This window comes from Dipteris shenzhenensis, chromosome 13 (genome assembly GCF_047967505.1).
Source record: "Dipteris shenzhenensis isolate YYH24624 ecotype China chromosome 13, Dip_SZ_1.0, whole genome shotgun sequence".
NCBI classification, from domain to species: Eukaryota; Viridiplantae; Streptophyta; class Polypodiopsida; order Gleicheniales; family Dipteridaceae; genus Dipteris; species Dipteris shenzhenensis.
In genome coordinates, this window is record NC_141608.1 from 32082376 (window position 1) to 32148457 (window position 66082).

Consider the following 66082-nt stretch of genomic DNA (forward strand, 5'->3'; position numbering starts at 1 on the left):
GAGAAGCTTGATTGCGGAGCATCTCCACTTGGATGCACACTTGCGTTGTTTTTAGGATGGGACTTGCTGATGCTGCTTCTTCTACTATTGTTGCTCCTTAGTTGCATGCTTCCTCTTCAAAGTATGTGCAGAGCTCTAATGTGCTAGTAAGCAATGCTTGCCCCTCTACTTTGGGCTCACTCTTTGGAAAGGGCCAGGAAATCCTAAGTTGAACGGCATCGTCAGTAGCAGATAGCTGGTCATTGCCTTGTTCCCCATGCGGATAGACTCATTGCCATTCCCATGATATCTATTGGGGTAGCATCTACCAAGCATCAATCCAATCCCTCACTAGTTGACCAAGCTTGGGAGCAAGCTAGTTTGTGTCTTCAAAAATAGTATTGTATTAGTAGATTACATTACTTTGCAGCATCATTAACCATTTTACAGCAAATGGCCAACACAATGTTACTATATACCTAAAAATAAGATGGCCGACACAGTGTTACTATATACTTAAAGATAAGTTTTAGCCTCTGTCAATGCATTTCCCAGCAACTGTTCTACCAAACAAAGTTGCACAAAATAAGAAGGTAGTTGCTATATACATAAAATGGGTGACACAATGTTACTATATACTTAAAAATAAGTTTAAGCCTTTGTCAATGCATTTCCCAACAACTATTCCACCAAACGAAGTTGCACAAAATAAGAAGGTAGTTGCTACATTGTCGGGGTCACATAATTATGAGCTAATGGGCAATTTCACCCCTCTCAGTTTCAAAGGCGACTTGTTGCTTGTCTGCCATCTTCAAAACTATTAAGTTAAATGCACGAGCTACCTAGTCATAAGCCGTTACGGCTTGGATTTGATCAAAATTGTCATCCAAAAATGCATGCTCAAACCATGGGGAGTGCATTGGGCGATCTAACCATTCCTCATCTGGTATGTACAGTGGGGAGTGATCTCTACCAAAGCTTGTATATGTTCCACCAACTACTTTGGGTGAACCAAGCCATCTTGTTCACCTATATCTTGTCCATCTCATATACTTTCTACCCCAAAATCTAGACTTCCAAAATGTAATTGTCTTGCACCATCAAAATGATGAGGAGGGGAGGTATGTGTTTTGTTATTAGAACCAAAGGGAGAAGTTTGTGTGAAATGACTTACCCCTATTTTCATTTCACACTCTAGATCCAAAAGCGATCGTGCCTAGGTGGTCGTCTAATCTTTAATGTCCACACCCACCTTGCTAGAATGTTATACACCTATTATCGTACAATGGACACTATTATGGCTGCACTAGACCTATTTGTAATATCTACCACTCAAGCTGAGCCACTCTACTCAAGCACGTGAGTTTGTTCACCTTGACTTGCAGCATCTGCATCATCTTTTGGGTCTTTTCTACTTGGAGGCACGTCGGGATGTTATGTGGGCTGCTCTAGGTCCTCACGTAGTGCTTGAATTTGCTTGAGGATTGTTGCCTATTTTAGAACAGTGTCTCATTCTCCCTCTTTCTATGTTGTTGTAGCTTAGTGTGGACATGGCTAAGGGTCTTTAATCTTTCTTCTTGATGGACCATTAATTTGTGTTGAGAGGCTATGTTTGCTTGGGTAGTTTTGAGTGCTCCCATGGCTTTGTTGTATAGATGGAGTAGAAGTCAATGGTCTACTTAGAGCTAGTTGTGAGCAACTTGCAAGTGGTCAAGCTTCTCATCCATTTCTTTCTCTTTGTTCTCTATGATCTCTACAATCTCACTGTACCAATCTTTAAGTTCCCTAGTATATCATGCATGCTCTTGGAGCTCGTAGAGTAGTGCTTGTGGGGAGTTCCATGTAATGGCAATGTGTTGAGTTGTCTTTGCTACCTGAAGCCCTGATTCTCTAAGCCACTGCCAATTATAATGTAATGTGGAGAAGGCAATTGAGGAATTTGTCAAGTAACTTATGGGGATGGGCAACGTAATTTTATTTGTTATTGTTGTTGGCCATCATCATCCATGTCCAACTTGTGCACTGTTATAGATTTGCTCGAACTTGCCCTCTGCACATCTTGCATTGCAAAATCTTGTGGCATACCTTGGACATCCAAGTCTTGTTGCATGGTCACTTGACTTGGGGACCTATGGTCACTAGGACCATGCACATCCCTTAGAATTCCTTACCCTTTGTGATCCAATCTAGCCATGATTGTCTCTATATCTTGCAAAGGCACAAGGTCAATGCTCATGCCTAAGTTCTCGGTGACTAGATTTATAGTATGGGCTTACTCAGTTGCAATTGCAATCCTCTAATCTCCACTACCACTTCCTCATAATCCATTGTATTTGCTACTATCGTTGTAGTATCATGTGGCTTCTCAGTCTTGTGCTATCTTTGTTGTGGTTTCCCCTTTAGTGTTTCCTTTATCCCAACCTCTTTAGCCTAGGGTTCCTCTCCCCTAGTCTATGACTTAGAATCACATAGCCATCCATACTTTCTCCTTTAGTCTTGTCCCAAGTGGCCTTGTTGCTTAGCATTTCACCCTTTTCCTAACTACTAGTAGTGATGATCTCTCCACCTACAACTATGCTAGTTCTAACTGCTTCTCCTTCATTTTGTGGTTGCTTGACCTATGTGTTGGTTGGCGAGGGGAGCTAAGAGAAGGAGAGAGATGGGGCCCAAGATTAACCATGTTGATCTTATGGGAAGTTGGTTGTGTGGCACGAGATTTGTTGGAAAGGGTATTAGAGGAAGAAGGTGTAGCATGTGTGGAGGAAGGCGGTTGTGGTGATTCGAGAATAGGGGGCAAGGATTTTATGTGGAGGTAGAGAGTAGTGGGCCAATTTCTTCAGAGAATTTAATTATGTAGAGGCAAGGTGGAGGCTTGAAAGAGATTCCAACAATGGCAAAAACTTCGTATGCCAATCTCGCCATTCGAAACTCAAAATTTTAGTAAGCACCAATTTTAGAGTTTTGTTGGTGGACTTGGCTTGTCTATTACAACATGAATAATATGTTGTAGCCACATGGTGTACCACCATAAACTCTTTGATTAGCAATTCAAATAATTCATTCATAAAATGAGTTCCTTGATCAGTGATAAACGAGGAGAGCAAGAGGATAATGTACAATGCTACACCTACTTAGGGGCGAGTCTTCATGATGACCCATGTAGCCAAGGCATGACTTACACAAGGGTAGGGAGCTTCGCTCAACAAGAGTGGTAGTTGTGCTCATGAGTGCATCTTCTTTCAATTCTATCTCCATAATCAACCAATAGTTAGTAGGAGAGAGAGTCAGTCTTCTCCCTAGTACATTAGTATCAAAGCTTCAATTTTTCCTTGAGATAGTGAGGTTTAGTCAAGCACTAGTTCATGGTACTGACAAGATCCAACACAAAGACCATGAGTGGCAATGACACATCCAACCCTAAGGGGGCAAAGGCCCCGATGACACACATGCTATAACAAAGCCTTTCCACACGCATGCTCCAACTCCAAGAGATGCAAGAGTATCATGTGCAAGCTGCTAGAGAGCAACACAGGAGGCCAAGGAAGAGCACGATCGAAGGCTCAAGAAGGCAAGGAGCTGAGAAAGCACACAACTCCAGCCATAGGTAAGCAAGGAAAAGTAAGTAGTGGCTCAGCCCCTCAAAGTGTCATTCCTCGGGAAGCTCAATTTTCTCCAATGGTATGATGGTAAGAGCAAACCCTTAGTGTTGATTTCTTGGCTCAATCAATTTAAGAGTTATTTCTCAATTGTGATGACAAAAGACAACAAGAGGTGTGTCCTCACATTCATGCACCTCACAAGTGACTTGGTCACATGGTGGCACAAGTGGTAGAAGGATACTATGATGCAAACCTTAAGATACGTAATTATGATGGCACACATTGGGAGAACGATACTATGATGCAGACCTTGAGACACCCCATTATGGCAAGACAAAGTTCGTAAAGGACCTCAGCACGCGATTCCTACCACCACAATATTTGGATAGATTAAATAGTCAATTCTTCCAAATGTACCAGGGGCTCACCGAGTCAATAAACCACTACGCCAACATGTTTATGCAAGTGTCCATATCACTAAGGGAGGACCGGGACAAGCTAGGTAAGTTTCTTCATGGTTTGGCTTCAAATGTAAAGTGGTCTGTACGACGTTTTAGGCCACAAGATTATGAGCGCGCTTATGAGCTTGCCAAGAATTTTGAGCTCATGAACAAAAGTAAGGGACACAAGGCAACCTTTGGCAACAAGAACCAAGTCTAACCACGCTAGGTGATGGGAGAAATAAGAAGAAACTTGGGAAAACAAGTAGCGTAAGAGGAACTGGACGACAAAAGTTATGGCAGTTTCTTGGATTCAACAACTCGAGCGACCTACACCAAAGAGAATTGATGTTCATGTGCAGAATCAAGAGTGCCCGCACTTCAAGTAGCTCCAAGTCATTGCTGTCTCAGCAAGAAGACGAAGGAGCAACTTTAGATACAGTTAGACAAGTTGTAGAGGGGTTTCATATGCCCTCCATATTCAGCCCCATTGCTCTTTGTCAAGGAGAAGGATAGCATTGCCAAAATTTGTGCAAATTTTACAATGAAAAGCCAATTTCCCATGCCTTGGATTGAGTAATTTTGGAACGCCCAAGTGGGGCCAAGATATTCTCATCTGAAGGGTGAATACCATTAGCTCTGAATTCATTTTGGACCGCTAGAATGGGGCCAAGATATTCTCCCAAATTAATCTCAAGAGTAAACACCATCGGATCCAAATTCATGAGCCAGATATTCCAAAGTCAACCTTTTGCATGGAGAAGACACAGTAAGAGTTTGTTGTTATGTCCCTTGGTTTCACGGGGGTGCCAATGACCTTCAATCACACATTGTTGTGGATCTTCGAGCCTCTCATCAGTAAAATTGTTTTTATCTTTCTTGATGACATTCTCCTTTTCTCCAAAGATCCCGCACAGCATGTCTTTTGAATGTCTAACTTCAAGTCTTGAAGGAGAATCAGATGTACATTATTGCCAAGAAGAGTGGCTTCTTTTTGGGGAGGTATACTTGTTAGATATCAATGCTCCACTCTCGTGTAACTACGCGGGAACCAGCTAACTCTACTTGTAAGCCCCCCATATGAGGAGAAGGCATTTGAGTAGCTTGGTTATCCGGTAGGTCCTGGTTTGGACACCAGATGGGGGCCATGTCTAGCCTGATGGCTCGATGGCTTTAGATAGAGTTGGCACACTGCTAACTAGGCTACATCCAAGTGCGGGAAGGTGTCCCATGACTGACCGCACTGAGGGTAGACGGAGCATTTCCCGAGGCAGCCCACTCTCAGGCTGTGGGGCCCGTTTGGAGCCCCAAATGATCCCGGATGGCTCTATTCTGCACCATGGTTCTAACGTGTGGTCGGTGGCCTATTTTGGAACCGACCTCCAGTCGACCGTTTTGGGCCGACTAGGTCAGTCTCCTAATTGGGTCTAACCGACTATGAGTGGTGGCTATATAAGAGCAAGCCCGTGAAGCCCATCATCATCACTGGCTACAGCAACCTTGATTCCTTAGCATCTAGCCTCCGTCCTCTACTGTTGTCAGCATGCGATCGAAGCTTCTCACACAGGAGTGCACGGCTGGGAGGCAGTGCCATCTATTGTATCAGTTTTACAGTAATCAAATTTTTGATTCTCCATACTATCTTCTTTTCTCTCTTGCATACGAGATCCTGTTATCTGTTGAGCACAGATGTTGTATTGTTTTCTTACATGGTATCAAAGCTTGGGCTCTAGCAAGAAGATTTGGTAGTTTTTTTCTGTTTGCGAGCAGATTTTTGCGAGCAGATTGTGAGAGATGGCCTAGCCCGCAAGACTACGAATCCCACCGTTCAACAAAAGCGAAAAGTTGGACGGCATTAACTATCCACTTTGGAAGTTCAAGATGAAGACCATCCTAAGCGCATACGAGCTTTGGGATACTGCTACTGGGACAGATGTGAAGCCGGTTTGCGAGATCGAATCCAGCCAATGCAGGACAACAGATAGTACCAACTGCGGATCAGATTCTCACGTGGACAAGAAGAAATGCAGATGCGCTGTGTTCTATTATCTGCAGTGTAAGTGATTCTGTCATGGCATTAATTCAACATGTCACCACAGCGGAGGAAGCATGAACGGTCTTGAAAAACCAGTACGAGACCACGAATTAAGCACAGATTCAGAATCTGGAGACTCAAGTTGTGAATGAGAAACTGTCTAAGTCTGAAACGACAGACAAGTTCATCACCAGGGTGAAGCATCTGTGCGATCAGATGACTGTGATTGGCATCACCATCATCAGCGAGAATCTAGCACGAAGGTGCATACGGATTCTCCCACCAAAGTACGACGGTCTTGTTACGACGCTGAATACGTAGAACAAAAATCCGCCCCTCAACTTTGAGGATTTCAGCGTGATGCTTCTGGAGGAGATGCGTCAAAAGATGAGGACTGGAGAAGATTCGGCTTTCTCGGCTGGATCAAAGAAAGGTAAGGGTAAGGACTCTGGTAACCCATCTTCTAATGATAAAAAGAGAAAGAAGAAGATCAAGTGCTTATATTGCAATAAGGTAGGGCACAAGCAAAATGAGTGCCAGAAGAAGATTGCAGATGAGAAGAATGGAGTAAAGAAAGAGTCTAGCAACAATGCACAAGCAGTACTAGTAGAGCTATTCGTAGCAATTGAGGAGATTTGCACGGAGGCAGTTCATGTACCTACAGATGAACCTTGGATTATTGATAGTGGTGCATCACGCCACATGACCAGTCAGAAGGATTGGTATACCTCTCTATATCCAGTAGGGAATGACATCGTGGTAGCAGTCAGCAATGATGCAAAATGTCCAGCAAAACGAAAAGGTACGATTGCTCTCAAGTCAGATGGAGTTGTAAAACAGTTGTCTGATGTTCTTTATGTGCCAGATATCAAGAGAAACTTGTTGTCCATTTCTGCGATCACGGATCAGGACCTCAAAGTTCACTTCGATAAGAATGGTGCACAGATTTTGGATCTTCAAGGAAATGTCATTGGTAAAGGTACACGGCGCAACAACATCTACGAACTCTCAGCTTTCAGTGCTCGAGCCGATGTGAGTAACACTAAGCTATGGCATGAGAGGTTTGGTCATCTAAGCCTTAGTTCTTTAAAGGAGATGCATAAAAGTGAAATGATTGCAGACCTACTAGAAATTATAGATCTGTCTGATGTATGTGAAGCTTGCATGATGGGCAAGCAGCATCGGCAGCCCTTTCCTAAAGATGCCAACAGGGCAAAGGCTCCTCTAGAGCTCGTTCACACGGACCTCTACAAAAAGATGGAGACGGAAGATTTGGGTGGTTCCTACTACTTCATGACACTGATCAATGACTACAGAAGAAGGATATGGATATACTTCCTGAAGACTAAAGATGAGGCTTTTAGTAAGTTCAAAGAATGGCATGTAATGGTCGAGAAAGAAATGGGGAGGAAGGTGAAGAAGTTGAGATTAGATAGAGGTAGAGAGTTCACATCAAGTGAATTCGAAAATTACTGCAAAAGTCATGGGATCAAGAGGCAAAAACCCCCACCACATACATCACAACAAAATGGAGTAGCATAGCGCAAGATGCGCGTCATCTGCGAAATGGGCAGGAGTATAATGAAAGGAAAGATTTACCAAAGACTTTTCGGGCTGAAGCATGTAACACGGTAGTTTACATTCTGAATCATAGCTACACGAAGGCTGTGAACGGGATGACTGCACTGCAGGCCTTTTCTGGTAAGAAACCTTTAGCTGCACATTTCAGAGTTTTTGGATGTGACTGTTTTGTGCACGTCCCTGATGCTAACAGGACCAAATGGGAACCGAAGAGCCGGAAGTGTATTTTCTTGGGCTACAGTGAAGAGGCGAAGGGTTACCGTCTCTATAATCCTGTTACCAAGAAGATAATAGTAAGTCGTGATGTGGTCTTCTCAGAACATCCGCATCAATTGGAGGAGGATGCTTCCTTCTAAGACAACCAGGACCAAGATATCCATCCAGTACAACCAGCAATAGCAGACTGAACTCCCCCATGGGTGCTTGGGAGGATTTAAGATAAAGAAGAGAAAGAAGAGCCTGCAGAACCACAATGGCAACGGCCATTCCCGAAGTGGGTAAAGCAGCTTTTGGACGGCAAAGAACCTCCAACCATTGAGGAGGAACCATCCGAACACCGCCGGTCCAAGAGATTAGAGGAGCAAAGAAGGGCGCAGGAACACTTGGTCAACTACGCTTTGATGACAGAGGTGATCCGTGCTGAAGAATCCAAGTGTCTTGAAGAGACACAAGGTGATGATAGGTGGATGGCGGCTATGCAGTCGGAGTATGGCTCCATAATGAAGAACAACACTTGGGACCTCGTGGATCGACCACCAAAACGCAAGGTAATCGGCACCAAGTGGGTGTACAAGACCAAGTACAAGTCCGACGGCACGTTGGATAACTACAAGGCTCGGCTCATGGCAAAAGGATTCACATAGGTACATGGTTTTGATTATCAGGATACTTTTGCTCCCACAACTCGACTAACCACAATTCGTAGTGTTTTGGCTTGAGCAGCATAGGAAAGTTGGCCCGTGTTTCAGATGGATGTAAAATCCATCTTTTTGAATGGAGATTCCAAGAAGGAGGTATAGGTGGAACAACCACCAAGTTTTGTGATCCCCGGTTCAAAAGATAAAGTCTGTAAACTGAAGAAGGCACTTTACGGGCTGAAACAAGCCCCACGAGCGTGGTAGCAGCGGATTGATGCCTACTTTCTGCAAAACGGGTTCAGGAGGAGCCCATCTGATGCAAATTTATATATCTACAGAGAAGGAGGCAGGTGTATGATCGTGGTCCTTTATGTGGACGACCTTGTCATAACAGGGAACCATGAAGAAAAGATCTCGTAGACAAAGTAGTTGCTAGGAAAAGAGTTTGAAATGACAGACCTCGAACTAATGCATTTCTGTTTGGGGATTGAAGTTTGGCAAGAGCCAAAACAAATCTTCATCTCACAGCTGAAGTATGCTGAAGAGATACTGAAGGCATTTGGCATGGCTGAGTGCAAGACAGTTGGCACCCCTATGGAGGTTGACATGAAGCTCTCAAACAAGGATTCATCACCACTGGTGGATGAAGCGAAGTACAAAAGGCTTGTGGGCAGTTTGATTTACTTGTGCAACACACAGCCGGAGATCAGTTTTGCGACTGGTGTACTAAGCAGGTTTTCCAATAAGCCCCTGGAGAACCATTGGAGGGCAGGGATGCGGGTGCCGAAATACGTCAAAGGCACACTTGATTATGGCATCACCTATACCATGGGCAACACCTTGACTGGATTCTGTGACTTGGATTGGGCAGGAGACATGGACAGCAGGAGATCAATGACATGTTACTGTTTCTCACTTGGATCTGGAGCTGTGTCATGGGTCAGCAAGAAGCAACCCATAGTTGCTCTTTCTTCTACCGAGGCTGAGTACAAAAATCAGCATGTTTTGCTTCTTGTGAGGCAGTGTGGTTAAGGAGGATTTTAGGGGACATGGGTGCAGTGTAGAACAAGCCTACACAGTTATCATGTGACAATTAGAGTTGCATGGCAATTGCAAAGAACCCTGTGTTCCACGCTCGCACAAAACACATTGAGATTTAATATCACTTTGTACGCGAGCTCATCATGGATGGAGAGGTCGACTTGGTGTACTGTCTGACTACAGAGAATACTGCGGACATCTTCACGAAGGCTCTTGGAAGAGACCTGCTGGAGAGGCATCTTCATCGACTTGGCATTGGGCCGAAAAAGTAAGTTCACTTGCGGGTGGACATTGAGAGGGGGCGTTAGATATCAATGCTCCACTCTCATGTAACTACGCGGGAACCAGCTAACTCTACTTATAACCCCCCCATATGAGGAGAAGGCATTTGAGTAGCTCGGTTATCCGGTAGATTTTGGTTTGGACACCAGATGGGGACCATGTGTGGCCTGATGTCTATACGGCTTCAGATAGAGTTGGCACACTGCTAACTAGGCTATATGCAAGTGCGGGAAGCCATCCCATGACTGACCGCACTGAGGGTAGACGGAGCATTTCTCGGGGCAACCCACTCTCGGGCTGCGGGGCCCGTTTGGAGCCCCAGATGATCCCGAATGGCTCTAGGCCAAATGGTTACTATAGGTTAGTTACTCTATTCTACGCCACGGTTCTAACGTGTGGTCGGTGGCCTACTTCGAGACCAGTCGACCGTTTTGGGCCGACTAGGTCAGTCTCCAAATTGGGTTAATCGACTACGAGTGGTGGCTATATAAGAGCAAGCCCGTGAAGCCCATCATCATCACTGGCTACAGCAACCCTTATTCCTTAACATCCAGCCTCCGTCCTCTACTGTTTCCAACATGCCATCGAAGCTTCTCACACATGAGCGCAAGGCTGGGAGGCAGCGCCATCTATTGTATCAGATTTATAGTAATCAAATTTTTGATTCTCCATACTATCTGCTTTTCTCTCTTGCATACGAGATCCTGTTATCTATTGAGCATAAACGTTGTATTGTTTTCTTACAATACTATTTGGGCTACATCATCTCTCATACAGGTAGACCCAACCAAAGTGAAGTACACCATAGAATGGGAGGTACGTACTATAGCCTAAGAAGTGCACATGTTCATGGCTATTTGTCAACATCAATGGCTTAGCAAAGATTGCGGTGCCCATTACCAATTTGCTAAACGGGTCCAGAAGCAATTTAAACCTTTGCTCATTTGAAGGTAGCAGTTACCATATCCCCATGACTTGCATTGGCTCAGTGGAATTACCCCTTTGATGTTTATACAGACGCTAGTAACTTTGCCATAGGAGAAGTCTTGGAGCAAAATGCCCATCTAGTTGTTTTTTATTCTAGCCAAGACGAACTACTCGTAGTGATTGAGGACTATATGCAACAATTTAATAGTTTACTTCAGTGATGTTCTTTGAAATAATGTATATAGCTTAAATGAAATACTAGCCACAATATATTTACAATAGAGAAGGTAGCAAAAACTACCTTAACCTCAAAAAAATTATATCAAGGTATAGTGAAAATTTCATATTTACAATAGAGAAGGTAACAAACACTACCTTAACTTTGAAATTTTCATATCAAGGTATGGTGAGTACTTGGATCCAATTAGCATGGTACAAAAATCATGCGCTAGGATTATGAAGCAATCATATGAATGGGCTCAAAGATGGTATAAGTGTGGTATAAAAAGGACTTAAATGTAAATAGTCTAAAGAATTAGTTTGGAAGCCCTTCTTATTCTTCTTCTTCTTCTTCTCCTCCTCCTTTGTTCCAAGTTATAGGCATGGCAAGTCTGTTTTCATGAGTTCAGCACATCTTGCATGCACCTCGGCTGGTCTCACATGCAGCTATGGCTACATGGGAAGAGTTTAAACATGAGATGGTTGTTACCTTTCTCTCACCTTTGATTGTGGATCAATGTGTGCCAATGGTATGATCTAGTGCAACATGGGCCAATTAGACACTATATCAAACAATTCTAGAAGCTCTCCTTTTTTGTGAAAGGAGTAGATGAAAAGGAGAGGATGATCAAATTCATATATGAAAAAAGGAGGCATGTTGAATTTCAAGAGGGAGATGGGAATATCTCAACTACATAAACATTGATCTACCTCACTCAAGGGGAACATCAACACCAAGCTGGCCCACATATTCTATGGCTCCTTTAGAATTCTTAGAAGGGTTCATGATCTAGCCTATCAGTTCAAACTGCCTCTTGCCACCAAGATCCATTATTCCATGTACCCTTGCTTAAGAAACATGTGGGAGTAGAAATTCCAATTGCAGCAGAGTTGCCTCTTATGGATGAATCAGGGCAAATAGAGTACATAGCTCTAGAAACAAAATCCTAAAATAAGGTTTTGTTGTACTACATTAAGTGGAAAGGGTAACCCGAGGAGGACTCCACATGGCAACCTAGAGCATTTTACATGAGTTTCCATATCTACTGAGCTGAGCTAAAGTCTTTCCTACTCATGATAGGCCAGAGTACCAATACACTCTTCATTTCGACCAGTTGTATCATTATATTCATTTTGTGGACAATTTTTCTGTAAGTAGGAAGAAATTGTAACAGTAGTGAATCCTAAGTTATTAGACAGCTAGATAATAGGCTCTATTAGCCAATTAAGAGTCGTAGTTACTTTAGTACTTTTCTTGTACATTTAGTACTGTTTTCAGTATTGATTGTGGCCTTGCCATGTGGCAACCCTATTGTAATATCCCATAAGCAATGCCCACTTTTCTAAAACTATATAAAGGGGCTTCTGCTGTACTACACATTCATTCAATACTTATGCAAACACACTTCATTCTTTGATTGTTGGCACTTTCTAAGCATCAGCCTAAAGGCTGCACATGTGAAGGACAGCACCAAGCTTTTGGCTTGCCAGCCACATGGGAGCTGCTAAATCTCATGCCCTCATGTAAGAGTGACCTAACCTAATCCCTCTACATCCTTTCCTGTCATTTCTGCCAAACAGTTCATAGTCTTCCCGAAAATTAGTTACTGTTCGCAGCTGTTAGTAGAAGTCATGTTTCAGCTTCTTCCCGGTGCCAGTGTTGCCTTGCAATCATAGTGGTGACAAAACCCTTGTAGCTCCAAGGAAGCATGTGAAACATGAGCCTGGCAATCTACCATGATTTTCTTCTTTATCAACCACGAAAAGCTAGTCCCTAGCTAACTTTATTTTGATGTAGTCTTGTAGAATCCCCATCATTCATCTTCATGTTTAGAGTTCCGTATTCAGGTCAAGGATTCTGCCAGCATTGTTTACCTTGTACATGTCTTTTGAGACAGTCCAGGCTTCAAATGTCATCTCTGCAATCCTCTACATCAGGTGGTACCCAATCTCTCACTGCTACAGGATCTACTAGAGTCTCTTTAGGCCTTAGCTCCATCCCCATTGTAATCTTACAACTTAAGTTACCACAAGGTGGCTCTAGATCTTCATCTTCCAAAGTGGGTAATTTGTGCCATCAGGTTTCTCATGTCCCCAAGTTGTGGCTATGAGGGACCACTTCCTTCAGGTTTGAGGTGAATCACAAGAGTTGCTGGAAAGGCTCTGATACCATGGCAGATATAGAACTGCTTGCTGTAGCACCCATACACAGCGGAAAGGAACAGTAGATTGTCTCTGAAATCACTCAAACAGTACACTGTTGAGGACCCACAAAACAGTAGATATGCAGAAGGTACAACAATACAAAGAACGCCAAAATCACCCCACTTTATTCATCCATAGAAGTGGTCAAAAGCAGCTCAGAATGAGCATAAGTACTTTTGCAGATGCTGGGCAAAACACAGCAAATAATAACTGTCAAACGACTTAGAACGGAGGGCAAAATTGATGCTGAGGTGTCACCACAATGTAAATATCCTAAGTCAAAATACAGTTGACCATTTATTTGATCACAATTAAAGAGTTTTATATGTGTTAATTATGGTCAAAGAGTTCTTTTAATGGTCAAAGGATCGACTACGGTCAAAGATACTTGACTCTAGTCAAGTAAACCTGACTTCGGTCGAGGAGACTTGGTTTATTACCAAGAGGGTTAACTGTGGTTAACCAGAGAACCACAGAGCTGACTACGGTCAGAGAGTGTTGACTTCGGTCAACAAGACTTGGCATGCGCCAAGAGGGTTAACACCAGTTAACCAAGATGTGCCAACTTCGGTTGGAGAGACTTGGCTATAATTAAGGCGCCTCGACCCTTGGTCAAAGCTCCTTAATTATAATCAAGAGTGTTGACTCCGGTCAACCAGAGAATAAATATATATTTTTATATTTGTTTAGGTGTGCACATGTATTCAGTGGGGACGCCCACCGTGACTAGAATTAGTCCACACTATGTTATTTGCATGCAAAGCGCTAACAATTAATGGGTGCCATGGTGGTGCGCTTTAATTAATTGTTGCAGGTACTAGGAAGAGTTATTTTTCCTAAGCGCTACGGGAGTCTAATAAGCATCTAGGAGGCGATTCGTGTGACCAAGTGCTTTGAAGACTCCAGAGTGGCCCTTAGTGGCATGTAATAGGACTTAGTCTAGATTTTAGACAAGTGGCATGTTGCCAATTTGAAATGAGCTTGAAGCTCTTGTAATGAATGATTCACGTTTTGGATTTTGGGGAATGTATCAGACAGCTCTACGCTGAACTCTTGTAACAGATTCTCTTCAAGAAATAAAATACCTTCGAGGGGGTCCAGCCCGACATGTTGTCCTAGGCCCTAGCAGTGTGTAGAGAGAGAGAGAGAGAGAGAGAGAGCTTTACTGAGTATTTCTGCAGTAAATTGGAAAGCCTGAGGATTTGCAAAGAGAGAGAGAGCCTTTCGATTGCATTGGTATCAGAGCATGGCTTCACAGTTTTCTGAAGCTGTGACGATCAAGTAGTAGGTTCGCGAAAAATCCAAGTGGCCAACGTAGGACACCTCTGACGAGAGTTTCTGTTGGTAGAGAGACCACAGAAGAGAAAGGGCCAACACAAATTTAGATTGGCAGGCGTGAAGGATTTCATCATTCGAGTCCTAACGCAGTTGTGGAAGCGTTACTGTTTCTTGCATGGGTAATAATTAGCCTGACGGGGGTGCACCAATGAAGCTTTAGAGAAGTGTTCACAAGCTTTGAGGGAGCGCATGGGCTCTGAGTGTAATTTGTGACGGACAACGTAAGCTCTTCTGTGTGCCCAGCGCGTTGTGATGCAAAAGTTCCTGCAGTTGGAACTCTTCCAGGCGTAAACTGAGGAGAAGCAATAGCAGGAGACGTGAACGTAAATTTAGTTGGGCCAGTATTCCGTCACGCTCCCCGTGTGGTGACGATGCCTTCAAGCGTAGCGATGGCTTCACACGCACGTTCGTGTTTGATGAAGGTTCTTACACGATGCGAAATGCCCGATGTTGATCAGCAGCCAAGGTCTAGAACCCTATGGCAGCCAGCGTGACGTGGCACACGTGGCAGAGGCAAACTTGCCAGGTCAGCAGACACGTGGCACACAGGTGATGTGGCGTCCGCACGTGCGAGCTGATGTGGCAGCCAGGTGGCATGCTTGTGCAGTAGATGACATGGCATTGACACGTGGCAAATAAGCAACTGCTGATGTGGCAGCCAGCTAGACTACTGAGATGGCAAACCAATGGTTAGACTAACCCTAGTTGACCCGTGGTTAGTGAAAAGGTGGTTAAGTTAACTACAGCTAGTTAACTTTGGTTAGTTGAACCAGTACCTAGTTAGTTCAACATTGGTCCAGTTAATCTGGCCTAACTAGACCAGTTTGGTTGGTGTAACCAGTCCAGTTAGTCTAGTTGCAGACTAACCAAACCAGAGCCAATTAGTCTGGTTAGAGTAACCAGTCAATTACTTTATCTGGTTACTGTTTCCCACCAAAAAAAAAAAAAAGAGGACAGTTGCAGAGAGTGTTTCTGCTAGCAGATTTCACCTGCCTGTCAGACTTTTACTGTCAGAAAAGCAGAGAAAACAGAGATTTGCAGAAAAAGAGTATGCATGCATTTGAGCAGTGAAAAGAGGGAAAAAACAGATGCTTTTTGAAGTCATTTGCAGTAGCCAGAAAAGGGGCAATATAGTTGTTGATGCTTTGGCAACTGTGTGGGTACATGCCTTGAATTGACAGCCAATACTGGCATAGATTGTGAATGCAAGACACCTCTTGTTGAGGTAAATTTTCTCTTTGAAAAGCGAAGGCAGCGTGCATCAATTGCATACACAGTGTGTGTGCAAGAAATTTGTAGATCTCAGACGAGTTGTAAGAAGATGGCTCAATCACCTATCCAGTGGGATTCACAAGATAGGGATGTGCATCCAAATCAGAGAAGTGTGCAACAAACTCGGCAAGAATTTGAGCAGATGGTACGCACTCGTATACAAGAGATGGAAAATCTCAAAAAGGATCCAAGGGCTCAGCATTTGTTTCAAACAGAAGCTATGCCTAATGTAGTATATGACGTGCCAATGCCAGAGGCACACTCTCATGTACAACCGGAGAAAGAGAGATCTCATAGGGGACGATCTCGTAGCAGGAAGAGATCGAGGCATCATCACCGATCTCCTAGTCCAACACCGTCTACCTCAAGTTCGACTTCTGTATCTTCTTCTTCTTTATCAGATAAACCATCCAGGAAAAGAAGGAAACACAAGAAGTCTAGGAAAGAGAAAGTCTTCTAGAGAGACCCAGGAATTCAAAGAGGGAGGTAAATCTATCAAGTTTATGACCTACAATGGACAGTATGGTCATACAGACAAAGCATTGCAGTTCATCAAGCAATTTGATGCTGCATTCGGCACAGAAAAGTTTTCAGAATCCTCCAAGTTAAGAATGGTCAATTTGCACTTAACAGCGACAGCTAGTGCATGGTGGAGTGCACAAACCACAGATGGGTCAGCCCCAAGGAAGTGGAAGGACTTCAAGAAAGCCTTCTACCATCAGTTTATGCCTAAACAGTTTAGAGACCATGTTCTTCAAGATTGGGACAGTTTGCATATGGATGCAGGAGATACAGTGGATGTGTACAACCAAAAGTTTTGGGATGCTTATTTACAGGTTGCACCTTTCAAAAAGATCTCCAAAGGAACCCAAATGAGAAAATATAGAGCAGGTCTCACTCCAAGAATCCAGGCAGTAGTGAATGCTTTGGGGGCAAAGAACATTCAAGACCTTATGCATTCAGCTTTAGTAGCTAGTCTTGTGCCATTACAAGATCCATCCACGGTACTATCCTTGCATGCAAGACGTGCCGAAAGAAAGAAAACTGATTTTTCAGAATCAGAAAAGAAAGAGTACCCCAAGGTTGAAAAGAAAGGGTTCCAGCCTCAAAAGCCAAGGGGTACTCAGTTTTCAAAGGCTTGTAAAGGCAAATCTCCATTCACCCCTGAACAGATAGCTGAATTCTGTAGAGATGGGAAATGCTTCAAGTGCGGTAAAGAGGGGCATGTGGCTGCCCAGTGCCCAGAAAAGCCTTCAACTTCGAAGGGAAAAGAGGCAGAGAAGCCACAGGGACCGCAAAAGCCAATGGCAGGAGGAATTCCTGACATACTGGGTCATGTTTCAAACCTAGAGGAACGAGAATTGTTGCTATCTTGGGGAAAAGTCAAAGACTAGCAAGCGCTAATTTTATTTGATCCAGGAGCTACTAATAATTTCATATCAGAGGACCTAGCCCTGAGGCTGGGAATAAAGACCCAGGAATTGGGCAGGGCTTTGGATGCCGATCAGATGTTCTGTGGGAATCCTGTGCTAGTCACTCCCTCGATAGGAAAGCTCCATCTTCATGTTCAGAGTTATGTGGATCAGGAAGACTTCTTCATTTCTCCACTGAAACATCATGATGTAGTCTTGGGAATGCCTTGGTTTCATCGCAAGGCAGTGAAGTTGACTCTTCCTGAAAGAGTGCTGGAGTTTGTGCATAGGGGGAAAAATCAGCGTTTAGTTGCCAGGAATAAAGGGGACACTATCCCCATTGTATCTGATGTTACATGTGGTAAAGCAATAAAGTCTGCAATTTCTGCATACATGGTTTTTGTAAAAGAAAAAGAGAATGATATGCATGCTGAAATGAATGATGCAGACAAAGATAAGTTTCAGTTTCTTGTAAACTTTAAAGATTGCTTTTCCGATGCTTTGCCAGGGGAGTTACTCCCAGAGAGACCAGAACATCATCAGATAGAGTTAATGCCTGGTAGTGAGCCACCAAACAGACCACCTTATAGAGTCAGTGCGACTCAGAGAGAGGAGATTATGGCTCAGGTACAGGACTTGCTGTCCAAAGGGTTGATTCAGCCCAGCTCGTCTCCTTTTTGTTCTCCTGTACTGCTAGTACAGAAGAAAGATGGTTCATTTCGTATGTGCATTGATTACCGCGCACTGAACAAAATGACCATCAAGAATAGATTCCCTATTCCGCGCATTGATGATGTGCTGGATCAGTTAAATGGAGCTTCATTTTTCAGCAAGATAGACTTAAAGAGTGGCTATCACCAAGTGAGGATACAGCCTCAGGACGTGCACAAGATAGCATTCCGCACTACATTCGGGTTGTATGAATACTTAGTGATGCCTTTTGGGTTGACAAATGCTCCAACCACATTCAATATAATGATGGATCGCATCTTCCGAAAGTACAGGCATTTCACGGGTACTTTCTTTGATGATATCTTAGTCTTTTCAAAGACAGAAGAAGAGCATAGGGAACATCTTGCTATAGTGTTTCAAGAGCTGAGAAATCATCAGCTCTATGTAAACAGCAAGAAAAGTGAATTCTTCTTGGAAGAAATCCATTATCTGGGGCATATAAATCCAAGAATGGGATACAAATGGATCCAGCAAAGATCCGTGCCATTCAGGAATGGCCAAAGCTGAAAACTGTGCATGAAGTTCGAAGTTTCCTAGGCCTGTGTTCTTACTACAGAAGGTTCATCAAGCATTTTGCTGATATCGCAGCTCCATTACATGACCTTACTAAGAAAAATGCAGCCTTCACATGGGGAATATCACAGAAGAAAGCATTCAATACACTCAAGGAGAAGTTGACTCCAGAGCCTATTCTTGTAGTCCCGGATCTTTATCAATCTTTTGATGTTGATTGCGATGCTTGTGGAGAATGTGTTGGGGCTGCATTGCATCAGAATGGTCATGTAGTGGCCTATGAAAGCAGGAGACTTCGGGATGCAGAGAGATATCTAGGAATCTATGACAAAGAGTTATTGGCTGTAATTCATGCCATCCATACATGGAAGCACTATCTTTTGGGTGCAGATTTTACTATTAAGACAGATCACCAAAGTCTAAGATACTTTTTGACTCAGACCAAGCTTTTCGAGAAGCATATGAAATGGGCAAACATGTTGTCAATGTATCATTTTCAGATTGTCCATACCCCAGGAATTCGGAACAGAGTGGCAGATGCCTTGTCCCGAAGACCCCAGGTCAATAATGTGACTATTGCTTATCATCAGGACCTAGAAGGCATGAGGGAGCAATATGCTCGTGATGCAGATTTTGGTGAAATTTTGCAGCAAATGCAAGAGGGGCAATCCACCAGTCACTATTCCCTGAAAGATGGGTATCTAATGAAAGATGATTGCCTATGCATCACCCAGGAGATGAGAAAAAAGATTTTGGAGGAATGCCATGCACCTCCCTATGCTGGACATAGAGGAATTACAGCAACAACTCTAGCACTAGAGAGGTATTTCTTTTGGCCAGGGATGCGGAAAGATATACATCAGTTTGTTACTGAATGCCTTACGTGTCAGAAAGTGAAGTATGATAGACGGAAGGCACCTGGCCTACTTATGCCTCTTCCCGTGCCTCAGGCACCATGGGAAAGTATTACAATGGACTTTATTTTTGATTTGCCAAGATCAAAGTCAAGAATGATGGGATTTGGACTATCATTGATAGATTCAGCAAGCAAGCTCATTTCATTCCGGTTCGCAAAACCATAAAGGCAGATCATATGGCTAAGCTTTTCATGGCACAGATCTTTAAGCATCATGGTATGCCTAAGTCCATTGTTAGTGATCGAGATCCCAGAATGACCAGTCTATTCTAGAGAGCTTTATTTGATAACATGGGGACGAATCTGAATTTTTCTTCTTCTTTCCATCCCCAGACAGATGGTCAAAGTGAAGTAGCAAATTCTACAGCATTAGATATGCTGAAATGCTACGTGGGTGACCAAGGTTCTGACTGGGAAAAGTACCTACCATTGGTAGAGTTTGCTTACAATAATACACTACATAGCTCTACAAGGAAAGCCCCTTTTGAGGTCATTTATGGGAAGGTGATTTCGCCACCTATATTGAGGACCAAAGATGAAATATTTGCAGCTGATTAGTTTGTGAGAGACCTCCAGACAGCTTACAGCCAAGTCCAGACATCAATTGAAAGGTCTCAAGAGAAACATAAAAGAGCTGCAGATAAGCATAGGAGACAGTTAGATCTCAAGGAAGGGGATTGGGTACTTTTGAAGTTTGAAAAAGCTAGGCTCCGCAAGTTTAAAGGCAAACAGAAAGTGTATGCAAAGTTATCTCCTAGATACTATGGCCCTTTCAGGGTTACAGAAAGAATAAATGAGGTTGCATACAGGTTAGCATTGCCAGAGCATTGGAGGATTCACAATGCATTCCATGTGAGTCTTCTAAAGAAATTCCAGGGACCAGAGCCTACAGAAACAGTATCAGAGGATCCACCAGAAGTGAATGAGCTGGAGGAGGTCCTTCAGCCAGAATAAATTGTGTACCATACTGTACGCAAAGGCCCTCAGGGTAAGGAGTTTTGCAGGTATCTTGTAAAATTCAAGAACTATACGGCATTAGATGCCAAGTGGATGGACGAAGACATGTTATCCGATCATCCACAACTTTTGGATGTTCACAAGGAAGCTTTTCAGTTGAGGTCAATTGAATAGAAGCCGAGGGGATGTCACCACAATGTAAATATCCTAAGTCAAAATACAGTTGACCATTTATTTGATCATAATTAAAGAGTTTTATATGTGTTAATTATGGTCAAAGAGTTCTTTTAATGGTCAAAGGATCGACTACGGTCAAAGATACTTGACTCTAGTCAAGTAAACCTGACTTTGGTCGAGGAGACTTGGTTTATTACCAAGAGGGTTAACTGCGGTTAACCAGAGAACCACAAAGCTGACTACAGTCAAAGAGTGTTGACTTCGGTCAACAAGACTTGGCATGCGCCAAGAGGGTTAACACCGGTTAACCAAGATGTGCCAACTTCGGTTGGAGAGACTTGGCTATAATTAAGACGCCTCGACCCTTGGTCAAAGCTCCTTAATTATAATCAAGAATGTTGACTCCGGTCAACCAGAGAATAAATATATATTTTTATATTTGTTTAGGTGTGCACATGTATTCAGTGGGGACGCCCACCGTGACTAGAATTAGTCCACAGTATGTTATTTGCATGCAAAGCGCTAACAATTAATGGGTGCCATGGTGGTGCGCTTTAATTAATTGTTGTAGGTACTAGGAAGAGTTATTTTTCCTAAGCGCTATGGGAGTCTAATAAGCATCTAGGAGGCGGTTCGTGTGACCAAGTGCTTTGAAGACTCCAAAGTGGCCCTTAGTGGCATGTAATAGGACTTAGTCTAGATTTTAGACAAGTGGCATGTTGCCAATTTGAAATGAGCTTGAAGCTCTTGTAATGAATGATTCACGTTTTGGATTTTGGGGAATGTATCAGACAGCTCTATGCTGAACTCTTGTAACAGATTCTCTTCAAGAAATAAAATACCTTCGGGGGGGTCCAGCCCGACATGTTGTCCTGGGCCCTAGCAGTGTAGAGAGAGAGAGAGAGAGAGAGAGAGCTTTACTGAGTATTTCTGCAGTAAATTGGAAAGTGTGAGGATCTGCAGAGAGAGAGAGAGCCTTTCGATTGCATGAGGTATGGGCTCCTATGTGCCTCAAAGAGGTCTTCAGTCGGGGAAGGAATGACCCAACCAGCAGCTAACTTCTGTAAAGACCAGACCTCACCCGACTGGTCAGGATTGACCTGACCTGCTGGTCGGTCGAGCTGACAGGTCTGCTCACCTAGTTTCTCTGGCAGGGCAGCCAATTGAGCAGCCTGTCAAGTGCACATGCACCTGACCTAACCCTGCATCAAACTGTCAAATATTAAAGCTGAAGTGTGCAACCCTAATCTGGTACAAACAGCCTCAAAATGAGGTCTAGTGCACATATAAGTCCCTCTACCTACCCATGCCAACCTCCAGATCTAGGGCCCTTGTCCTCCTCATATCGGGGCTCACAGGTGGGTTACTGATGTCTAACAGAGCGGATTAATATGGATCAACCCAAAGGCTATGTTATTTCATGCAAGGACAATTTTTCGATGCAAACTTTTAAAGTCGCTTTATGGCCTGCCGTGAGCTTCTAGACAACGGAAGAATAGAAAAGAGTTGTTGTCAAATCCTCATATTGACACATCGTCTTCTCATAGGCTCTGCTAAACAATTGCTTACAAATGTCAGGCCAAACTTGCACTCTAATTGTCTATGAAGGATATGGGATAGCTTCCTTACGTTCTTGGTTTTGAACATGGAGATGAGAAGGGCAACTTAAATACACTAGTTTTATAATAGTTTAGGATGCATGAGGCAAGCCCATGGATACTCCAGCTGAATGCAGTATGAAGCCGGCACAACATGGCAACTCTCCAGATACAAAATCAAAGGAGTGCTGTCAGCTCATAATATACTTGAAAATTACACAGTCAAACGCCATCCATGATGCCACATGAAGTTCTCAAATACATCAAAGGAACCATTGACTTCAGTCTCAAGCATGACAGCCAATCTTAATTGAACCTGCGTGTATTCACAGATGCAGATTGGGCTTGACAGTATTGATGCTCCAAGGCCTACAAGTGTATTTGATTCCACAGCAATTTCTTGGCAAAGCAAGAAACAGCCTATTCTTGCATTGTCTTCAAAAAAGGCAATATTTATAGAGCGATGACAAATATGAAGCAGTTTAGTTTCGGAGACCACTTTCAAAATTTGACTTGTTCTCAGAGTTGTATCCATCTAGCTAGGAACCCAAGTGTTCATGTCCACACGAAGCACATAGAACTGTCTCACCACTTTAGTCAAGAGATGTTAATGCTCGGCAAAGTTAATTTGATTTATTGCACCAAACATGAGCAAGTTACCCACATATTCACCAAGACACTGAGCTTTGATGAGCTCTCATAAAATTGAACAAATCATCATGATTATCAACCAATCAACCAAGTGATAGTAAATTTTGAGAAGGCATGCAAATAGTACGTTTAAATAATCTTGGAATATTGATACTCTAGCAACACGTTTATCTACATGATTAGCTTCACGGATTAAAACTCCTCTTTTGTTGAACAAATCATCATATTATCAACCAATCAACCAAGTGATGGTAGATTTTGAGAGATTAGGCACACGCATTGATGTCTTTATGTACTCTAGATTAACATTTCACCTATGGCTTCAACCTTAAGGATTGACCATTTGCAATGAGCATGTTCTCAATTTTCTCTGAATCTTGGAAAACCAATCATCATGACTAGTCATATGTACAATTAGCTGCTGCTGAGAGAACCAGCCAATCTAAGAAGATTACTTCACTCACACTCAAAATTGCCTTGTATTGACACATATCTCATTTTACATACCGTTCTAGTTGCAATGATTAGCATAATTTTCCGGTTGCCTGGATCTCTCCATGAGCTCCTCTTGCTGCTTACTTCACCATTCTAACTCCTAGTGTCCAAGCGCTCCAATAATAATTCTAGGTCTTTTTGCTAATTTAATTGTCCTGGCGATGACTTTTGATTAAGATCTTTTCTATTAGATCATTGCCTTATATATATATATGGGAAGGGAAGAATGGGGTGTGATAGGGAGGATGGGGAGAGGGAGAGTGTGAGGAGAAGGGTAACGGAGAGGAGGGGGAGCTGTAGGCCATTGCAAAATTTGGACCAAGTGATGAGGTCAAAGCTGGAAGTGACAAAAGCATAGAGATGGGGTGCGTTACAACGTGTGCGCACATGTGCACGTGTGGGTGGTGGGTTCTACGTACTACCACGATGCCGTCTTGGCTCTTGGCGTGCCGGATCAAGAGCGCACTGGATCAAGCGTAGGCTCTTGGAGGCCCTTTGTTTTAACGGTTGGTTATTGCATGCACTTGGCCTGCAAAGATAATTAAAATTTTTGAAAAAAGGGCTTGAAGAGCCCATGTTCAATCCGACGTGCCAAGAGACAAGACGGGGATTATATATACATATATATATACATATACACACACACATGCGCGCGCGCGCACACACACACACACACACATATACACACCTTTGTAAGACTAGAATATGTCCGATCACACACACACACACACACACACACATATATATATGTATGTATGTATATATATACACAGAGAGACAGGGAGATATATATTAATATATATATATATAGAGAGAGAGAGAGATGTATGCATGTACACGTATATGCATATGGGTGCTAATATGTCTATCTAAGAGATTTGCCTTGTGCCATAATTGGCTTGAGAGACGCTAGGGTTGAGTTACTATTGCACTCCTTTTAAACAATCCTAATCTCTTGGACTTCGCCTTGTCTTGTGCTGCTTAGACAGTCACTTGAATTGCAAGCATAAACCTCGTTGCGGATTACTTTCTAGAGACCAATGTCATTCTGTGAGTAGCGCTTGTACAGTGACATGTAGAAGTCCAACACGTATTTCCAGAAATGCACTAGTAGAATCTCATTGAATGGCCTACTCCAACACACATATTTCAAAAATAAACTAGTAGAATCTCATTCAATGACCTACTCATAGAACTTTGCCAGTACTCTTGACACAAGCATTCGATCGACGACTGCTGGTCATTAGGGGCAAAATACATCAACAGAAGGATGAATTAAAACAGGCTATACATGGAAGTGAAAGAATGTGAGTTACATGGTCTGTCCCACAGAGTAATAGCAGCGACGCTGCTATCCAAGGCGATGGAATATGTAACCCATGAGATCAAAGATAGGTTGTAGAAGCCGCTAAACGGCAAATCGTTGGAACCACATCGAAATCTGCAGAGTAGGTAAAGCAAGACGGAAGTACAGTGACAAATATAAAAGTCCAATGAGTATTTTACAAATGAACTAGTAGAATGTCACTGAATGACCTGCTCATAGAACTTTGCAAGCACACTTGACACAAGTGTTTGAACGACGAGCAATTTGTTTCAGTTTGAGATGAGCTGTCCTTACTCTTGCTCATCCTCTTCATGTGCTCGTATAGAGTTTCACCCACACATGTATCCTTTCCGGTTAGCCAGCTGAACTCAGAGTTGCTGCTGCTATCAAATTGACTTCTACCCCTAAAGGAATTCAACTTAGTTTGCAGCCTGCTATCCACATTCCTGCTGCTATCGGATTGATTGCCCTCACTCGTTGCGGTGGGCAGCATGCTGTCCACACTCCTGCTGCTGGATTGATTGCCTTCACCGATTTGTTGCGGTTTGAGACGAGCTGTCCTTATTCTTGCTCATCCTCTTCATGCACTCGTATATAGTTTCACCCTGATAAGTATCCTTTCCGGTTAGCCAGCTCAAATCCGCCCTGCAAATTGTAACTCACAGATTTCAAATTTGACACACTCCTCTCCCACAGTCAAAAAAAGTTGAGATACCAATACAGGGAAAACTGGCACACAGTCACAAAAGAGAGGGAACCAATACATATAGTCAGTGAATCTGAGTGCTTATACAAAAAAAGAATATACCTTGGGGTTGACACAAGATCTCTACTCAGAAACTCTCACCTGGCTCTGATACCATGTTAAAGTGAAGACACTATCCTGTTGGCTATACAAGCTCAACACACACAGTTATGAGGAGGAGGAAAGACAAGCCAACAAGCTCAACACATTCCCCAACAAACACACAGTTATGAGGGTTGGCTACACAAAATGTACACTGCTTTCTTACCAAAAATATGAACGTATTACAACATATATTGAACCCTAATTTGAGTACCCTAAATCCGTAAGGACTATCTACATCCCAACTTAGGATTCCTATGATCCTATCCATCCACCCATGTATACAGCCTATGAACATATGTCCCACCACCCATACAACCTATGAACATATGTCCCACCATATATACATGGATAATGACCAATCCAATGGCCCATACTTAAAGATTGGAGGCCTCTTTATTACTAACAAAGTCTCCAAAAAAAGTCTTTGTAAAATAATGTGATAATTGATGGATGTTTGCATGTTTGACATCCACATTGAGTGAAAGTAAATGTACTTTTCTTAAAGTGTTCCGTTTGGATTTGAAATATAGCACGATGATTATCACTTTATTGATTTCATTTTAAATGGTTTGCAGGAAGCAACTTGAAAAAAGTAAGAATTTGTCATTGCCCAAAGTAAGGAGGAGCTTGGAGCAAGCTAGAGCCATACCTGTGAGAAGTATAGCGGAAGGGAACATAAGGAGAGAGAGAGAGAGAGAGAGAGAGAGAGAGAGCGCTCTAACCACACACAAACAGAACTGGAGAGGAGAGAAAGAGGCAAGAGAGACAGCAAGGGATGTCGAGATAAAACCCCTGACTGTGGAGGAAACTTCTGCAATATATGGGCACAACTGTGCTCCACACTAAATGCCACAAGTGAGGAAAGGGGCGATCCCCTCCCTATTCAGTTGGTCTACTAGGCTGACACCCCCTATAGCCCATAAGGCTGGCACACCGTCTTATAAAGGGGCTATCCCCTTGCCTATGGGCCCACTTAACAGCTCCTTGGGGCTGAACCCCGCAGTCATATAAAGAGGCTACTAGACATCCATATTGAGGGCTGACCCCCCCTGCAAGGGAGCCGACCAACAGGCCTAGCTGGTTAACCAGCAAGTTGGCCCACCTTAGCCTATAAAGGCTTTCTAAGGGCAGCTGTACAGCTCCAAGGGTAGCCAACCAGGGCCCCAACACTACCCAGCAAAATGTGCCACAGCAGAGGCTGACCCATGGCAACCAATAGGCCTAGATGGACCCCCAAGTGAGGCCTCCACAATGGGCAAATCTGCCCTCAGGCCGAGCCTACTCTACCCTCACAAGGGGTGAGCACACCCAAAACAATGGCCCTTACTCAACCTAACCTAACCTCTCACAAGGTGGTCAGACCCACAAGCAAGGCCGTCTCTCCCTACCTATGCCATGTGACATCAAATAGATGTTGACCTCCAACAACCCCTCTCCACTCCTAGACGAGGACATCCCGCTCCTAGAAGATAGAGCCATCTAATTACATTAGGTGAATTATGAAATGGCGGCAAAATTGGTCGGAGGGTTGTCTTATAGGTGGATCTTCGTCCTATGTCTTGGCAGTTTCTGTATGATGACACCCGGGCTGCCATGATCTTTTGCCGCTCCTGAATGAGCACAATCGAATACTGTAAGATCGAACAATTATCTATAGTGCATTTGAATTTCGTGGGGCTAGCAAGTTTGTTGAACATGTTTGAAAATATAGGGTCGTGGCTAGACTACTAAGCCTTTAGGCTCATCTTTTGGCTAATCATCCCGTCCATATCTGGGGAGTGTACTCCGTGCGATATTTATCTCATGGAGGAGAGAACGACACACTAACATGATTGTGCTGAGATGGTTCATGCCAAGAGGGGGCTTCATCAACAATACCTGTGGCAGTCTTCATTGATGACAAGGTATCACACTGACGGATCCCTCCAGTTGTTCCAACGGCACACCCAGCTCCCTGGAGATTCCATCTGTAAGCCCTCATATGAGGAGAGCATGGGGGAAGTGGACTTGGGCTTGTTGAGGCTACCACATGGGTAGCACATTGGCTACCATGTGGTAGGCATGCTCACAGGAAAAAGTCAAAAGAGGGGGTTGCCACATAGGCTGCCATGTGGGTAGCACAATCAACACGTGTACTCGGGTGCTTAAAGATGTCTGGTACACAGTAGGGGCAGCAGTACAAGATGGAGCCCTGCTTGGAGGGAACTCAAGTCACTTATGGCCGAAATATAGATTGGAGCAATCTCGGACAGGTGGCACGAAACACGTCCTGTATGGGTGGCCACATTGGGCTGTACGGAGCTACGGTTGAGGATCCAAGGCAAGCATGGGGCGGGCATAGAAAGAGCAAGCAGGCACCTCTGGTTGGAGCGGTATGAAGGGTCGCACAAGTCAAGAACAGAGCTAGAAAGAGGGCGGATTTCCCATGGCACAAGGGTGACAGATCACGGCTGGAAAGAGCTTGGAAAGGTCTACGACAGGGGCATACAAAGGCCCAGGCCAATGGTTGGATGCCACATGGCCAGATAGACCCAGGTTGGGTTGGTCAAAGCAACCAACTGTGAGTCGGACAAAGTCAACCAGGTTGGCCCCACAAACCTCTCGGTCAGCCTTTTTGGTTGGTTGGTTTAGGGGGGCTACCATCCCTTATAAAACGAGACCATTGGGGCGTATAGCTCATCCATTGTTTGAGTAGGTTGGAGTAGCAAGCAGCCTACCTCAAGTACCTATCCAGGAGTTGTTGGTGCAGCAAGGGAGGTGTCTAACTACATGTGACAAAGGGCTCAAAGTGTCTTCACCTTTGGTCGTCTACACAAGGTAGCAAGTCCATGTATCTTAGTGTCATCGCATCTTAATCAAATAGAGCCCAACACAAACCTGGTCGGGAAAATGGATCAGCTTTGTGTACTCCTCTGTCTTGACCTCCTCGATCGGGCATAGACTACAGATCCTTAGCTCTATGGGTATGCTTGCAGCTCCCCCCACCTGAATCCTCATTTGATGTCACAAGACTTGCAACTATCTAATGGCAACCCTCAGTGCGTGTGAGACTCTCCTATCCCCGAGGTACCGAGGTCTGATGATGAGACCATACTCCAAGACCCTCAAGAAGTGGTCATGGTAAAACCAAGTCTTGGTGGGGAGCTCCTCTCCTCCCCAAGCCCTAGACGTATGAAGTTGGAGAAGGTCCAACTGTATGATATGGTTGATCTCATCTCATGGGATCATCTCGAGTGGTGCATCCATGCTGTCTTGAAAAGGGGAGGAGTCTATCCATATGAATGCCGTGGCTACCAAACCATGTGGATACCCGTGCGTACCATGTTGTATCAACACCGCTCTCTACCAGTCGCTTGGAAGCCTACAATAATAGCCTCGATAATCTCCACTGGGCTAAGCCCCAAACTCTAGGAAGAAATGTCACTATCTGAAAGATGGCATCAACCTGGAGAGGGGTCATGGAGAACTCTGTTTGTATAATCTGATGAGGGATCGAGGCCTTACTCTGGTCACCTGTAGCCTCTAAAATATCTTCCACTCTGTCTCATTGAAATGTCACTCCCCCACGAGGGTGCTGCATACATGGCGGCCGGTCTCACCAAGGTGTCGAAAAGCCAACCCTTCATTGGAGGGTCCTAGAAGTGTGACTAAGTGGCCTCTCTAGTCCGGGCTAGAGCACCCCACCCTTGCATGAGTCATGCTATAGCTGCATGAGTCATCGTGAAGCCTAGCCCAGTGAACACTACCCCCATGTGTAAGACTACACTATCTCCACTGGCTCATATCGATATGTGAAGCTATGGTGATGAGACATTGCTCGCGAGGTGTTGAAGATCATAACCTTGGTCTTTTCAAGGTTAACTGTCAAGTCTCTCTCTCTGCAAAACATCTCCAAGGTCTCTAGATGCTTTTGCAATCCCTCTACTAAGGATGATATGAGGACTATATCATCTACATACAGTAGTATCTGCACCATCAGGTCAAACCCTCTCCACCTAGACGATCTACAAAGGATGTAATCTCATCAATATAGAGCCCGAAGAGAGTTGATGAGAGGGGTTACCCTTGCTTCACTCCAATAGTGCTCTCAATTCAATCCGATAGACCACTCGAGGCACATACTCTCCCTCTAATGGACTCATATAGACTCATCACCCCCCAACTCATGATCTCTAGGAGCTACAACTCTTGTAACCTCTTAATCATGTGGGAGCATGGGACAGTATCAAATGCCTTATGAAAGTCTACAAAGCAAGTGTAGACTTTCTAGTGCCTCGGCTTTGCCTCCTCAATGATAACCCTCAAGGTGAAGATGTGGTCCAGGGTGGAGTGCTGTCTTCGAAAACCCACCTATTCAAGAGCCCACTACTCGTGATCGTCTATGTGGCTGCTGATCTCCCTCTCTAGTACGAACCCATATATCTTATCCAAAGTGTGGCCAATCATGATTGTATGGTAATTCCTAGTGTCCATGGGTTCACCTGCCTTGTGTATCAGTACTATGGTGGTAGTGCTCCAGGTAGCCGAAAGCCATGGCATATGGCATGATTGAACAGTTGTGCTAATATTGGGATCAAGACGTCCTTCCCATGTGCAAAGTGCTCAGTGCCTTGTCCCTCATGATCTGGTGATCTCCGGTTATGAAGTTGGAGAAGGGTAGCCATACATTCTGTGTAGTAAACAGGTGGCACGTAGTGGGTCTTGGCATAAAGGACATATTAGGTGGTGTCTATCTTGGTACATCATAGAGGGATCATGCATATGTGTGCCAAACATCTTGATCCGTGAGTGATGGGGATGGGCAGCTTCTCCTCCAATAGGAGCCCCCAACCCGTAGTAGGATCCCCCCTGCAAAAGGATCCAATCACCTCATCCATCCTGTGTATGAGGAAAGCCCGCTTCTTATGGTGTGAGATATGTTGTGCCTCTAGTGAAGTCAAGTGTCTCAATGCTCGCTCACGTGTGAGGTGGGCTCTCATCTCCTTGCATTCATCATCAAACCAGGGGTTTTGGGGCATCTTCCCATATGGGACACGTGTAGATTGAGTCGTGGGGAAGGATCTGGTGGCAGCCTCCTAAATCATTGAGACGAGGGTATTTAAGGCATGGTCAAGGTCCATCCCAACTCCAAGTAAGCTTGGGAGCTCCAAGGCTAGGTGGCTCACGTATACCTAGTCAAGAGCATAGTCAAAGTGGATCCAAACACGAGTGGGTGCGGGGGGAGCTCTCCTCATGACTGGCATGGCAGTTGAGATACAGAAGGCAAGGTATGAGTGGTCAGCACCGAGTGGAGGAGGGGGCACAATAAAATGTGTATCCATGAGGCAAAGGCTAGTGGACCCAACAAGTAGTCTACTGTACTTCTTCCCTCACCATGTGGGAAACAAGTGAGCCCACTAGATGATGGCCATCTTTGGAGACCATTGTATATGATCAAGTCATGGATAGCCCCCAACTCAAAATAGATGTCTCCCGTATGCAGTCAACTAGTGCATCTGCAACTACTGATTATCTCACTATCCCCAACTCTATTGCATCCATCTCCGGCACTATGAGGGAGTCATCATCGAAATCTAGCAAGCCAACCTGTCTATTTCTAGTAGGTGCATTGAAGTCACCAAGGAGGAGAGTGTCCCCCTATCTAGAGAGCTTCGTGATGTCATAGTGCATAGTCTCATATGGGTTGTGCCCTTCCATGGTGATATTTTGTGCATAGGATGATGTATTTGGGGGGAAGAAACACACTATAATGAAGAGTGGACGTGTATCTGGTAGCTAAACTTGCACCCAAGTCTGTCATGCATGTTGTTCTCTTCAAATCATAGATATTAGTGGTCTCAGGTGTGCTCTAAAAAGGGCAGCTATGCCTCCCAACCCCCGTATCCCACTGTCTCCCTTCATCTGTGAAGCTATGTCAATGAAGTGCCAGCCATGTGTATGTGTGTTGTTGTGTGTGTATGTATGTATGTTGTGTGTGTGTGTGTGTGTGTGTGAGAGAGAGAGAGAGAGAGAGAGAGAGAGAGAGAGAGAGAGAGAGAGAGAGAGAGAGAGAGGCTCTAAGAAGCTAGTTGAATTGCATACTACAAGAAAGCTTGGGCTCTTGTAGAAAAAGAGAGCTACTGAAGAAATAGTTCACACTACCAAGCATTCAACATAATTTAATTCTAGCATATACTCAAAGAAAACATAGCGTTTAGGAATGTATATGTATTGCAAGCAACTAAAATGGGGATCGAGTGACTAGGAGAGGCTTAAATAGGCAGAAAAGACTAGAGGTTCAAGTAAATAAGCATTACAGAAGGAAGAGAAAAGTACACGAGAGGCTGGGCTAAAGGGTTTACATGGGGCTTGGTGGAGCCCCCAGACTAGTCGACCCAACCTATAGCAAGTCGAGCTAGGTAGAGCATTGGCAGACCTACTTTGACCCCCTATCGTTGGTCATCTGATTTGCTAGCTGACTCCTCTTGATAGCCTATAATTTGATGCTTCACGTGCATAATGTGGTAAAGGTGAGTCTTCATGCAATAGCCATTTGGCACATCCAAACCTCTTGTGAATGCTTTTCGGAGAGTCTTTCCCCACCCAAATTCTAGGACAACTCAGGTTTACAATGTTGTATTATGCAATGTTGTGTGAGAGGAAAGTATAGGCCCAACCGAGACATGGATTTAGGTGCCTTGCTAGAGCTACCATATGCTTATATGGACCTATCAACTTATGTTAAGGATACTTTATCTTCCTTTGATTATTTGGCTATTTTCATATGCCAGATTCATGATGTTATAGGAGAGGCAATATTGGGCAGGTATTTAGCAGAGACTTGAAAGAAAATTTGACAATCCATATGCTCAAAGGTAAGACCAGAGAAGCTAAGGAACTAGAAGTATCTCCACAAGTCTTGAAGACCACTTCAGCTTTTCTCTAACAAATGTCAAGGGCAGGATTCTTTGTGATGGCATGCATTGTGTCCATGCTTGAGTATGTAAGCCCTTTACATGGGAAGCCTTCAAGGGGCTCATGGATGTCACGAAGGGAGAAAATTTAAAGCTATGCAACAAGGGTTGAAGCCTATATTGTTTCACATGTGAGCACTTCAAATGTCAGGAATGTTGAGGAAGTAGATAAGCTTATGAAGCTGTTTGAGATCAAATTCAATAGCTATAATGAACATGACCTTCATTTGGCGAGATTTGGATAGGATTGTACAGATAAAAATGCAATGCAAGAATAGCTCATTAAAGGTGCCTTATAGGGTTAAATGGTGAAAGGATGAATGCTTCCAACATGGGGAAAAGGGGGAGCAAGGCACAAAGTGGTAAACCCAATCACCACGTTGTGGACATCCAATCTACATGTCATTTTACATCTTCTTCATGATGAGCATGCTAGGTGGAATCAACCCTTACAATGATTTGAGCAGTGCCAGAGCATATGGGGACAAGAACTATCTTAGTTTCCTTTTGATCAAGGTGGTATGGATGACTTTATGTTGTAGGAAGGAGCCTTATCCTAATTGCAATGTTGAGGATAATTTTATTTTTGGTGGGGATGGTTTGTAATGAAGGCAAAAAATAATTCAAGTTAGTGGGTGATAGGACTATTTGGGATAGGGGTTGTTTGGGTCTAGCTAAAGGGATATATTTAAGGGGAGTAAACAATCCTATCCCTCTTCCTTTGTAGGGACTTTTGACATGACATCTTATCTGTCCCAGTATCCTCCTTCCTCCTCCAACATGTGTCCGTATCTCTCTCACCTTCAACTCTCTCTCTCTCTCTCTCTCTCTCTCTCTCTCTCTCCCCCCCCCTCTGTCTCTCTCTCACTCTTGCACGTATGTGCACTTTCCTTCAAAATTATACTAGATGTAGCAAACTGAATTCAAGTTTGACTGAATGTACCTGGCATTGTCAAGCCTATGATTTAGGAGATCTGACATCTCTAAGAGTAGCACAATATGGTTCTATTTGATCTCCTCAATTGGGCAATGACAAATTTGTTACTTTACTCAGGTTGCTTTCTATAAGACGTTTAAATCTAGTCAATAAAGTGATTATCATTGTGCTATATTTTAGATCCCAGTGAAACATTTGAAAAAAACTTTAACTCAATGTCTATGTAAGGCATGCAAACGCATAATCAATTATCTCATCCATTTACAAAAAACATGATTTTGATGCATTATTAGTAACAACACGCCCAATTGTTAAAGTATTGGTCATTGTGTTTTTCATTATCAATGTACATATGGTGGGACATATGGGTACTTTTCTTTGAATGCATGTCTCTATTGAGTTTGTGGGAGAGGAGCGTGTCAAAATTTTAAAACCTATGAGTTATAGTGTGAAGAGGTGGACTGTGTGTCTCGAGAATGCATCTCCCTTCCCCCACTATCTCATTTTCAAAATTTCTTTCATGAAAGGTTCCTTCAAGGAATGCTTGCCAGGTTAGTCGAGTGTTTTGCAAGGGTTGTAAGAAAGGTTCTTTTAGTTTTGATTTGCTAGGGGTGTGTCCCTTTGGTGGAAGGTTATATCATTTTTTACTCCTTTGAAGCTAGCTTCTTGAAGAAAGAGCAAGAATAAAACCCAAACGCAAACCAACAAAGACACTTAGAGACAAGATAAAAGAAGCTTGCAACAAGCTCAAAAGGAGCTATAGAAGAAAGTTAAATGGCTCAAAGATAATTGAAGTAGAAGAAGAAAAAGAAAAGTTGGAAGGAGATGGAGGCAGTTGCAGTGAAGATTGTGATGCTAGAAGAGCTCATACCTGCACATGAAGAAATCCTGAAGGAGAGGTTGCAAACAATAACTGAAAGGACCTTAAGGATAGCAAGCTATGAATCAGAGCTTTGTGGAAGAAGTTGCAAGTTGGAAACCAACAATCTAATGCTTAAACAAAGCTTGAGAAAGCAACAACTGCCATGGAAGAGATACAGCAAAGAAGAGCACATGAGAGTGGCATGTCTACTTGGAGAGACCTTCAAATAGCCAGAGGAGCTACTATGTGAAGGGAAGCTCCAAATAACGCTAAGCAAAGACCAGTGTTGGGACCACAAGGAGGAATCAGAGAGCCAACTATAATGATGAGCTCAAGGTAGATGAGGACAAGGCCACGTGTGCAGAGAGGGGGTTTATGATTACCACACTTACACTATCTCCAAACTTGCATTTGAGACCGTGTGAGCCCTTCAATAGAGAAGCAAACTTCAAGCTCCGACAAGAAATTCTATGCAATCATCCATGGCAGAGAGCTCCATTCTGAAGAACCCAACGAGTCTACACAAATATTGAGCCATGAGCACAATTCTTCAAGCCAAAGATACAAATCTAGTTCAAAGGCAAGACATGCCTCGAGTCGAGATCAACAAAGAAGATCGACACATGTGTCAAAAATAGAACAAGAGACCAAACATAGTCTTGGCCTAGCTTTCGACCAAAATCGAGTGATGGATGCAACCAAGTTAGCAAAAGCTCATGTCATAAAATAACATTGGGCCAAGAAAGGCCTAATGCCTGGCTATATAGAAATAGAACCCCTAATCCTACATCTTTGCCAAGGATTAGGACCTCGAGTCTTCGGTACTAGGGTGTGGCCACATACATCATTAACGAACTGAGTCCGCTAGTTCCAAAGGTTCCAGTGAGGCTGGAAGATGAGTGCCCAAGTCACCACCTATTGGAGGATGTCATCACTAGCATGAGTCCACACAAATGATTGCCAACATCAGAATGCACCACATAAGGATGACTATGTTGATGGCGAGCGACCCAAGGGCCTCAAGTTGGCAACTGTTAAGGTAAAACTAGCTACTCCCAATCAAGGTCAAGTTTTAAGACTCCAAGAGAATTGAAGATGAAGGTCCTTACAGTCACTTGCAGAGTTTTGTGCGAGTCTATTACATTAATGGTGCTATGACAAAAGAGGAATTTATGAATTGTTTTCCTTGTACACTGACCAAGATGATGCATTACTGGTTTAACCAATTTTCAATTGGTTATTTCAAGGATTGGAAATAAATTTCCAAAGCTTTCCTCAGTTTAGATAGGAAGTTAACAAGAAAGATACCCACACCAAGTTTAGTGAATTGAAGAAAAAGAAGCACAAGTCTATATAGCATTTTGTGGTAAGAACACAAGCTTTGATCAATTAACTCATGGCCAATGCATGATTGGGTGTAGCCATTGTTTGTGAAGTTCAAGGAATATATTACGTATGTCTAACTTGCTTGATTCCTAACTTATGCATTTTTCAATGGAATTTGACACACTCCTAACTTACGCATTTCTCAATGGAATTTGACAAAACTTGGTGTTTAAACTAATCTACATATTCTAAACTTTAGATCAAAAACTTACATAATTGGCATCTTGAATGAGATCATTAAATTATTGCAAATGCTATAATGCCTATCAAGCATGTGCATCTTGGACTCTATAGGATATCCCAAAAAAGTTTAAAACATCAAATAATTGTTCTACACGTATATGGAAGCTTTTTTTTTGTGAAAGTGCATTACTTGAGCTTTCCATAAACCAAGGAGGAGACTAATTGAGAGCCATTTCTACAGTTTCGGGAGTCTCCAATATTGTGCTACAACTGTGCGCATACATTTGAGGGCAAGTTCAATAACTTTTTCTCATTTGGTAGAAAAAATAATACTCTAGACTTATGGAGCTAGGAGGGAGCTAGTGCATGATAGTCTTAAAACCTTAGATATTTGGTGAAATTTGTAGCTTAATTCACCAGAAAAAATTAAATTCATACATGGGCAATGCTCTTTGAATAAATCTGACATTTTTTTATCATTTTGCATTGGTTCCTTTTAAAGTCACTACCTTGCAATGAGGTGCATAAGCATGTCAAAGGTGGTTCCATTTCTTAATCTACAACATCAAACCCACTAGCGAGCCATTTTTCTTTGATGATGGTCTTAAAAACTTTGATACTTGGTGAAATTTGTAGCTTAATTCACCCATAAATAGATGCGCTAGAGAAAATTAAATTCATACATGTGATGCTCTTTGAATAAATCCCACATTTTTTTATCGTTTTGCATTGGTTTCTTTTAGAGTCACTACCTTGCAAGGAGGTGCTTAAGCATGTCAAAGGTGGTTCCATTCCTTAATCGACAACATCAAACCCACTAGCAAGCCATTTTTCTTTTTGCTTTTTTTAGTCATTTTGGGCCTCATTGCAGTTGTTTAGGGGGCACAAGTTGGTGACATGTACAACAAAAAGCGACAAAACCTTATCATCATTTTTTCCCAAAATTTAACAACTCTTGCTATTGCATTCAAAATTTTTAATAAATTTACTTTTGCCACACTAATACATCCTAAATAAAGTACATAGTGTACACCCATGTAACCCTGTCACTTGAATATTCTTCTAGAATCCAATTCACTTGCATTTGTGACCTCGGCTTCTTCACCTTCTTGCTTCTTTTTGAATATTATTTTCCTCGCTTCCTTGTTCCTTGGGGGCCTTGTGGCTCTATGTGCTCTGCAGTCTTTCATGAAGTTGGAATGTGCACAAGTTTTGGTTCCTCTCCTCACGAAGCTTTCATATGACTCCTTATTTTCTTCACAAGCTAAATCATTTCTTGTTTCTTCATTCCCCTTCTTTATTTAAACTAAGGAACCACATGCTGCAATGCACTTTGTGATGGGTTGCAAGAGAGCTAGACAAAGGCTACAAGATAGGAAAGTTGATATACTCGATCAAGGTACAAGGAGGAGATTGAAGGCCATTAAAAATAATGATACAATATCCAAAAGGTAATAGAAGAGACATTTGCAACAAATGCAAGGTGAGAGACAAGATAATGAATAACACCTCCTTGTTGAGAGCAGCTAGCCTCGGAGGTAGAAAATGCACCTTTTCAAGCACTTGCAGCAAAACAAAGAACATGAGTTGTGGCTTCGAAATTATTGGGACCATGCAAGGAAACAACACTAGATCATTGGGAGACTACCAAGCTCGTGTCTTCAAAAGATTTACATGAGGATTGATTGAGTATCCATACTTTGAACACCCCAAGAGTTGCATGCCTAAGAGGTTATACCCTTTAACTTGAGGGATGGCCTCAACAATGTGAAAGTAAATCATAGCTTAGATCAACAATGTTATTTTCATTTGAAACAAACACAAAATGGCTTGGGGCACAACATTGAAGATGTTGTCCATCAGAAGGACCAACATGATTCCAATGATTCGCCATCGAGTGGAAGCGATGTAGCGCAATGTGAGAAGCTTGTGGAGAGATTGCCTAAGTGAGGAAGTCATCACTGTAGTGGCATTGTTTTGGTACAATAACATGGGACAAGAAGGACATTTGTAGGCTACAAATTGGATGAAAGAAGCAAGAGGACAACATCATACACATGCTTGACACAACACAGGTCAATCGAACTTTCAATGCCATCTTTGCCTATCTTTTTTCCTCGCAAATCATTTTGTTGGTACCATTTCATTTGCTTCTTATTATTTTTTTTGGGGGGGCGGGGAGAGAGAGAGAGAGTATTGAAAACCCAAAAAATGACGGTCAAAAAACGAGCACTATTCCTAAGCCCCTACAGGGGCTAAAAGCATGTGAAATTATAGCAAAAATTTCTAAAATATTTTGCTTTATATGGGGTTAGAAAATGGGTTGGTTTAATCATCATACTGTCAAGCCCAACTATTCCTACTAGCCTTGCAAATGCTCTAAAAGACATTTTTCGGAGCATATGAAGAAGGGTAAGTGCAAGTAGTTAGCCTTGAAGGCCTGGAAGTATATCTAATAGGTGGGCAATTGTATCATCAAGGTGCCAATGGAATCCGACGAAGATGTGTGTTGCCATATGAAAAAACTACAATACTTGATTAAGCTCATAAGGGGCATCATGTTGTTGGAGACCTCACTGCTTGGAAAGTGCCATAGGCTATATTATGGTGGAATACTCTTTTTAATGATGCACATGCCTATTGCGTTCAATGTGATGCTTGCTAGTGCATAGGTGGGATGCTTTTCCCTTATCATACGCCTCTGCAACCAAGTGAACCATAGGCAACTTTCCAACTAAGGGGCTTGGACTTTATGGGTCCTTTCAAGAACATAGCTAATTTGAAAAAACATATAATTGTAGCTATAGTATGCCACAGAATGCACTGAAGCTAAAGCTGCACTTTTTCTTTTTGTTCTCTGTCTTGGTTTTCTTCACTCCCCAAAGGGTTTTGAGCAAGCCAATTGTTAAACTAAGAGCACATAATTTATTCATGGATGCTTTTGGTTGTAGAGTTGGTATAGTTTTAGCCTTTTGAAACGTCAAAGCAAAATGGGCTTAAGATGCACTTTTTTCACTGCATGTTTTGATATGATAAAGTTCATCTACAACATTTTGTTGAGGTAGCTAACTAAAGCATGCAATGAAGAGGTAATGTAGAAGAAGAGCACCAGCTCTACCTGCAATAATTGCGTGAAGACCCACATAATCTCTATCATGTCCACAAGTACTTACAAGGCGATGGTTGTGCATCAAGCCACAAGTTACAACATCTATACATCTTTATCCTATACATCCTACAATGGGAGGGAGTTTTCCCATATACACTATGGACCTGACGAACCTATATGAGTCAAACCATCAAGTCATTATATTTTTTACCATCTTGTATGGATCTCTTGCCGATGTGGACAAGGCATTTGGTAGGATCTATTTTAATTGCCCCTTGACAACACTGCTGAGGGAATGGACCTTGAATCCATACTATCTCTTCTTTATTGGGCTTTTGCCCTTTTAAACTTATGAAATACAAATTTGTATATATTGGGCTTTGCACATTTCAATAAAAAGTTTCCAAAGCTTTAACAAGGGTGTGATAAAATTAATATCTTCATCATTGGAATCTTTGTCTAATGGTTTGGTTTTATTTTGGCACCTGAGAGGAAGAAAAGTGTAGGTTCCTCTATCTACAAACATAAAAAATCTATCATGAATACTTATGTTATTCTAAAATTAACTATTGTGTCACTAAAATTGACACAGACAGACAAGGATGATGTTACTAGGCATAGGTTAGATTACAAGGGAGGACAAAGAGGGAGCAGGGGATAGTGAGAGAGTTTCTATGTTGTTTTATAGATCCAAGTTAGACAAATCGAGAAGGGGACATGGTTCACAGCATAAGGGATATAAACATGTCACTACTAGAGGCTAATTGTCGCGAGTGGTGTGGTCATGTTCACAAAAAACCCGAGGTTAATGTAGTGTAACCCCTATTTTTTTGGATTTGAAGTCAAAATTCTAAAAAGGAGGTTTTCAAAATTTCCTTATTACAAATGTTTAGAATCTTATGGTCCCTATAAATTGAAGGAGGTTTTTCTTGCTTAAGTCTTCAACATATAGATGTTTTGAATTCTATATTTAGAATTAGGATGTTTTGTGTGTGGCTATATGTATGCATGTCTGTATGCATGGATGTTTTTATCGAAGCTATGCTTATATATTAATATAAAATATTGGCGAAAGTTTATCAAGCCCATTTTTTTAGTTTCACAATATTGATAGGATGTAGTATACTTTTATATTTTTTCTGTTGAGTATTGAAGTAAAAAATGTAAATCTTGGCGAAACTTTAAGTTTTTTTGCATAAAAGTTTCAAAAACTAGGCAAATTTGAGGCGAATCTTTCAATAAATTTTTTTAATTAGGGCATACAAACTTTCAATACCAATATAAAAGCTTATCTTCTTAACAAAACTAACTTGAAAAAATCATATGTATGTTTTCCACTTGGAATTTATAAGTGTTTGAAGTTGCATTGCACAAGGTAATGACAATACGTTAATTGGACATGCCACATGTGACCAATATCAGTCACTAGCATTTAGCACATACACGAGATTATGATTGCATAGGCTACTTCCTCAATCGACATGGGGGAAGATCAGTGGAGGCAAGAGTCATACAACTTATATTTACTCTAAAATTAAATTCTAAGTCTAGTATTTGGTTTATGGGATCCAATATGTCTTTAATCATTTCTCTTATATGTGTTTTATTCGTTTGTTTCTTATCTAAGGGCATCTTCACACAACAAGAGAGGTTTGCAAATGTCACAAAATTGGTTGCAAGTTGAATTGTTCATGCGAGTAGATTCTTTGTAATTATGATTTTTGGGTTTAAAACCAAGAGTATCGGGACATTTTCTTGCAACCACGCCATATATTTTGATGAATATTTGCCTCTAGGTTGTAAAATATTTCTTGAGAACCATTTACATGTGAACCCCAAAAAAACTAGAACTTGGTTTTTTCCCTTCCATTCTAATTTGCTACTAGCCCGTCGTGGAAACAAGCTCTAAGAGTAGTTTATTTGAACCTTTAATCTGGACAAATTAAATACAGTTTTGCACTCTATTATTCAAAGGTAGTGGTTTAATGGCTTCAAAAGGTTTTGACTTCCATTTCTTAGGCTACAAATTCCTTTTTTACCAAGTAGGGAGTTTTTATCATGTGTTAGATTGACATGGGAGTTTTTTACCAAAGTACGAATAATAGTGTCCTCTCAATTGATTTGACACCTATCCCATCCCCATGCTCTATTCACTCCTTTTGTGCATGAGCAACGCATGCTCTCTCTCTCTCTCATCAGCCTCATCCTCGTCTATTGATATACTCCAATGTGTCATAAAAGCTACAAACATCAAAATAATGAAGGCAGCGTTGTCAAGCACATCGTGTGGTCTCTTGTTCTATTATTTTTAAAAAAATGCTAAACAAAGTTCATCTAGCCTGCCTCACATCATTTAAACTTATTAATCATTCAAAAGCCATGTGTGTGAGCGAATGGTCTGACCAGTAGATAAATTTAGTGACGTTGTGAGAGTGCTTTGACGGTGTTGTAGTCCATAAATGGTCCAAAGTTGTCCCATGGATTGTTGTGGGTGTGAGGATAAGTTGTTCCATGTGTATTGCTGACATGTATTTGTGCAGGCTTCTCTTTATGTTGTTGTCTTTGTTGTAGTCAATATTGAAGTCACCCACAATGCAAGTTTGATCCGGATTTCCCAAGCTTGTTTGTATTTTTTTAAGCACTGCCAACAGGTTTTGGTGTGGCGAATGTGGGGCCTTGTAGACATTTATTATCACTATGTCCTTGTTCTCCCTTGTCAGTATGCACTCTACTCCGTTTTCGTAATTTAAGTTTTTCCACATACTAAATATCAAAATTCCCATTGTAGTATGTTGCGAGTCCCAATCCCTTTGTTGTTGCCACATGTCTCATATTTGGCAATGCCACCTCGTCTGTGCTACCTGCATAGACGAGGTACACGCATGTTTCCTGCAAGCATACTATGTCTGCGTTCAGCAGGTACACGCACAGTTGGATTTCTTCTTTGTGGTTGCCAAATCCCCTTGTGTTAAGGCTAACAAGGTTGACCACCGATGTGCCCTTGCTGAATTTGTGCATGTCCTCAAGTTTCCACTGGCATTCATTCTGTAGGCGCATGATTTCTTATAGTACTCTAGGGTCTACTTTTATATTATGTTGTTGTATAGGCGACAGGAGGTAGAGTTGTTTAGGGTCCCTCACCCATGATAAAGTTGTGTATGCAAGGCCATGTGTCAAAAGCAAGCTTGTCCATTGTCATCCTTGAGATCGATGTTGCACGGTACGTGTAGAGGCTACCTGTATAGGGAACTATGTTCTGGTTGCGCTGTTTAAGTGGTTGTTCCCAATTTAGAATTCCCTTGTTATTTGCAGTATAGGCATCTAAGAATTCTGTGCATGGTCGAGCCCATTTTTCCTAAACTGCACATGGGCTTTAGCTCCCGCCGACTTGTCAGATAGTTTAATCCATGCTATTGGTGGTCTGCTTTGTAAGTTCGATGCTTTGAACACCTCGTCTGATCCGTTTACTATGCTGTTCTCAATGTCGATATTTCCAGAACAAATCTCCACAATCATCCCTGGCTTTAATCTCAACTCCTTGTGCAAGCCTGTTGTTTTTCTTGGGTCTGTTGGTATTTTAATCCTCTTGCTGCACGTCCTATGCGTGTGGTGGTTGATTGCCATAAGAACGTGCGGTTTTCCTTTGAATGCTTGAAAGACCATGTTGTTGTGCTCATCCTTTGTTGCGTTTGTGCAGAACAGGTGTGGTGTATTGTGCTTGTTTGGTATTGGCCGAACGTATGCCCTATTGAGCTCTTTGAGCTCCTTGCTTGTTTGTTGGCCAGTGTAGATTTTGTTTAACATTTCAAGAAAAGTGCCGTTGTTTTGTCTCATTGGTTGTTTTAGCTTGTAGTATCGTATTGCTGTTGTCCAGCATGACCCTAGCAAAACGAAAGCCCTGCTATCTGTTGGGAGAACACCCATGAGTCTCTAATGGGGCTTGCTTGGCAAAAGTCTCCACAAAAAAAGAGGTCTACACCTCCAAATGGCTCCACGTGCCTATGCCTTATCTCACACATGCGCATATCAGCCGTCGATGTGAATGTGTTTGCGCCCACCATAGAGATTTTGTCGACCACCAGCTCTATGTTCCTATATAACGACGACAACATTTGCACCTTGTCTGCTGACAAGGCAGTGTAGTTGCTGGCAAGCAGTGGTAGATGAGGTGTTGCGTGTATTGTGCTTCCGCCTATACCTCTGGTTGCTCTCCCCATGTAAGCTAGCAAAAGTGCTCTTGGCAAGTCCACGTTTGTTGTCTCCTTATGCAAGTATAGCTGCAATAGTACTTGGACCAATAGCATTGATGCAAATGTTTTTCTAGACCCCGCGTTCTTGGATATGAATGTACGGAACCTTTCTTCTGGCCTTAGCCTTTTTTGTGAACATTATGTCGTCAACAAGGGCCTGTTGCTCTTCGTTTATATTTTGGTACAATTTGTAGTACCCCTTGTTTGTCAATATGTTTATTGGGAGATGCTAGGTGTTCTTATGTGGCCTCATGTTGTCTGCGTTGCGCATTTCTAGTTGTAGGTCAAACTTGTCAATAATGATTGACAACCTCAAAGTGTCTACTGAACTAGTATTGTCATTTGTATTGTTGTCAATGTAGATGTCTTGGAATGCATGTTTCTTGCTAAAAAGAGACTCGTTCTCCAAGATTATCCCGCTATATGCAGTGTGCATGTCGTGCCATGTTGGGTGCATGCTGTTTAGTGTATGCTCGTTCTTTCTAAATGATAGGTAAAGGAGACATTTCTCTTTGTAGTGGTCCTCTGGTTTTGTGTTTTTGTTGTAGTTGTTGAATCAAATTATTTTGCTATGCTTCCTCCTCCTCTCTCGCCCTTTTCCCGTGTCGAATTTGCTTGCAAATGCCGCCAGGCACAATCTTTCTGAGGTATCCACCCATTTGATGTACTTGGTGATGATGTCATCGAAGAAAATGTCTGTGCTGTTGGGCTCCTGCCTCTCTAGTTGGGATCGTCTTTTTCGCAAAAGCATGCGCTCGTTGCTGCACTTGTGTTTATGTAGATGAACTCTCTAGTGGCACTAGTGAGCAGCAGTGAAAGGCATAGGTAAACGGCCTGATATGTTGTGTTTTAAGTATGGCATTTCCAACTTTCCTTATGTTCTCGTTTACTAGAAAATTGTTCTCAATGCTGTGCTTGATTGCTTCCTTGACTGTGGTGCTTATTTCTTTGTCTATCTTTGTTATGTACGATGTATAGTAGGAGGCTGCTCCATGTGGGTTCATTATTATGAATTGCACACCTGTGTTTGCCTCCCACAATGTCGACATTGTGGGGTCGAAGTTGTTTGTACGTACGTCCTTTGGTTGTCACAATGAAATAAGCAGGGTTTTGATAGAGTGCTTTGCAATGCCAGCATGTACTCTTCCTCTGTCATTCTTAGCTTCTCCAAGAAACACTCAAAACTAAGTGGTTGTATTTCGGTATCCTCTAGTGTTGCATAAACCTTCTTTGAGTTTTGCTTGTGTGTGCTTATATTTTCCTCGCTCTATAGTGGGAGCAGCACAACTGTCTTGCTGAGAGGCGGACGGGGAGGCCGAAGGCTCGACATTTCTTTTTTGTTTTGGTACATGTCTTCCTATGCCTATGTGTTTGAACATCTCTCAAGTGCAACAGTAGTTGGTATGAGTTTGTCGATATATGATTATCCATGAATTTTGTGATGGTCTCTGCGTTTTCACCGTTGTAGGTCGGTGCATCCCTTCCCCATAGAAGTCCATGGTCATGTTGGATTCCTCTATTCTGAAATTCAGTTACGAAGAAGAAATCTTCAATGGGGCCAAGTATGCTGTTGTCTTGCCTTAGCAAAGTCTTCATGGCTTGGAATTTGTGTGCGTAGTATTGCACAGTGGTGACAGGGTTCGACCGCACCAAGATGCAAATGTCACTCATGGCCTCTTGGTGGCCAACATTACCTATGGTTTCATGAAGCTTTTGCAAGCAAGAAACTAGTGGCTTCCAACGTTTCTCTGCAATAGAGAATGTCACGAAGAATGTCTGCGAGCCAAGTTGCCTGAGCATTACAAAGACGTTTTGTTTCAGTCTTCGCTTGTAATCCACCGATGTGCACAAACAAACAAAGTCTCGGTAACCAATTTTTGATTGCAGAAGCTGTTCTATGTTTGTATCGACTAGGGCTGCTTGCGCTCTCAGTTGCATTGCCTGAAGCTAGGCTTTGCGCATTCTGACCCAGCTTGAGGATACTATTTGTTGGACGAGGACTTTCATTGTTTTGAAAAATAAATTCTCAATGCACAGAGCAAACCCTCGGTCATTGTTTCTAAGTTCCCATTTGACAATGTCTTGGTATGTCCTCATTGTTTTTGCCCCATAGTCTCTCTTTTGCCCATAGAAAAGGGTAGGGAACCCTAGCTTCTCGCAATGCTTGTCATACAGCAACCCTAATGGTGAAACCCTTCTGATGGAGCGACTCTCAAGGTGTCATCCTTGTAATCCACCACTTGTTGTGCTGTGTAAATGCCATGCACGAGTGTGTCAGTTTCAATTTCCTCTGCATCATTGATGTTATCATTTTTGGCTATAAGCAATTTTGTTCCTAGTTTCGTGGTCCATTTACTTGCCTACTGGCTATGTGTCGCGAAAGCGTACATTGCAGAGGTGAATAACAGTTTGTGTATGGTTGCGCAATTTATCACAAACCCTTTCCAAGTGAACCTTGAGAGCACATTGAAGACACCAAATTACACCACATGATGCAGCAAAGGGAAAGGTGGACTCAAGCAAGTAGGTATTGATTCATTTTTTGGGTATGTACAATGGAACTTTTATTTCACATGGCAAGATTTACAATGGGATTTTGCGGTGTTGAAAGAAGGGCTGAGCTGCCCAGAAAGAGCGCTTGGGAATGCGATTCTAAAATCATTGTTGCAAAACTAAAAAACTATTTACATCCACACAGGTGGGGCAGATATGTTAAGGCCGGTCACAAAGCCGGCACTGTTAACAATGAACTCTCCCAAAGGATTCTTGTCAACAAGCATGTTTCTTGGGGTGACAACACTGGGGCTATGCAACTCTGTGAAGGGGCAATTTAGCTTAAGCACATCATCGACATTGTTGCCACAGATTATGGCTACTTGCGAGCCATCACGGTCCACAATGCATCGCACAATATGGTTTGGAAAGATCAAAACTACACAATGCAGAGCATTTGTAACTTACCGTGGCTCTATCTTCAACGTTTGGTCCATCTGCTATAATGATTTTGCTATAATGATTTGGTCAGACGGAGGCTTGTCTAGGTCTACTTTCACAATGACAAAGACTATGGTTGCCATCAGCGAGACACAAATGTATCTTGCTTGTTTCCACCTGATTTGCTGCCCATGGCGCGTACACTCTTATAGCTTTCTCGAGAACAAATGATATGATCCCTTCGAACGGCTTGGCTTTAATTATTGTCGTCGTGGCATCAACCCGCGAGGATAAGAATGAAGTCCCGCCGCCTAGTGCTCGCTTGGCAATGATAGTTCCCTCTACTCGAAAGAAGCCATCGACTTGCAAAACATCCTTCAACTGGAGCATGTATGCATGCGGGATGTGCAAAGTTATGGTTTCACAGCATTCCACATCCGTCATGTCGATGCGTATGAAGACAGGGTATGACACATCTTGTGCCTTGAACATCCCATATTTTGACAACACCTTCCCCTCGAAGGTGAAACGGTATGGCACATACTCTGACAATGAGTTTATGAGCAAAGACGGGAGATTGCTAGAGGAAGGCAACGCTAGCTCTGTTGTCAGTATTGCTCCAAGCTGGTGGTGCTCGACAGTATCATTGATTGATGGGATGATTGGTTGGTTATCGTTGTGCACTCCCACTTTGGTTGATATGGAGCAATTCATTGGAAAATAAAACAGATGTAAGCATATAAGAAAAGTTGTTGTTGTGCGAGGGAGCTGAGTATGTGTTGCTATGCATGTATGGTTGCACGAGGGGGGAAAAGGCATATGACTACTACGCAATTCGGTTACTGTTTTGGAGCTTCGAGAGAAAACCAACACCTTTAACCAAGCTACCAAATTTTTCTACTAAGTGAAGTTACATTTCCTCATCCTTCTGCGTTAAGGCTACATTAGCAGAGACAAATGCAACATTAAATAACTAGCATCTATTGGAAAAAAGGGTTGTGCTTGGTTGATCAGTGGTCCATGGGTCGGGGAAAAAAAGATGCAAACTTGGCAACAAACGTATTAATCTAGCTTTCTATCGTGGAACTGGTATGGGTCGTAGTGTCCTTCGAATGGCTTGTTTCTTCCTTGAAGGGGCGCTCGATGTCTAGCTCAATCCTGCAACGCATCTTGAGCAAGCAACCCTTCCTGCGCACCTCTTTTTAAATTGGATTTGTGAAACCGCAAAAACTTAGACGTCAACCCACTAGCATGCAGGACAAACATATGCGGCGTCGAGCATCCATTTACCTTCGGCGTAGGCTTGTTCCGCTGCAACATGGAAGGCTGTCTTCAAAGTTTTCCTGCTGCTCTTTTTTTATGTTGGAATGTTTCAAGAGCGACCCATCCTTGGCAAACTCTTTCGCTTCTGTGAACAAAATTGGTATGTCGACGGTGGGGGACGGCCCAGGCACTGTTGTTTTCAACAAACAACCACCGGAGATTGACACAAATCCTTGGCTAGCTAGAGCACGGATGTTGTCATTGACCACAACTGTGGAAGCGAAAAAGGATCAAACAATTATGCAGGAAAGAGGTTTATAGGTTTTAGATTGATTATTGCTATGTAGGACTCTCTGCGAGTTCCGAGCAGCGTGCCAATATGATTACAGATTTGAAAGACATTGTAGGTATAAAGCAAGAACAAAGATCTCGTAGGTATGCAGCAGAAATTGAACACCGGGGCAGGCTGCCACGCAAGGTTCAGACGTTGACTTAATGCCAAAAATTAGAATCAGTGGCAAGGAAGAGCCTCCGATGATAAACGGTGTTTCCTGTACAGATATTGTGGCTGAGCGCGTCTAAACTGCGCATGCATGCAAGAGATTCATCCCATCTGAAGAAGGGAGAAAACCTTGGTTTGGGCGCTATCACGAATTGCTCAAGGGTCTTCTGTTTCCCTTCAGCAACAGATTTTGCTTTTCCATCGTTGGTTCATTTAGGGGAGGTGTCTGCACGAGGAAAGGAAACAAGTTCCCAGCGGCGGATCAGTAAGAGGCAATGGGCAGGTATAGAAAACTTCAAAGTCGTCGTTTAGGGATTCGAAGCTAGGTAGACGTACGAGAGCATCTCGAACTACCATGTTCTTTGCAACGGGAGGTTTCTTCCTGTGCACATCTCGTGCACATCCAAGGCAGGGTTCAGCAATACTCATCATCCCTGGGTGTCAGCACCAAAGAAGTATGCAGAGAAACAGTGTTCTTGTGAATTGTGAAAAAACAAAGTACGAAAGCGAGACGAAATCAGAATATCCAAAAGAGAGGGACAAAGAAAATCAGAACGGGAGAGGAAGCGCCACCTTTCTCGAATTCACCCGAGCTGGTGTCCATGGAGTCATCAGACCCAGGCTGCTAAGCATCATAGCTACCCATGGCGATATGAAAACGATTTAGCGAGAAGAGAGCTTCAAAAAACGACGCGCAAATTGGAAACAGCAGGCGTCCTCTACTGCCAGTCGGGGCAATTTATAGGCAAGCACTTAGCAGGTACATTGCAAAAGACCAAAGTGGAAGGAAGCGAGCGTCCTGCCCATGCTTTTACCAATTTTACAACCTTGTATTTGTTTCGACGTATGTAAAAACTTATGCGGTATGAAAGAAGGCAAGAGCACCCATTGGAGAATAGTGGACTGTAAAAAAATGTATAAAGTTGAAACTACAAGGAAATGTTGGGCTTGTGTGTGTGTTTGTCTTGTCTCTCTCTCAATTATATATGGGGATATAGCTTGACAAATTGGGAAGCAAGCTGTTGAAAATATGTTAGTGTTCAAACCTGGTTTCCTCTTCTTCCAAAGTTCCACCTCTCACTCATCTTGTCGTCATCTGCCTCTCCATCTCAACTCTCATGGAATCAATCAGTCCTTGTCTGCTTAGAGCTCCTCGTCCTGGAGGTATTCACCTCATCTTAGGCCCCATGTTCGCCACCAAGACCACTCCTCTCTTGAAGAGAGTCCAAGTAGAGCTTAGGTCAGGTAGGTGCGTAGAGGATCAGGTAGGTGACATATTCACGAAGGCATTGGGTGCAGAGAAGCTGCGCAAGTTCAGAGACCGGGGTAAACTATAAATTTGCAGGAGCATTCTCCAACGACCAGCCTTTGCTTTTCTCCCTTGTGCAAGTCCTTTAGCGTCTGCTGCTCGTCGATGGGATCATAACTTCAGCGTTCTAGTTTGACAACCTCTCTTATCTTACAATGCGACATTGTAACTTTCATCCCCTTCTTACTGCATCCCTGCATGCATTTCTTTTCATTTTCAAAATTACCTACGTTGGGGGCGTCTTAGCGTATAGTAGGTCAATACACAAGCGAGCTAACACATTCCTTTGAAACCCACAATTGCATGCAATTGAAGCGGAAGTTCCTTTAAAAACATACACGAGCTTTAAATACAGCTCCTGTAAAACCAGGATGTTCTGTCTCTTGCATCATCTTGCATGGACTAAATTTAATATGAGCATGAATGGCATGCATTACCCTCAAAGATCACTAATCATTTTGTGATCCGATGTAGAAAGAATTTACACGCGTCGATCTTCTACTTCATCTTTCAAGGCAAGCTGAGAAACCTCATAATCGGACTGAGAGGTGAGAAAGAAAAGTCGGAGCAGTGAAACTCCACCGCTCGTTATAAGCTTGTCATATTCCTCATCATATTTTCCAAGTTGTCACATCGGAAGACACTGGTCAACAGAAGGGCATCCAAATCCTCGTCCAGTATAGTTGATACTTGAGTCCCAAAGGCACACCGTAAAAGTGCATCATTTTGGACATGAACTCCTCGTAGGTGCGCGACTTGAAAGAGCAGGGATGGGGGCGATGGGAAACTTTCTTTTGTGCTATGCCATGGAGAGATTGTTGAGCGACGCAATGGCTCTATTTACGGTTTGAAGAAAGAAACGAACCATGGACGACGTGGATGGAGAGGCATGAGCGCAAAGTATGACATGTGTAGGGTGGAGGGTGGAAGGCTATTAAAAAAGGGCCCAAAAAAGTTGAATACATTCAAGAGGTCTGCTGGGGCAAATAAATAAAAGAATCGTTTTCGCTTTCATGAGGCTTCCACTTTAACAGTAGCAGGCCAAAAAAACCATAAAATATTTTCCACTTCTGAAGTGTAAAATATTTTATGGCTTTTTTCCCTATGAGCACACAGTGGCATGAGGCACCCATATGTCATGCCACGTGGCAGGCGGTGAGTAGCCACGTCATGCAAGGAGTAATGTGGCTTTTCTACGTCACGGGTGTACGTGGCTGTTGCATGTCGAGCTTCTAAGTAGAGCAGTCATTGATGCTTCATGCTATTTCGATAATCATCTACGGCCTTGCACGTTTGATCTCCGAGTCGTCTGCTGTTCTCTGCTCATTCGTAAATCTTCTCTTGTGCATGGATCGCTCGCGTCGACCTTGCAGTTTGATTGTGAATACATTTCTGTTTTTTTTTGTTATTTTGCTGCCGCATACGATTTCCGAGGAGGAGAGATTTTTGACGTTGTTCTTTCTAGTAACGTAGAAGGATTTGGCTATTGGTTGTGGAGCTTGCTTGTTGAGCGGTTCGTCTTCCAATGGATTAAAGGTTTGCCTTAGTTGCTTGGGCGCTCGTTGTCTGCAGCAAAAAGTGCTGCGTATGTGCGATCGCTGAGCTGGGCACAGTACGTAAATATGGCTATGGCTGCATCACATGCGACGATGCCCTGCTTACGAATGGCTGGTGGCAATGCAGTTCGGCAATCCCCTGCTTCCTTGCAGCACAGAACCTTCGCCAAGTATTCTTTACCTGATCTTTCCTACGACTATAGTGCATTGGAACCCTACATCAGTGGTGAGATAATGCAGATTCACCACACCAAGCATCACAAGACTTATGTTACTAATTTCAACAATGCATTGGAGAAGCTTGAAGACGCAAAGGATCCGCAGTCTATTGTGGAGCTCCAGAGCGCAATAAAGTTCAATGGAGGAGGTGTGACTTTTATATCTCTGTAACAATATTTTCGATTGTGAGCTCTTTGGCTTGCTCTGTACACTTTCTCCTTGCTTTTTTCAACCAAACATGTTTCAAATACCAAGACAGTGTTTGCAATTTATTTTCTTGGGGAAATCTTCGCTTTATTATTCTTCATGCTAGCGTGTGGAATGATGCTACTGGTATTTATTATTCGCATGATGGAATGTGCAGGTCATATAAACCATAGTATTTTTTGGAAAAATCTAGCACCACCAAGGGTAAGCACGTGTACAGTATATGCTTCGTTTGACAGAGAGAGAATATTTATTTGCACTGTAGCAAAAAGTGCGAGGTTGATATATATAGGCATTAGAACTGCGTTTTTTGATTCCCTTTTGTATCCTGCAGGAAGGAGGAGGCCAGGAACCCAAAGGTCCCCTGGCAGCTCAGATAGTTACGCAGTTTGGCTCTGTAGACAGCCTCGTATCTAAGATGAACGCTATAGGTGCAGCATTACAGGGATCTGGCTGGGTGGTATGCAGAATTGATCTGGTTACTTACAGCATGCTTATATTCATTCTTTTCCATTCGAATGTAGCTAATCCTTTATTTGCTACAGTGGCTTGGGCTGAATAAGGAACTCAAGCAACTTTTTGTGGAGACGACAGAAAACCAAGTATTGGTCTCATTGACTTTCCCAATCCTTGTTCCCGGTGTTTGTGGAGACAATCACATGACAAACTTGTCCTGTCATTGCAGGATCCATTGGTAACCAAAGGATTGGTTCCCTTGTTGGGAATAGACGTGTGGGAACATGCCTACTACTTGCAGGTACATTCCAATCGCTCCTTTTTTGTAGTTATTGAAGTAGCAAAAAATCATAGCTCATAAAGCTTTTCTTGCCTACAGTACAAGAATGTGCGCCCAGATTACCTGAAAAATATATGGAACGTAGTTAATTGGAAGGATGTGGCTTCTCGGTACGAAGAAACCTTGTAATTTTATGGACATGATGAGAGTGTTTTGATATTTGTAACAATCCCACGTTGTCGCCTAAAATTAGTTGTCCTTAAGATTGAAAAATTTCCGTTTAGAACGGCACACCTCAGTCATGTGTTTTGTCACATATATCTTGCTTCAAAAAAAGTCTTCAAGGGTTTAGGATAGATTTGGTGTTATAGAGCCCTCCAATGGATGTAGAGGGTTGGCAACAACAAATAAGATGAAGATTTCGTGGGCATATTTGAGCGTTTAACAAGGTCACGATTTTGTAACTTCAAACTAAAAGAATAAAATATGTATTGTAAATGCATAATTTGCCCTTGTAACTCAGTGATGAGAAGCTTTTTATAACAATCCGCGCTAGGGTGGGAGCACAAGTCCCATGCATGAGCATGTGGTGGTACCAAATCTCAACAATTAATCCCGAATCAAGGGCTTTTGTGGTGAAGTCCATGGGTGATTTCAATTCCAGTATTGAGATCACTCACTCAACCAATTGGTAGTCTTTGTACACCCCCTACATCTCGATTTCTTCAAGAGAATTACTAGTATTTGCATGTCTCCTGTGTCTCAAGATAACCATTGAACACTTTGTGGTATTTCTATGTCCTAATTTAGGAACGTGGAAGTTCAATCACTAGCATCATGTCATGCAAGTTCATGCAATAGGGATGAACTTGCATGAGGGATGTGTAGAGTATTATGCAATTGGGAACACATGCATTATGCATTCTTACATTGGATCATGGTTCTTGAATATGTGCATGGACAATATGCATGAACCTATCTTATTCCACGAGAGGGGGCATGAATGCATAGTATGGCCATGGTTCTAGGCTTTGTGTAGACATCTTACAAGAATCTATCTCTACATAAGACATGTCTTTTAGCACGTCATACTCTTGCAATGTGCGCTTTCCATTGATTTGGTTTTTGACAAGCATGGTTCTATTAGCAAATTGTTGCAACAATGTCTCACTTTTTCCCCATTTTCTTGATTGATGTTATTGTGGTCATGAGTTGGTTAATTGAGGGCGGCTAATTTTTATTGTCAAACTACTATAAGGATAGCGATGAGTTGACCAATCTTACAATTGAGGACGTGATACACAAAGATAATCAAAAGTTTTAGTACATGCATCCCGCACGTACTAAACAACACACTTGTCATACAATACACAATGTTGGTGAATTTTGATGTATCATATAGTAAGTGCTATATAAATAGTATGGACCTTGACCCAAATTTTGTATCCACTCTTTTAAGTTCTACCTTTGCAACTTTGTTTCAAAGATAGTAATGGTTGTATGGGGAAAAGAAGATAAGGAGGAGAAGGTATGTGCAGTAAGTCTTTCAAAACTCTTCTACGACTTCTTAATCGAATGGCGATCGGCATGCAAGGACGCAGGGCGATGATTAGGGTGAGAGTTCAGCAAGCCAAAGAAAAGGCGAGTGCCATTGGCTTCCGGTTGAAGAAGAGGGCTGTGAGATTCCCTTTTCGGAAAGAGCCACCAAAAGGTTGGACTAGAATGGTGCAGGCAGCTCAATCGCTTCACTCGCCCACTGAAACATAACTTGGATCGTCATTAAAATTATTCTCATCAAGAAAGTAAACGGAGAAGAAGGTATGTACAGTAAGTCTTTCAAAAGTCTTCCAAAACTTCTCAATCTATTGTTATTAGTCTTATCCATCAAGTCGTCAAAATTATTTATAGAATTGAAAAACTAGTAGCTCTTTGTGGCTTGTAGTGGATGTGTCAAGTTGAACCTATTGGACCAAAATTTTCCCCTAAGCACAATAGTTTTCAAATCAAAAGGAAGAAGGTGAGGTACAAGAAGGTGAAGCTTTCAAAGGATATTTGGAAGGAAATGAGGAAGGTCTTAAAATTATCTTAAAAAAAGTTGTTGCTAATCATTGTGATTCATAACCGCATAAGGAGGAATGTGAAGTACAAGGATCTACTAAATATGCAAAGCTTTCAAAGGACCTTTGGAAGGAAATGAGGAAGGTCACGAAAATCTTTAAACAAAAGTTCATCTTGGTCATCACAATTCCTGGAGGGGGGGGGAAATAAGGTATAGCATGAGCGATCAGGCACCCATTTTTAAAGCCGTATGTAACTTTCTTTGCATCATTAAAAAATCCTCTTTGTGAAATTTGAGCATGATCTATAAACCCCTTCTAGTATTTGTATAACTCTTCCCTTAGTATCTGTATAACTCTCTTATTTTTTAAAGATACTTTTGGACTAGTTTATGGATAAAAATTCACTCTTACAAAACATAGATAAAAACATAAAAACAAGCAATTCTTTAGAAAATTTTGAAGGAAATAAAATCAAAATTATAAAAACGTAACACAGATAAGCTACACCAAAAGACAAGAAACAGTAGCAAATAAAACTAAAATTATGAAAATTAATGTAACTTCTTACATAGACTGGTGCATGGTCTCGATTCATTTGTATACTTAAATTTCTATTGAAAAAATCTTCTTTATGAAAATATCCTTCCAAAACCAAAAGATGACACTACCCTTTTGAAATAAACAGTTTATTTACTCACACTAAAATTTTGTACTATTAATGCAAAAACTAAGAAACTCCTAAGAAATATAATTCTTACATTTCTCTATATTGCAAAAATCCTAGTATAAAATTTTATTTGTATGGATCCTCATTAAAATTTGAACTTTTTCTAAACTTATTAATAATTTAAATTTAAAAAATCATTTAAATCCATGAATAAACTGTGTGCGTGCGCACGTGTGTGCATACATATATATATACAAATATAGTTAAGGTCCGTAGAGTTTCGAAACTCTGAAAGGTGTTTATTAACACTGTTATTAAAGCTTAGAGATTTTAGAGGACTCTCATGGTAAATTAATATCATGCAAAATCTCCAAGAGTTAATAACGGTGCCAATAAACACCTTTCAGAGTTTCAAAAAGCAAAAATGGTATAATCTGAAAGAACTTTATAATGGTGCCAATAAACACCTTGCAATAGTTACAAATGTTTTTTAAGCGCACACCTTCAAATCACGTATCTTGATGGAGGGGGAAAGAGAGGGAAAGAAGTAAAAGGGAGAGGAAGGGGGAGAGAGAGAGAATGGAGGGGGCAAGGAGAGGGAGAGAGGGAGAGGGAGAGAGAGAGAGGGTAAGGAAGCTCTTGCACTGTCGCGGTAGCAAAATAATAATAAAAAATTATTAATTTTCTTTTGCACAGTCCCTTGCATTGCCGCGGGGAGGGAGGGAGGGAGGGAGAGAGAGAGAGAGAGAGAGAGAAGGGGGAGGGGAGGGGAAAGGGGAGAGGGAGAGGGAGAGGGAGAGGGAGAGGGAGAGGAGAGGGAAGGGACGCACTATCACGGCAATAAGAAATTTTAAAAAAGGAAGGGAGAAGGAGAGGGGAGGGGGGAGGGGAGGGAGGGAGGGAGGGAGAGAGAGAGAGAGAGAGAGAGAGAGAGAGAGAGAGAGAGAGAGAGAGAGGGGGGTGGGAGGGGGAGAGGAAGAGAGAGAGAGAGAGGAGGGGAGATGGAAATGAGGGGGAGGGGGAGAGGGGGAGAGGGGGAGAGAGAGAGAGAGAGGGAGGGAGGGAGGGAAGGGGAAAAGAGAGGAGAGAGGAGAGGGAAGGGAAAATGGGAGAGGAAAGGGGAAGAGAGAAGGGAGGAGAGGTCTCTTGTGCTGTCGTGGTAGCAAAAATTTTAACACAAAAAAGGAGGAAGGGGGATGGGAGAAGGAAAGGGAGGGGAGAAAGGGAGAGGGAGGGGAGAAATAATATTTTTAAAACAAATTTAATTAGATAAGAAGGGAGAGGTGGGTGACGAGGAGGAGGGGAAGAGATCGCGCTGCTTGTGGCAGCGCAAAAAAAACAAAAACAAAAACAAAATTGGGGTCGTCAGTGTGCTGCCACGGCAGCACAATCCCTTGGGCACACGATGCGATTTCAATTCACTTTGTAAGGTCAAGAGGACACTTGAAAGGGTGGGGAAGAGGGAGAGAGGAGAGGAGAAGGAGAAGAGAGAGGGAGAGGGAGAGAAGTGGGGAGAAAGACAAAGGGAAAGAAGGGAGGAGAAAGGAGAGGGAGAGGGAGAGGGAGAGGGGAAGGGGAGCGCAACACGAGGGAGAGGGAGAGGGAGTGCAACGCAAGGCAGAGGGACAGGGAGAGAGGAAGGGAGGGGAACACGACTAGAGGGAGGGTGTGATTGAAAATACGATTCAACCCGCCCCCAAAGAACGACACAGAATCACAAGAAGATTGCACTAGCTCAACTTGTGGAGCCAAGAAGGAACTCCGAAATCAAGAAGACCATGACAAAGATAGACCATGACAAAAGATGCAGAGCGAGTAAAAGAAGCAATACTGAAGCTTGAGAATGTCAACACAATGTACCCAATGCACAATGGGCAGTCGAAAGAGCTATGAAGTTGCTAAGGAGTATCTTGGGACAATACCTTAAGAAAGAAGCCAAAAATAGGCAGAACAATGTCCAGCTCAATAGTAGTCAAAGCCAACGGTAAAGAAGCTATCAAAAGATTGGTGGATAAAGACGTCGACAACACTCGCAAATCTTCTACTTCTGCAATCCGGCTATGCTATGCAAGTAGCATCGTCATCTATGATGCAGACTCAAGTCAGGAACATTCCAACACACTAAATCTATTTCATGGAGGCACTACCAGTGAATGTCGAAAGAAACTGAGAACCCACCATCATCAAACCAAGTTGGCTCACTATACTTCACAAGAAATAGATCAAGAGCTGAAGCTAAAAGTTAGGTAGATCCAGATGGTGATAGAATCTTTGAGGATCCTGACTACATACCAAGTGGAGAAAGTTCATCAACAAATTCGGTTCACATCTCAAAAATCCAAGAAGAAACAAATGAGCTTGGAGTGTTGACTGCCTCAACACCTACTGAAACTTTCTTGCCAACTTCACTCGGCACACATTTCGCTGTAGGCTTATACATTACTGCTCAAAGACAAGCGAACTTCAAGCCCTTGCCACCCCAACCAAAAAGGATAGCACTTGTTCCACCATGTTTCCGAATATAGAACCCATTAGTCAAAGCATCAAAATCTGATGGGAAGCAAGGACGGACCCAGCTAGCCATGTCGAGTAGTTTGAGACCTGTTGGATTGCTAGCAAATTTGAGGCACTACCTGATGCAGTGAAGAAAGAACATTTTGTAGCTACCTTTGTAGGTAAGGCAATGAGTTGGTTTATGCAGTACGATCTTGCTCACTTTGCAGATTATGATGCCTTGAAGAACTTATTCTTGAGTAGATTCAGAAAAGGAAAAACTCCAGAATCAGTACTTAAGAAACTTTGGACTGTGAAGTAGAAAGACCTATTGGTGGAGGACAATGCACAGAAGTTTAGGAATCTGAACCAAAGGCTAGTTGCCCCACAAAGGCCTACTCAAGAGCAACTCGGTGTATGCTTTTTCAAAGGACTAAACAAACAATTGAAGACTACAGTAACAGCACAAGACCAGTTGGTAGGAGCAAATGACTTCAACAACTTGGTGGAGGCAACCCAAAGAGTTGAGAGGAGATTTGGATCTAACAAAAAGTCAAAGAATCTAGGAAAGATGAAAAAGCCCATGACTCTGACATAGATTCAGACACAAAAATGTAGAGGATGAGGACAGTGGAGGACTTAGAGTCAGATAGCTCTGATGAAGATTCCAATGATGAAGAATATAGAAAAAGCAAAAAGAAGAAAAAAGACAAGAACTCAAAGGCCAAGGATAAGGCAAAGAACAAAAGCTAATAGGATAAGAGCTCAAAAGGAGATTTTAGATTGGAACAAATGATAAAAGAGCAATTGTAGAATCTGAGGTTGTGACCAAATAGGGACAAGATTCTTGTGATATTGTGGCAAAGACAATCATGACAAAGAGAAGTGTTGCAATGCAGTCCCACCACCTGCAGTCAATCAAATTGGAGTGGGAGGACAAATATAACAAAGCTTCAATAATATTTTATCAAGAAGGCATAACACCAGAATTGGGTAGCTCAACAAAGACCCAACATGAATCAAGCTTGTTATTGTGATGTGGATGGTCATAGACAAGGTCCATAATGTGAACTATGGTGCAAGCATAGGGAGGAAAGAGGCATTCCAATTGTGTAGTACAATGGAAGATGAAACCCAAATCCCCCAACACAACCATAAATAGAAGTTAATATGGTGTTCCTAATGAGCATTGAAGAGTCTAAGGAGACTATTCATACTATCAAAATAGTCCATACAACCAAACAAAGAAAATTATTCCCTGAAGTGAAATGTGATGGCACAACGTGCAAGAAGAAGGATGAGATAACTGAAGCTCAAAAGGATGTGGATGCAATGGCAATGACATGGGCAAAGGGAAAACAGCCACTCCAAGGTTTTGGGGAATCTCCCAAGAATGAAATTAAGCCAATTGATTGGGCTGAATAAGAAGAGGTTAGAAACAAAGCCTTTGAGCAAATTCTACATATCAATGCAGTCACAAGAAGGGGAAAGCAAAAGTAGAGCCGATTCCAAAAACACAGTTGTCCGACTTCAAGCTGCCAAAAGTGTTACCAAGAATCAATGAGAGTCCCATTTATGCAAAAGATGATAGAGATTCACAAATTCCAAGCCATAAGAGGACAGTGGAACATCCAACTGACAAACAAGAAAGGCACAATTAGCCAACTAAAATAGATTCTCCTAAGGCAGAGATTCAGATTCCTGTCAGAACCAAATTGGAGATTAATCAAAAAGTAAAGACAGCAACAATAGACAACTAGCAAAGGATTTTCAAGAGGATATGTTTGACATGCATGAAATCACTATGGTCTTTAAAGCAGACAATGCTCACTAGGCAAAAGGTCAGGTTGGCCTGATGCTTTCTTCAAAGAACTAAAACACTCAAAAGTACAAATTACCTTGGATCAGCTTACTACTAAATCTAGTACCTGCAATCAAAGAATAATTGTTTCAAGGCTTACAAGAAGACAACCTACGTAAGGCACCAAAAGAAATTCGAGGAGGAGGATGAAGAAGAAGCTGTAGAAATCTACACCTCAACTGTGGAAGAAGTGGATTATAGAATACCCATAATTGATGTGAAATACAAGAGACAAAGAATCCCTGATGTACTTATTGATGGAGGATTTGGAGATATTGTTTGAAGAGTTGTTTAAGAAATTTCGTTTTAATTAGCTCCAACACCCTTCTAGGTAAGAATGGCTGATCAGAGAAGGATACAACCACTTGGAATTCTCAGAGGCCAAGAAATCAACATATGGGGATTAAGTTTCATTGTGACATTTTTTGTACTCCAGATGGAGGAAAGAGACAATACCTACTCCATGTTCCTAGGAAGACCTTGGCTCAGGGTTGCAAAAGTGAAGCAAGATTGGGGAGCTGTGAGAATTACAATAAGGAAGGGTAAGAAAAAGTTCAAGATCTCTCTGACAACATAGAAGAGTTTCCCTAGACATATGCAGCCATTGGAGGAAAAAGGAGTCAACATGGTGGTCGAACAAGAGGAAGATGAGGAGGAAATATTTTTGAGAAGGAACCCATAAGTTATACCTCTATTTGAGGTAAATGTGAAAAGCATTGTGAAGCAATACATTAGTGAAGAAGGAAAACCACAAAATTTTGATCCGACTATGGAAACTTCACAGGCACATAGAATCAACAGAAGTTGAATACAGATTCCATCAAAACAAAGGATAATGATTCAAATGAGTTAGAAAATGAGGATGATGCATTGGATGACATCACAAAACACGTGTGCAGGCTATTATTTAGGTAGAACAACAGTTTGAAGAACATGTGAAAACAAGTGCAAGAGTAAAAGAGTATGGTATAGAGGAGATGAATCTTGGAGACCCTAATGACCAAAAAATAGTGCTCATAAACACTTGGCTTCAAGAGACATTCAAAGAACACCTTAGATAATTGCTGATTGAATTCAAAGATGTGTTTCCATGGCATTATATAGATATGAAAGGGGTAGATCCTACGTTCTGTTAACATTTGAGTGTCCCTACAAGGCAATATCCAACCAACCAATAGGTTGCTATAAGTGCAAAGGACCTCAATTCCTAAATGACAGCCCCTATAAGGATGAACATGCTCACAAAAACTCCTACTAACATTAATACTCCATTGTGTTTGGGCTACAGGGTGAACAACCTTTACAAGGATCATCCCATGAGAAGGACTCCTAGAATGGCCCGGGATCCTAAGACTAGCAATTATTTTCTGAGTATTGAGAAGGGCCAAGTGTCCTCGATGTCTTTGAATTTGATTACTAGGGCCCAATCTAGAGATATGAATAAGGAACTTTGGAAACAAGGACAAGGGTGTGGTTAAAGTAGGGAAGTGATCAAAAAAAGTTATCCAAATCTGGTGAGGACATGGATACCATATCCACTTCCACATCTTCAGGACACACTCTATCAGTGCCAAATCCTACCAACCTTGGCCTAAGGAAAAGTGTAATGCAAGAGGGGTACAGTTGCACAAGCCGAACTAGAACTCGATGGGTTATAATGAATACCCCAAATCCACTTATTGAAAAGCAATGCCTCGTAGAGGCACAACAGATGATTCGTCATTGGAAAGAGAAATTTGAGCAAAGACTCAAGACCAACAACCGCATGGATACTATTCATCCAAACTACAAAGCCCTGAGCAAAGACCCTAAAGCCTCTCCCACCCTGGAAAAGGTGGATGAGGAAGCATCAAATGACACATTAGTGGGACGATCTCTCTTAAGGCACAAAATGTTTAAAGAGGATCCCATGTGGCATCAAGCTGAAGAGGACCCTATGTCCTTTTATGGTTTTGAAGAGCCGCAGTCAGAAGGTCAAGAGCCTATCACCCAACCTTGAGATGTGGCTGGGCTAGTTGTATTCTTGTCCACGAAAGTAAAAATTCCCATAGCATCCCTATTAAGAGGGAATCCCATCCTTTGGAGGGATCTCTCCAAATAGATGGTTGCTCTTGAGGAAGTGGGCATTGAGGTAGTTGAAGCCCCTCTGGAAGATCCAAACCTCCTTAAGATACTGGTCGACAAACTAGGTGAGTACTTTGAAAGCAATGACACTAATGTTGTACTTCCTATCACCTACCAAAACAAGAGTTTCACAACAATCTTGGATTGGGGAGTGGGTGTTAGCATTGTCACCAAACAATGCTTGGTCAGCTGGGGAAGGCTTGAAATTAAAATTACCAATCTAGTGGTCAAGCTAGCAAATGGAGTGATAGCCCAACTGGTAGGGGTGTTGAGGGATATCAAGATCAATTTTTTTGCCTCACCTACTATGTATGGCTCGTTGTCGTCATGGATTCCCATGGACAATTGGATGGATCTGATGTTATTCTAGGAAGACCCTTTATGCACACAATAGGTCTAGTCCATGACTAGTCCTCCAATAGCATCTATCTACGTAAAGATGAACAAATTGTAAGGGTCTACCTTCAGACTAGGAAGGCACATCCTATGATCAGTAATCTAATCATGGCCGAGTGTCGGATACCACCCAATGGACCACCCCATAAATGTGTTCCGAGCCTACAATGAGCGGGACATAGGAGAGGACTTAGATGAGCAATGGTATGCTCCAGTTTTAGAATCTGAGTTTTGATAGAATTGGATGCATGTCCTTGTTGCAATCAAGAAGATAGGAACACAAATGCTGGCCTACGATTCCAAGGTGCTCGGGGCTATAGTCCCCCTAAATATGATTAATGTTTTGAGGGAATTAGAGGATGGAAAGGGGATATGAAAGGCCAAGACTTTGACCTCCATCGGTTGAGATACATGGGGGTTGTTTTACGGTGCCTACAATTCCAAGGTGCCCAGGGCTATAGTCCTCCCAAATATGATTAATATTTTGAGGGCACCAGAGGATGGAAAGCGATATGAAGGCCAAGACTAACCTCCATCGATTGAGATATATCGGTACCAAATAGGCATGAATGCCATAACGTTATCTTGTGCAGCTACCTTGACATTGAACTGGTTGGCATCCAGGAAGTCATCCATGAACAAATCAGGCCTTGTGCCACTTTCCAATCAAGACTGGTAATCGAAAATCGCATGCATCAACCCTAGAGTATGAACAATAGAAAACTCAAATTCTTGCAACGATAACATCTGGTGAGCTAACTTACATGTCATATTTGGTTTGTTGACCAAGTACAATAGTTTTCAATAACCCACATGAAACATGAACTTGTCACCAAGGAGATAATGTTGGAACCTGTTCACAGCATAGAGCATGCACAAGGCCTCTTTTTTCTTCATGTAGTAGTTCTTCTCAACCCTGGACAACCATTGACTTGATTAGTAAAGTGGATGATACCACCCTTTCATCTTCTACTGCATTAACGATGTGCCAATAGCCACATCAAACACGTCTACAAAGACATGGAAGGGTAATGTCCAATCTGGAGGTTGAATAACCAAAAAGCTTCAAATAGCGGAAGGCATGGTTGCACTCCATGGTCTAGAAAAATGAGGCCTTGTTCAAATGTGTTTTGAGAGAAGTGGCCACATCTGCAAGGTGAGAGAGCATCCAACTATGCTATTAGACTTGGCCAAGGAATTTGGCTAACTGCTTGGCATTGATTGGGTGTTCGGCTTTACATATTTGTTCCACTTTCACTGTACCCAATGCCATCCCATCCTTGGAAATTATACGTCACTTATTGAAAAATAACTTTTGGATAGGTTCAATGATAAACGTGACTCCTCACACTTGGCTAAATATAGTATTAAGTGATGGAGGTGCTGCTCTTGACTACTAAAGACATTGAAGGCATCCAAAAACATCCTCATGAACAAGGTTAGGTGCTCAAATAAAAAATCTCCTCGTTTATTTGTTGAAAAGCCATGCATATTTTCTTGAAGCTAAAGGTCATAATGCTCGATGCAAAGACTCCCCATTATGTAATGAATGCTAATCTTTTCTTGATCTGTTTTAGACATTTGGAACTACTTGTAGCCATTGAACCTATCCAAAAAGGAATACATTTCATGGCCCGCAACTGCATCAAGCATAGAGTCCATGATAGGCAAGGGAAAGGAATAGGTCATGGTAACAATTTTAAGCCTGCAGGAATTCACCTAGACCCTTAGCTTGTTCTTCTTCTTCGGTACAGCAACAATGGGAAAATTGAGATGGCCCTATCAATTGGATAATGAATTCCTAATTGAAACATATTGTCAATATCCTCCCTGACCTTTCGGACATAGTTTGGATTCATTTGATAACATTGTTGGCGCTCCAGCGTCACATCATCCTACTGCATGATCCGGTGCCGGTAGAACTGTTGAGAATCAATGCTCTTCATATTGGAATATCTCCAAGTAAATACATCAGCAAGAGTGGAGTAGGTACTACATTTTTGTTTGGAACCCTAGTGTGAGGTATGTGCTAACTCGCACCATTTGTGGCGTAGCCTCTGTCTCGAGATTGAGGTTGGACAGATCATCTTCCTTGACTTGTCGCTGCAAAGGTCACACTTGTAATCTTCCTCTACTTTGATAATTTCGCTAATGTTAGGACCAGCTTCCAAGTTACTTTATGCAGAACACCAGAGCTAGACTGCGCAAAATCACTGCTTGTTGCACCACTACCTCTTGTGGTAGCTGTTGGTACTTGTCTAGAATTGCAACCACATCTACCTTGAACAAGCCAACAAGGTTGGGGTTGTTTTTTAGGTCTTCATCATCTTTGTCATCACCCCACCCATCAATCATATACCCTCTGTGATCTTGGGTCTAAGTCGAGTCTATACTACAAATCATCAATCATATTAACACCCTCCATGACCTTGGGTCCAAATCAAGTCTATATTCGTCAGCGTGCCTTGATAGATAAGTTGACCTTATTTTTTCCTTTGCTGATGGTGTTCTATTTAAAAGCCAATCTTGCTTTAGATTGGCTTGGTGTAGCCAAGGTCGTCCCAATAGTATGGGGGTAAGTGTGGCTTATATCCTCTATGTGTAACACCACCATCATAATGATGGACTTGAGATCTCCCACCGTAATTTTAACTCCACGAAGAAGGCCCATCGTCTGCACTCGCCATTGGTCAACCATTCTAACTATGAAAGGGTTTAGCTCCCACCCAAAAAATCCAAGCCTCTAGCACATTGTGTCAAACATGATATTGACACCCAAGCCCCCATGGAGTATCCCCAAAATGCTTGTCCATCCAGTGTCGTGATGAAGTCTACAATGTTCTCATCATAAACTAGTCCTTTCGGATCCTCTGGTTGAAAATCTGGTTATGTAGCGCAAACAATTGGACTGGAAACCATCCTACGTCACAGATAGGTGTCATAATATCGATCGGAGTTGGATCCTTTGGGATTGGTGTTCTTATCTCCGTTGTACTTAGTATACTTTTGCATAGTTACTTGCGAGCAGAAGGTTTGCACAAGATCCAATAGTTGTTATACTCGCATGTTGTCACAAGATCCGGTAGAAGGTTGGCACAACATCCAATAGTTGCGATACTGATACATTCACCTTGAAATTCCTAATGTGTTCCACAAGTCGTATCCAAAATCTGAAGAAAACTCCCCCTCTAAACTGGGGTTTACTACCACCACATCTTGTGGCCCATTCAATGCATCTTGCGGAAGCATAGGCCCACTCAACCCATCCTTGGGGAGCACCAACACACTCAATTTTTCGTAGCGGTATCAAGTTTTGACTGTTCTGTATATTGATATTGTGGTGGTGCACTAACCAGAGGTTGCTCGTCTTGGATCCACTCCGTGACTTGCGCACGGATATCTATTGTGCTTACCAATCAATCAGCATCTTATCACGGGACTAATAGCCCATAGTTCCTCATCGCGTGCAAACCTCTTATGGCAATTTCGAGGCTTTGCATTCGGTATGCCTCCAAGCATACCATGGAGAGGTATGCTTGAATACTCAAAATACAAGGCAAGGGAAGGTGCAGGTGGAGATGTGGAAGACCTAGAACTCAAGACCACCACCAATTATCACACCATTATAATCCATTCAAATGCGTGGCCCAATGGCCACCTTAGGAGTGCATAGTCAACATTTGCACATTCACAATAGTAGATGGATAGCGCAACATACGCACAACATATGCATCTCGCATTCCAACTCATTCCATGCTTTTTATAAACCTGTCTTTACAAGCTTAATTGAAAATTAAATGTATGACTTGTTTCTTTTATACACCAACTAGACTAAACATCAATTAGGCTAGCATAACCATATCAATGTGGAATTCAAAATCCACAAAATCTAGTGCACAAGTTCATTTGGACATCCTAATCATGCTAACCTTTTGGTCAAATAGCCAAGGGGCACTCAAATCAATTTTCTTACTGATGCCTAAAACATTGTCAAGTTAGGGTGCCCGTATCTTATTTCGACATTTGATTTGGACCCAATTCAGATCACATTTCACACACTAAAATCACATGTTATTCACATTATTTTGACACCCATTACAATCAAACTTATGCATCATTATGCTCTGCTATCAATGCATCAGTCCACGCTTATTTTTTGGCATATAGAACCCTTGGTCACTTTGTATCAAAGTTCATTACAATCTTCATTGAGGCTTTAAAAAATATTATATGCCACACTTGTAAAGTCATTTTGGCTATTTTCAGCATATTCAAAAAAAGCACAATTCTTGCAATAATTTTGGGTGACAATTATGATAGTTTATGCTATATCTTGGACTATGTTATCAATTTTAATTCTCTCTTTACTAGCCTCTTTTGTTCAATAAAAGCACCAATCTTTGACAATCACATGCATGCAATCACCAATTGGCATCAATCTGATCACGCATGGAAAAATAACAGGATGACATACTATTCTTGGATCAAAGTAGCAATTGGATGGAAGTAATCATAGTAATTGAAAGTTCAAACTTGTGAGCGTGTTTTCAATTTTCTCTATGAGACCCATACATTTTTATATTTCCTTTCACCAAATTTTATATTTATTTATTAGGTAGTAGAAATATTCAAATCTATTCAAGTTGGATATTGAGAAGATGAAAGCAAAAAT

General features: G+C 42.3%; 1 pseudogene; it reads left to right on the forward strand.

The window, feature by feature from the left end:
* Positions 1–886: 886 nt before the first annotated feature.
* On the forward strand, positions 887–22547 carry LOC147895298 (uncharacterized; annotated as a pseudogene).
* Positions 22548–66082: the final 43535 nt, after the last annotated feature.